Genomic DNA, 71,536 nt, shown 5'->3' on the forward strand with positions numbered 1-71,536 from the left:
CTGGAATACTTTAATTTATTTAATTTCTTTTCTTTTTCTGAAACAATTAATGGTATATCTATTTAGGATTGCAACTTTGCTTTCTACTTTCTAGCGCTAGCTAATAATTTAATTGTTTTGATCATGAATCAATTTTGACATTTCCTTGTTGTTCGAAGACATGGAGGCAAAACTAATTTATTATTGTTTAAACTAACTAAAACAACCGTTTCTTTTTAAAAAATAAAATAAAATACTTAACCACAAAACATAACCTTAATTGATATTTACTATCTTATTTTGTTTTTAAAAACCTAGCTAGTTGGTCGTTTAGCCATTTAAAAAAAAAAAACAAACACGCAGTACTACATGTCATGTTTTTATTCTGAGAAAGTATAAAAAACTAACGTTTAGTTAATTAATATTAATTAATTTTAGAGTTTAAGTTTATAATTTAAGAATTTAAGAATTAAAAATAAATAAAAAAATTAAAATTAGTTGATATTGATCGAAAAATATTAGCTTCTTAGCATTATTATTTTATTGAAAAGTAGTTTTTTTTCACTTTATTATTTTATCCTCTCACACGCATATATTAAAGAATAATGCTATAAAATTAATACAATTTATTATTTTTTGACAATAATTAGACAATAATATTTAAAATATTAATTAAAAATATAGTATTAGTCTCCCAAACTAAAAATATTAAATTACTAAATATAAATACTAGCACATGTAAATTAAAATTGTTGGTCTTTAAACTTTTTCCTATATCAAAATCACCATTCTCAATCCAACTAACAATTTTACAAAGAAAACTTTGCATTGGAGTAATGAACTATATATTCTCAACGAATTATACGCCAAATTGCCATTTTCCCTTTAGGGACAAACTACATATGTATACGACAGCTTGATTTTCCAATTTTATATTTTATTAAGGTGACAAAGTAAAAGTTAAAAATGAAATTAGTAACACAATTCAAAAGAAGGAAACTAATAAACCGCTAACAAACACGGAGATACCTTCAACCTTAAAGAGAATGGAGGTACATACTATGTATTCATCAGTGCCATCACAAGGAATATGTCTTGTGGTTCTTGGCTTTTGAGAGAGAGAGAGAGGATAAATTAATAGCAATCTATAATGTGTGCAAATTAAATATTCTGTCATATTAAAAACGATGAAAGAGGAATAACAGTGACATTCATCTTGTATATGGAACTAGAAAAATACAAATTGAGAAGTAGCAATTGAAAACAAAATGAGTAGCGAAACTAAAAAAAATTGTCAGAATGCAGAATTTTATTAAATGAATTAAACGTGCTTATTGATACAGTAATATAATGTGATTTTGCTGATAAATGAAATCTACTCGGGAGACTCCCACCGGAACAATAATAGAGCACTAGCAACAGCAACTAATAGTATTTAACAGCAAGAAATTGGGAACACTACTAGCACAACTATAGCTATACATGATTCAACTCTACCCTAAAAAGTATTAGTAAGTCCTAATCAAGGGTGCACAAAACTGATCTTTGGTCAACCCGCATTCTTTTTCTCTTATTACTCTCTTGGTAGGTTCCCTGCATACACAAGCAAAACAAGGAAGAAAAGTAAATAATAGTAGTAGGAAAGCTAATATAATGTAACTAAGATCCTATATAAAAAGCAAATACCTGTTGGTTGAGGGCATAGTAGAGTCAGAGTCAGATCTGCATTTGGAATGAACAATGGGCCCTAGTTGATGTCTGTCCATGGTGGCCAAAGTTGTTCCCATGGGTGCCTTAAGATATGTGGCTCCTCTATACATCCACTCGTCCATTTCGTGGCTGTAAAACTCATCGAAGCCCTCTCCACACAGTGCACATCTACTCTGATCCTCTTCAGCAGGAACGCCTAACTCTTCCTCATCTTTCATTTCCTCTGTCTCCTCGGGAGCCAACAACCTTGGAATTGATTCCTTTCCCGAAGCCTCTGCACCACTCAGCCACATACTCCCACTTGCAAACCACTTTTGAGACCCCTTCTGCTTCCGGCTTTTTGACATTCGGTTCCTAGTCACGTGCCAATCCATATGTCTACTGTGCTCATCTTGCCTTTTGAATCGGAGACCGCAGCTCCTGCATTGTCTAGGAAGATCACCGTATAAGGCACTGATTACACCTTCATGACGAACCTTCAAGATATCTAGATCGAACTCCGTCCCAATGGAATCCTAAAACACGAGTTCATTTAAATTACTATCTCAAATCAACAAACTAAAAAGGGAGGAAAATTAATAAAAGTATAGTTACCAGTCCGGTGGGTGGATTAGTTACCGAGATCACACCGTGGTTCACTAGTGAACTAAGCAAATCAAGATATGTAGGTGGTGGTTGACTTGTTACTGAAGCATCGGCATGGGGATGAGACATCATTCGTGATGGAGCAGTTGGGAGGCTTGAACATAAAGGTGGCAAGATTCCCCCATGTAAATATAAACTTTGGCCCAGCATATTAGGTAATGGATTTGAGATGGGTGTACTTATTGAGGCACCATGTCCTTGCAAAGAGCTCCCATGACTAATTTGTGTTGAAGATGGAATTTGAGGTGGAAGAAACTGTAGTTGAGGTGTTTGTCCATGATTTTGCAGGTTAGAGGAAATTGGTCCAAGTTGATTAGGCAATTGGTCATGTATAAACTGAGTCTTATTTGGGCCATGACCTACATTAGGACGTTTTTGCAATGGAAATGCTGTATTCAAGCCGGAAGGACGAGTGCCATGAGCATTGACAGCAGGGGGAGCAGCCCCCATAGTAAAGGGGTACTGTGAAGGATTAGATAGATCATTAGATAACTTCCTTTTCTTGGAGAATCTAACACTTGATTGCATAGAACTGCTGTTTCTACTACAGTCTACTAATCCTGGATTCACGTCTTTCCAATCAAACTCCTCTTCTTCAGTGTCCTGCCATGATGCCAATGGAAACTTGCTCCCAAAACCATTTCTGCCAGGCTGCTCCACCAATAAAAGCTTAGTACTAGGAATTTCACGGCTTTTGTGACAACCATATGCCTCAATAAGAGCTCTTGGACTTTGACGTTGTTCATCATTGAGATTATAAGTCTTGGAAGTTTGAAATATGTTCCAATTATCACTAGAAAATCTCTTTTGCTGCCATTCATTCAACCCTCCTCCTCTTGTATTACCTACAGTTCCCGTTGAATCCAACCGATCACCACCAACCTGTGAGGATGAAAACCAACACACGGTCAGAATGCAGCTTATCTATCTGCAGGATCTCTCTTTCTATTAACAGGTATAAACAGACACCTTTCTATTAAAACAAAAATTTGGCGGAAACATCTGATTGAGAAACACAAAATATATATATATATATATATATATAAAATTTATTTTCATCAATCATGACAAACAGCCTTAACGTATCAACAAAATCACTGATATTTTTGCATACAACACATATTTCACACAAAAGCTTACATTATCCATGATTGAACTACAGTGTTCCATCTGCTGCAAGGATTGTGGTTTAATGACATGTGCCCCAAGAATCGGTCCACGAAAATCATATGCCCCAAGGTGATTAGCAAAGGATTGTTGATTATTAACTGCTGGCGAAGATTGCAATTGAGCTTCAATATTGCTTAGGACAGAGGGAGGGAAGATCTTTGACCAGGTACCAAAGAGACCTTGCAGAACAGAATGCAGATTGGGCTGAACCTGCCTGTATGCCTCACAGTAAACCTTGGCACAAAATAGAATTGTTTCAATCTTTCAATAACAGAATAAAATAAAAATTAAATATAAGTAGAAATAACCATGCTCTAATTAACCTACTTGAGGTAGACGTAAAGAGAAGTGTTTAACATATTCCTGGCCAAAATTCTTCACAATACTGTCCAGAAGATAGAGAGAAGGAAGTTTTTTATCGGCAGGCACCTGGCAGAGGATAAATTTAAACAATTGAGGAACCATATAAACAACCGAGATTTAAATAATATTATAGCTTAGTTTTACTAATTTTCTACTGCACAAATATCAGCAAAAATGCATGACAGAATATCATTGTTATTTGCTAAAATAGAACTCAGGAAGTAACATTTAAAAAGCCATTCTTTACAATTTCTTTACAGACAATTCTCATCATGCCCTTTTTTTTATGTGGCGATAGGGAAAGTGATCTCTGAGACTCAATCTTAACAAAGGGTTGAAACTTTATTGACAAGATAAACCTTAAACCTTAACACATGTTCTTAATTACTCTGCCCCTGAGATCACCAATATATGAGATACAGCTAGGACGTGCCCCAACTTCACATTGTATGCTACTAATTTCGTTCCAGTTCAGTCAAGACCTGAAATGCGTTGTTTTATTCTTGGGCCTTAAGCTCAGTTTCGTCCTACGGGATTCATAGTGCCAATTGCTAGTTATCCGGGAAGTTATGTTATCCTAAAATTCTCTGTTCTTAGTTGAATAATAATAATAATAATAATTAGGTTAATGTTATCCTACCCTCTCTAAAATAACATGTAAGTTATCCTTTCTGATATGTCATATTTTAATTGGATATTTATTTTAATCTGAATTACTTTAATCTCATGAGGATTAATAATAGCTTTGGAAGACGGTGACGGCCTGACAGAAGAAGAAAATGGAACACCCAATAAGAGGGTGATACTTAGGAGGAGGGTAATACTTAGGAGGCACAACGACACGACAAAAAAAAATGGGGAAAAATATTAGAAAGAGGTGGAGTATATTTTCTGAAAGAATGATTTGGGAAGAGAAAACAAGACACCCAATGAGATGGTGATGCTTGGAAGGCGTAACGACGACGACGAAAGAGTACAATGGAGAGGAGTAAACGCAATTAGAGAAAGTTTGAAGTACCTTTTTTAGAAAAAATGACTGGGAAGAGAAAATAAGACACCCAATGAGACGGTGATACTTAGGAGGCGCAATGAAGAAGATAACTCAAGTTAAAGTAAACGCTAACTTACATGTTACTTTAGAGAGGGTAGGATAGCATTCACCTAATAATTAATGATTTAGAATCCATTCTCTCTCGCGGTAAACTCTCACGCAAATAAATCAAAGGCAAGAACAGATGGAACGATGAAGCCCGTTGGAATGAGAAGTAATGACTTTTCGTCGTGTTCGCAATCAAACAAGACCGTAAAGCAAATAAAAAATAAAATATAAAATAGGATTGGGAAAGAAAAATAAAACTTAAATGCTGATTTATGAGTAACTGCCAAAATTGAAACAACGCCCATAGAGGGACAACTTTCGACCCCAATAAAAGTAGGGTTTTCTTGTTACAAAAGGTGCGAAAAGGTGATAACTTTCCGCAGCAATGGAGACAGACCTCAAGAATCCGGTTGCAAATGACATCGGCGATGCCCTTGGCGTGTTTCCTCTGCTCGCCGGCAATGATAGTGAGATCGGTAATGATGGGGTTCACATTGGAGGTGAGTTCTGACAACAATAGCCCATAAGCTCGAACAATTTCTTCGGCAGTGAAAGCCTTGAGGTAGCCTTGGCGCTGTGGAAGTAAGGCGTAAAACCGACCCACGAGCATGGAATGAGAAGGCTTGTGCGTGATACCATTCGCCATTTGTGCGCAATAGAATTGACCAAGAAGAACTGGAGTTATATGGAATTGAGAGAAGATGAGATTTGATGAGATGTAAACCAGATTGTAGCCTCTAAATAACTATTTATAGAATCCTAAATCCCTGCCACCCAATACCCTATGTTGTTGCCGTGCGCGTCAAGTCAGCTTAATGCTATTGGGCTGGGCCTTTCTTTTTGCAATATCAGTGATGTATTCTTTTTAAAGGGAGTGGAACTGGTTCCAACTAGATTAGGCCAGAATGTCTTGCTTGGGGGAAGAGATGGTTGAAGGAAAATGGAATCAGGCATCTAACTATAACCCAAGCAGAAAAGGTTGTGAAGAATAGGATGTTCTCAAATTGAAACTTTTTTGCTTTGCTTTATGATGTTTTAAAACTTTTGAAAAAAATTCTCATTTTTTCTATGTTAAGATAATATTTTTTCTATTGATTACTTGAACTACTATTTCATACAAATTATATATCTTGTCAAAATATAGTACTTTTAAATAAAAATATACAAAAATTATATCATATATTAATATGTGTATAACTAAACTCTTTAAACAATATAAAAAAATAAAAAAGAAAGTAGTTTTATATCTCTCACTCAATTAAAAAGTTTATTTTTGTTATAATATTTATGGCATAAGTTTATTTTTCTGTCTTTCTTCCTCTAAAAAATTAACTTTTATTTTTGTTATAATATTAATCTTCTTCTTTCTTGGTTAAATGCTCACATATATATATTACATCACATAACTATATTAATTAAGAAACAAGATTCTTATCAAAATTCAAAACTTTTAAAGAAAATTAATCGAGATAATTCAAGTCAGTTTAAATAATAACTATTTCAATCATATTATTGATATGTTTGTAAAAGTAATTTTATGTTTGGATATCTCATGCAAGAAGATCTTTTTATCTATCAATTATGTTTGGGTATAATAATATAAAAGTACTTTTTTGTTTATTTATTACATAAAAAACATCTTTTTTTAAGGAAAAAAGATCTTTTAAAAAAAATGTAAATTACAACTTCTCAAAAAAATCTTTTTTTGATTTTTTTAGTGCTTTTACTTTTACTATTAGAAATTTGCCAAACACGTTAAAAAATAAAAAAAAAGATAATGAAAAAGATCTTTTTTTTAACAAAATAACTGTGCCCAAACAAGCACTTACTCTTCTCTTAGATGCTCTCAATTCGAATCTTAAATAGACAACCTAAGACTAAATCGAATTAGGATGCTAATAATGTAAACTAAAAGGTTGTAAGTACCTAGTGAATTCTTTCTATAAAGATACTTAGTCAGACCATCAAAGGAAAGGAAGAGACAAATAAAACTGTGCTGAACTGTTTCATTTCCACTAAAAACCAATCTTTCTACCATAAAAGACCCTTCAACATCATAAAATATTATGTTTGCTAGCAAAAATCAGAGACATTGATTCACACATCTTAGGGAAAGAAACATATGCTGAAAATGAAAAATAGTAAAAAAAAAAAAAGGGTGAAAAATCAACATTTCTGATACATATACTTTTCCTTATGCATATCCAGAATGACAATATGCGTGCCAATTTTTCTAACCAAAAAAAAGTTTTATCTTTTAACATGAAAACATGATTACTGGTTTTCAGATAACAAATTCCCATAAATATAATAAAAACGACCAAAAATTTCAGAAAATAAAAGTTCGTACCCCAAACGAAGGTAGATCTAGCTTCGTCCATGTCGAAGCCACCTTAAATTTCATCGATGGAGGTTCCGGATGAAGCCACCGGCTCACTGCCGAGAACGAGACGGAGTGGCATCGGTGACTGCGGCAAATCGGTAGCAACGCACTGGTGAGGGATCGAAGACGCACGACGTGGAAGAGCGGTCGCGGTGAGCAGCATCGCCGGAGGAGAATAAGGTGTTGCGGATTGGCCTTGAAAGGGAATCATCGAAGATGAATGACCTAAAACCAAAAAGGTTTAAATAAAAATTTGAAATTATTAAGAAAAACAAACTATGAATCGAAAGAAGAAGAAGAAACAAAAAGAAGAGGCATGCATACCATTGTTGAAGGGAAGAAGAATCAGTGACCATATGCCTTCTCTGAGTTCTCTCTCTTTTTCTCACTTCTTTTCCCATTTTCTCCTTATTTCTTCCTTAGGCTTTTAACCCTCCTCTATTTTGTGAAACAAAGGAAAGGAAGAAAGTAAAGTGGACTCCGAGTAATAACAAGACACACCTAATTCCTTTGACCAAATAAGACAATTCATGCAGAATTTTTTTTAAGTAAAATAAAGTGTTTAAATATTAAAGTAATAATTTAGAATTGATTTGAAAATCAGATTAATTTGTCATTTCGGCAAAGATATTAATAGTTTTGTCAATAAAAACTCAGTTGTTCATTGGTTATTTTTGTCAAACTTTACTATTTTTTAACACTTAATTTTTGTTTTATTTTTTAAAATTATTTTTATCATTAATTATATTTTTTAAGTATCATCATTAATATATTTTCATTATTAAAATTTGGTATCTAGTCATCAAGTGCCTTTTTTGCATGTTTGTTATTATGATGCCAAAAACATTTTAATCAAATGTGCAACTATTTACCAAACAGAAAAAAAATATATATATAGTTTATCACTTATTAAAATTGACGTTTTATAGCTAACTTTGTCTTTTATAAATCTTTTATGATATTTTTATCGTTTGATTTTTTAGAAATATTTTTGTTCGTACCTAAATTTTTGAGAGATGTTTTTTTAGATTTACCTGTAAAAAAAATTTTTAATCTAATTTAATAGTAACTAAACAAAGTATTTTTTTTCGTTAAAAAATCTAAAAAATATGTTATTTTATTTTTATTAATTTTTAAATATAGTTTTATACACTCCTTTCTATTTTATGAAAATCTGTTATTAATAAAATAAAAAAATATAAAAACTCAATTACAATATAAGTTAATGTTCTAATTTAAAAATTTAAAATATCTATTTCCATTTTCATTTGAAAGTTGAAAGTGTTTCTTGCTGGAAGAACTGGATACGCTATAGATTCAGGTAAGCTACCTTGGTTCTCCTTTGCTATGCCAAACTGAACAGCAAAATTGTCTCTAGTACGATGATGGGGTACGAGGTTTGCACCTCAATCTTCAACACCACCAACACCACTCCCACCCTTATCCCTTTCAATGATAATCTCTCCCCAGCTTGCCACGTCACCCCTTCTCCCTCTTCTGCTTCCAAGTCTTCACTTTTCTTCACAAAACACCAAAGAACAAAACTTTTCCCTCAGAATTTCAAACCCCATATCCTCCTATGCGCCTCTCTACCCAGTAAGTCTCCATTTTCCCACTTAGCATGTTCTTTTGGTTTCTTTGTAGCTTTTTTTTTTGTTTCAATTATCTGTGCTTGAATGGGTTTTTGAAAAAGTTTAGTTTTTTGTTGTCTATTTGAAGTGATAAAGCTGTTACTTGAATTGGGTAGTAATATACTATGAAGTGATTGCCACTTTGTTGTTGTTGTTGTTGTGGAGGAACATGAATGTTCTAGTAGAGCACTAGTGATTTTGTTGTTAATGATTTGTTTTCTGTAGAGCACAATAATAGTGTGTATAGTCCATTTTCTTATATCTTTCTTGTGTCCTGTTTGTGAAGGGTTTTCAAACTATTTTGTTTCTAGGAGTGATTTTTTCGGGTCGTGCTTAAAATCGAAATTTCATTTCAGGTCCACAAGCTAGCAGCGTGTCGACAGCTCGAGTGGAGGAGCAAGAGGAGGTTGAAATTGCAAAGGGATACACTATGACTCAGTTTTGTGACAAAATCATAGATTTATTCTTGAATGAGAAGACCAAATCAAAGGAATGGAGGAAGTATTTGGTGTTCAGGGAGGAATGGAACAAATACAGGGACAACTTCTACAACAGGTGCCAAAAGAGGGCAGACGTGGAGAAAGACCCAACCATGAAAGAAAAACTTGTTTCATTGGGGAGAAGGGTGAAGAAGGTAAATGATGCCTCTTTAGAATGTTGAATTTATGAATAGGGCCTTTTGTTGCTGAATGGAAGTTGGAAAAAGCAAAGATTTCTTTTTGTTATTTTTTTTAAAACTATTGGCCTTTTGTCATGAAAACAAAAACTCAATCCATATTTGCAGATCATTTCATTGCGTTGCATGTTTCTTCTTAACTATTGTATTTTGTCAGAAACGGAAAGTATAGATTAATCCATAGAAAAATTGTGTTCATATCTAGACACATTCTTGGTTTAGAGCTTCTTTCGTCGATTCTGTTTGATCAGGAGTAAGCATTGCAGATTGATGATGAAATGGAAGGACACTGTGACCTTCTCAAGGAGATACAAGATAGCCCTACTGACATTAATGCCATAGTCGCTCGAAGGAGGAAAGACTTTACAGGAGAATTCTTCCGCTACCTTAATCTCATTGCAGACACATTCAATGGCTTGGAGGATCGTGATGGTAAGTTGGAGACTATATAAGATTGCAAGAAATCGTATTATTTTTGGCCAAATAAAAACTCATACTTTTTATTATATCTCAACTTGCCTGTTTCTTATGTTGGACTTCTTGTTTAATAGCTATTGCGAGACTCGGGACAAGATGCTTGTCGGCTGTCAGTGTGTATGATAATACTCTGGAGAATGTCGAGACGTTAGATGATGCGCAGGCTAAGTTTGATGATATCCTTGATTCTCCTTCTATTGATGTCGCATGTGAGAAGATCAAAAGCCTTGCGAAGGCAAAGGACCTTGATTCTTCGTTGATATTGTTGATCAATGGTGCTTGGGCTAAAGCAAAAGAATCTACCACAATGAAGGAAGAGGTATGATTGTGAAGTTTGATGTTGAATGGTTTTGTTGGTGTTCTCCCACCATCTTCCAAGAAAGACAAACGTATGCTTAAAATTATGCAAACCAATAATGTTGATGCTTTAAAAACATCAGACAAAGTAGATTGTGTTCGCATCGTGAGCTGATATAATTTCCATCTAATGGTATCTACCGCTTCTGCTTTTTTAAAAACATTAAAGTGTTGTTACCATGAATGTTTCATACAGGGTCTTAAGATCTAATTGGAAATGTACTGAATTGATTGTTCTGATTCTTAAATTGATCTGTACAATATGGAACTCCTCCTACTTTGTTCTTCTAGCATAGAATCCATGGTGCCTTAAACTTCTTTTTTGCTTACGAGTTATCCTTAAACTGCTTGCTGCATGTCCCACAACCTTGCTCTCTATATTATGCAGGTGAAAGATATAATGTACCAATTGTACAAGGCCACAAAGAGCAGCTTAAGGAGTATTACTCCAAAAGAAATCAAGCTACTTAAGCATCTGTTGAACATCACAGACCCCGAGGAGCGATTTTCTGCATTGGCAACGGCCTTCTCTCCCGGCGATGAACATGAAGTCAAGATCCCGGATGCTCTATACACGTGAGTGGGTTTCCGACTTATTCAATCAAATAGATAAAAGCCTTTTACATTGACAATGCATAGAAATCAAAACTCTTTGAAATGCATCTTCTTTTGTAAATATTGTGATCTCTAATCTTGATTATGTGATTGTGAAGTACCCCAAAGGAGCTGCACAAGTGGATAAAGATCATGCTTGATGCATATAATCTGAACAAGGAAGAAGCAGATTTTAGGGAAGCAAGGCAATTGGATCAACCAATAGTTATGCGGAGATTGCTTATTCTGAAGGAGACTATTGAAGAGGAATATCTGGCAAAACCCCCCATTGAGAAGGCTGAGCCAATAGAGGAGTCTAAATTAGATGAGTTTTAAGGCACTAGCAAGTTGAAGCAGAGAAAATGATTAAATGTGAGGGAAAAAGGACTTGTAGACCTTAGGATAGTGTATGTTTTAAAATTTAGGAGAATTGTATTATTAATCCATGTTTTCATGGCATAATTTTGGATAGTATTTCTTTTAGGTACAAATTAATAAAGCATCTCTCTAGCTACCTATTTATATATATAAAATATCAACAAATGGAAACCTCAACCTTCTGCCACCAATAAGGTTGTTGATAACCCAAGCAAGAAAACTATGTTATATATGCAAATATTTTTTCATTTAGCCTTAAGAACCTTTTTAATTGATAAAAAGGGTTTCTTGTGACTGCATATAAATTCTATTTTTAACAAGTGCTTTATGGCATGGTTAAAATGCTAAGAAAAGGAAATATAATACGTATATACTTCATAGCTTTTCGTACGACACAAGGGAAGTTCACTTTGAATTTCTGAATCATTACTCTTCAGATACTGATTAAAAGTTTTAGAAAAATAAGAAAGATAAAATTGTATACACCACAACCATTGCAATTTTTAATTTTCAAAAATGAAGGTTCTTGTTGTCATTATTACAATATCAAAGTTTATTCTACTCGAATTCATTTATTATTTATTTATCTATATATTACTATAATAATTAAATTCGATTGGATTGAACTTGAATCCAGACAGACTTGTTCAATTTAATTGGTTAAATTACATTTGTATAAACTTTTATATCAGAGATATAACCAATTATGTAACTTTTATAACATTTCAGAAGTAATTCTATAAAATTGACTACAATGAAAAATCAAACTTGTTAGATTATAAATAATTCTATTATCTCATATTAAAATTATATATACATATAAATGAGAGAGCCTTAATTTTGGATAGGATAGCTACTTGGCTACTTCAACTTGTACTGTCTTTAACCATATTGGGTTTGTCAAGTGATCAATTCACTCGTCTGTTTTAATTAAGTATCGAGAATTTGAATCTCGTCTTATACATTCATTGGCTACCCTTAAATAGAAGTTAAATCTACGACAAATTAATCTTTAACCTGTCCGGACTAAAAAATACCACGTGCAACAAAAAAAAAAATTGTACTACCTTTGATTGTTGACGTGCAATTTTGGTACTAGTTTGAGCTGCAGTACAAGTACAACTCTATCCCAATGATATCTCAATTATTAATGTTGCCAATCGCATGCACAATAAGTATGTAATCCAATTATATCTTATCAATCAATATATATTATATGTATTTAATGATATATAAAAGCTGTTTCATAAACACATTCTCCTTCAGCAAATTTCTGTACAAGAACCAACACCTTTTTTGCCTTTGTTGTTTCCACTTTCCAGGTATGTAACCGTTAACGGAAAGAAATATGAATCAATTGTTTTTATTTGTATTTATTTATTTCTTGTAGTAGTGAATAGTGATTCAAAAACCAATTGACTTTATACATAGTGGATGATCATAGTGTTTTATCTGATCAGGAACACACTCTTAAGTTCTGGTTTCAAAGATTTTGCAAATTAGGTCCCTTTCTTTTTCACTCTAATCTTTCTCGTTGACCAACTTCTGAATTGTGATCCAAGGTCTATTTTTTTATCTGAATTTGCCACATTCGTTGTCTGGTACCATTCCTTCCGATAACACAAGAATCTGATCAATTTTGTTTCTCCTTGGATAAATTTTCAGTTTTGATGACATATATGGTTGACTAATATGTATTAACGGTTGAAGTTTATACCAGATTGTTTCTGAAAGAGAGTGTGTTTTGCAGGTTGAATTGAGAGAATGGAACCACAGCAAGAATTAGAGTGGATGGAAGCTCAGAACATTGCAGTAAGTGTGGACCTTGAAGCCGCCGCGAAAAAACAGCTTCAGTTCCTTGCAGCTGTAGATAGGAATCGTCACCTCTATGATGGTTCTGCTCTTGACAGGGCAATCTATAGGTGAACATTCTCTGAATTATATTTATTCGTTTCCCTTGCTGTTTATGGAGTTTCACATCTACCAGCTGTTTGAGATTTTTCCTGTGAGAAAGGATTTAACCTTCAAACTCTTGGTTTGCTTGTCTAGTTTAACTCAATGAAAATGCATAACTAGGTACAATGCTTGTTGGCTTCCCTTGCTCGCGAAACATTCTGAGTCTCGGATCTTTGAAGGGCCTTTGGTAGTTCCTCTTGACTGTGAATGGGTTTGGCACTGTCACAAGCTCAACCCGGTAGTGTTTCAGACCAGAAAAATATTTACATGTTCCTGATTATTTGATGGAATTGAGATGTTAATTATAAATGTTTTGGTTCTGTTCCACAGGTAAGATACAAGTCTGACTGTGAGGAACTTTACGGTCGGATACTCGACAACTTTGGTGTTGTCTCCACTGTTGAAGGAGTTTGTAGCAGGCAAACTGAAGAAATATGGAATAAAATGTATCCTAATGAGCCCTACAATGTTGATTTGACTAACCTTCTTCCAGAGGATATCTCTGAAAGGATTTCAAGTCTTGCAAAATACACCAAATATGATCTGGTTTCAGCTGCCAAGAGGCAGAGTCCATTCTTTTACCAGGTAATGGAGAATTCGTGTTTTTGTCTATTTCTATTGTCTCAGGTTTTTGAGTAACCACAAATTTAGGAAAATTTTGTCCCAAGATAGAGATGTTTCCCTTGCTTTTTTATATATGTATTCTGTTCGAAACAGATCTATGTCTTCTAGTATCTCTATATTTCTGTCATGAGATAGTTACCAAATGAGATTAGTCTACAGGTCACTGGTTGGTCTATTTGTAGTTGAATAACAAATGGCTTTGGGAATCTTTTTTCATTTTGTAGTTTCTTTTACTAATGGTCAATTATTGTTCATGGGAAGTTCATAAAATGTTTATCTTCTGAATGGATCCTGTATTTCTCCTTTGTGAAAGGTATCAAGACTCCACATGAAAAATGATCTGTTTATCAGGGAAGCCGTGGCCAGGTACAAAGGCTTCCTGTATCTTATCAAGAGCAACAAGGAGAAGGGTATCAAGCGCTTCTGTGTTCCGACTTATGACATCGACCTAATCTGGCACTCTCACCAGTTGCATCCAGCTTCTTATTGTAAAGACCTCAACGAAGCACTTGGAAAAGTACTGGAACATGATGATACAGACTCAGACAGAACTAAAGGAAAGAAACTGGATACTGGTTTTTCTGGAACAACAAAACAGTGGGAAAACACATTTGGTACAAGATATTGGAAGTCTGGAGCAATGTATAGGGGTAATGCTCCATCTCCTGTCACAAGTAGCCCTTATTCATCTACCATGATTCGCAAGAAGGTTGTTCCTTCAGATGAAAATCCACATGAAAATTTGCTACAAGATCGGAAAATCGTGGAGGTACTTTATACATGGATATTTCACTTAACTACTTTGTTTAAATAATTAAATTGGCAGAGATTTTGAAACGGGGAAAGCATAAACTCAACCTTAGAATTACGTTCTTGTAGATGTAATTTACGCCTGAATTATTTTTCAGGTTCTGTTAGAGTTTGTTGGGGTTAAAAACTTACCCGAGGGACAAGAAAGAGGTCTTCATGTCATATTTTCCAAATCACAGCCTGATGCATTTCTTAATGCTAAAAGGAGACTAAGTATTTTGTCAGAATCTAAAGAAAAACAAGTTGCATCATTCCAGTGTGAGCCTACAGGGGAGCTACATTTTGAGCTCATGTCACATTCTTCTTCTAGCTTAGCAATTAGAAGATCAGCAAAGACATTGGGATCTGCTTCATTCCCCATGAAAGACTATCTAGACCCAGTTTCACAACTCTCTGTTGAGAAATGGTTAGAGTTGGTGCCAAGTTCTGGTACAATTAGCTCAAAGCCAATCATGTTAAGAGTAGCCATCTCCTTTACTGTCCCAGTTTCTGCTCCATATGTGCTTGAAATGACTCGGTCATCCCCATTTTCGAAAAATGCATGTTTCTTCAATCTTCCTGTTAGGGCTCGCCATGCCAAGAGCTGGACTCATGCCACAGATGAAACTGGCACCACATTCATAAGCCTTCTAATGAGGTACAGTTTAGGAACTACTTGAAATAAATGCATGCATTGATTCCTTATGGTTATGCCGCCAATTCGAACAATGCGATCGTTTTTCCATATGATTTCCAATAAAATTTGGTTAGGCAACAAACAATATTCGTGGTCCCTTTCACTTATTATTATATTGCAGGGATTTGAAGGACTCAGAAAACACAGGAAGTATAGGAAAGGAGGTTGTTGGCCTCATGAATTCTGGTGAAACTCGAGTTCTGGCTAACACAATGGAAGATGGATGGTCTGTTATGAACAACCTCTGGTTGTTTAAGAAAATAAAAAATGATGGTCATCTCTTTGAGCTTACTGGCTCCACGATGGTATGCATTTATTCAAAATCATTTGTTTGTTAAGTATATTGGCATGCAGGGAAACTTTAGTGTGGTTTGATCCACGTAGTTGACCCTATTTAGTGAAACAAGTCTGCCATACTTTCTTGAGGGCAAACAAAATTTTCATGCTTAAGTGTATCCATTGATTGGGTTACCTCACTCTGATTTACATTATTTCATGATAGCCTTGTTACGTGGTGATGGATTTGAAATCTATGAGAAACTGATCACTAACTCTTGTGATTTCTGGTACAGGTGAAGCTCTTCCCAGGAAGAAAGCTAGACTATGAAGCTAGGCACCATGGGAAACAAGCAAATGAAACGGGCTTGTTAACCGCAGTCGAATTCTCCACAGAAGATCCTTATGGCAAAGCAGTAGCATTGCTTGACTTGAGATCAAGAATTATCATGGTACCATATCCTTATGCTAAGATGGCACATAATTCAATTTGATTAAATATTCTTCAAGCTACAAGTGCTGAGTGCTCCAAACAATATAAGAAATGTATTATTTATACTTATCCGATTTGGTTCCCACCAGGCACCAACTTGACATACGTCAAACCTATCTTATATGGGTCAGAAACATTATCCCATAAAAGAGTATGCTTTAACTTGACATACGAGAATAAAAAAGTACATATTTTTTTATAGGATATAGATGAAATATACTACTATATACACAAGAATGCACATAAAAATGTCCCATTATTTTATATTAACCTCTGTGTGTAAAATTGAACAGGCTAAGGAAAAGTGGATGGTGTTGCCTGGGATCATATTGGCTTTCATTGCTTCTAACATGATGAAGAAAGAAGGGTTTGAAGGCATCATTGCTAAGAGTAAAGATCTGAAGGTGAATGGTTCAGATGAGGCAAAAGATAAGATAGAACTGAAGGGAGTGGACTCAAACATCAATAATGTGTCAAGTGGAGATGCTGCAGGGTTGACAAAAAAGCTTGGAGGCTCAGCTGGAGGCTTTGGGAACAATGAAGTAAAGAGTGGTGGCTGTGGAGGCTGCGGTGCTGGTGCTTGTGGTGGAGGGTGTGGAAATATGGTTACAAGTGGTGGTGGATGTGGTTCTGGTTGTGGCGGAGGCTGCGGAGGAGGGTGTGGAAACATGGTAAAGAGTGGCGGCTGCGGAAGTGGTTGTGGTGCTGGTTGCGGGGGAGGGTGTGGAAGTATTGTAGAGAGTGGTGGCTGCGGAGGTTGTGGTGCAGGGGGATGTGGTGGAGGATGTGGAGGTGAGAACATGAATAAGAGTGGTGGGTGTGGCGGTTGTGGTGGTGGTTGCGGTGGTTGTGGTGGTGGTTTTATGGACAGTAATAAGGCAGTGGCTGCATGAACATGAAGCCTGCTTTGGTGATTTGTGAATATCAGCTTTTAATTTCTGTAATTAGCACTATTAATCTCTCGTTAAATAAACATGAGAGAGTTGAATATGCAATAATGATGCCAAGCATTTCATGTGTTCTGTTATGCCTTTCCTTTGTAACATCATGCATGTGTGATGTTCTTCAAGTATGCATGCAAAATCTTTTCTTCACATGTGGAAGTTTGTGGATTTGGATAACCAAAGTTGTAAGAAACAATATGCGATTCATTTATCAATTGCCATACTTAACAAAGATGCATTTTTAATGATAATAATCTTCTCATCATCAAATATATTTTGTTATATTCTCAAAAGGCAATGTGGTATGTATTACATGAATTAAAACACTTTATTCTACTAACACTTGTATTATAGAATTGCTGAATTGGTGTAATATAATATAATATTCTTGTTGTGGAGGTCCTTGATGATGGCTTCCATTTGATCACCATTTGTGATGTGCTTTGCTTCACAACCGAAAGTAATGGATGTCCTGATTTTTCAGGCTACTCTTGATTAAATATGATAATAATAGAAATCCTTAATCTCAACTACATATATTGTCATTAAAAATAATAAGTTTAATTTCTAGAGTCCTAATATAATTTAAAATTTATATTAAAATTACTATTAACGAAAATTTTGTCACTTTTTTAATAAATATACAATAAATATATTAAAAATGTACATTCTTATATTTTTAATAAAACAAATTTAATTTATAATATTAAGATGTGTCCTTGTATTGTAGCACATGTAACATATAAGAGCATATTTAATTAACTCTATAATTTACTATCCCATGCAATAATATATTTTTACTATTATATTAGTGTGACTCAACAATTTCTCCCAATACTAAGATTTAAGAATGATTATTATTATTAATTTATTATTATTAGAAAAAGGAATCACCTCCCGCATAAAGTTGTCCCCATCATTCACGTTCCCGGTATGTAACAAAGTTATTTTCCACATTCCAAATCCAATTCGAATTTCAAAACAATGTAACATAATCAGACAATAAAATAAAATAAAATAAAATCAGATTAATTAAAAGGGACCCACCGACCCAATAATCGATTCATAAGAATTAACTGTTCAATTTTCCACATTACAAATCAAATGACTAGAGAACTTCTGGCATAGGCAGAACCACACTATGAAGATCACCCAAGTTGGAAAATGGAAACCACTATGTTCAAACACAAACCAACCAAACTAATATAACTATTCAAGTTACCATATTCTAACTGGAAAATATATATCAAACTGCATACTAGCTTGAACATTTTTTATTTTTTTTTTCTTCTTTTAGTAGGAATAATTTCACATGATCAACTGATGAATATGATGGAGGGGTCACAGCAGCACTCATCTAGGAGGCAGCAACAACACAAAGCTGCAAGACTGAGAGACGGAACAAAGAAGGAAAAAACATCAGTTACACAAAAAAAAAAGATATATAACACTTATTTGTTAGGATTTAATTTCATTTATGTAATGCATTTAATTGAAATACACACTAACTGCTATCCAATTAAAACATTCTCTGATCTTAATCTTCTTGTTCACAGTTTTAGGTTCATCTTATCATTTGAATAAAAAAATATTATTCGTATATCAAAATAGATCACTAAAATCAAGTACTAAGGCTACGTTTGTTTTTAGAGACAGGACAGGACATAACACTGAAACGGAGACAATAGGACGGAGACACTAAAAATTATCTTTTGTGTATTGTGTTTGGATACCATGGACAAGACACTAATGTAATGTCTAGTATTACGTTTGGATACACATGGATAAGACTAAAATATTATATGAAATGACTAAAATAGCCCTGTGATTCCAAATTTTCTACATCAATACAAATTAATTTAATAAAATGAGAGTACGTAGGAGTACAGACGGAACTTGAAAAATATTTGAAGAGATAAAAAATTTTAATAAAAATATATTAGTATTTTATAAATAAATTTATAAATTATTTAATTTTAAATTTATTATTAATATGTAGGATACATATGGTTAAGATTAACAAAAAAATAAATTTGAGTTTGATTAATAAAAAATTTTGTTTAAGTTATAACCAAATTAATTTTAAATAAAAAATTAATTTTAAAAAAAATCCATTTTTACATGAAAAAACAATTAGTTTTTGCATTTAAAGCAACGCAATAGAAAAAATAAGAAGGGGTAATAATGGAAAAAAAGGAAAACAAAATTTATAAAATTGTCCGTGTCCACTCTTCCAAATTCCGTGTCCATCATTGTCCTTCGTGAAAGAGTGGACACAAAATTATAAAAAACCGTCCCGGAGATAATATGTCCACTGTCCATGTCTCTGCTTCCAAACACTTTTTAAACAAGTGTTGTCCATGTCTCCGTGTCCTGTCCCTGAAAACAAACGCTACCTAATATATTTATATTTTAATATATATTTTATAATTTTAGTATATACGTAGCATAATCGTATCGTATGTTTGATTAATAATAAAAGATGGGAGAATATGAAATTGGGAAGCTTACCATCCCTCAAGGAAGCCAGTATTTCTTCTTGGTGGTGGTGCAGCAGCATATTGTGGCGGTGCCATCACTGGAGGACCTTGATAATAACCTACCAATACAACAATTTCCGCCACAACAGAAATTAAAATCATGCATATATATGGAGAGAAACTAGTGTATATAAAAATACTATAGTAAACAAAAAATTAGTATAATAATATAAGAACTAAGAAATGAAAAAGGTACCTCCTTGAGCAGGGTAGGGATATGCATACTTGGGATCACTCATTTCCACCAAAATAATCACAAAGCAAAGAGATTTATTCTGTTACTATGAAACCCAGGTTGCACTATTTATTTATTTAGCAGCAAGGGACTTGGTTTTTGACTATTAGAACAACATGAAATTCTGTCTTCAAATTTGTACTAAAACTATAAACTAAATACCTGGGGTAGTCCTTATTTGCAACCTAGCACTTTCTAGAAATACTGTTTTCTTAATTAACAAACAATTATATAATAACATCACATCTTCATGGATTTAAATTCTCCAAAATTTGAATTTTATTTTAAAGAGTAAAATATTATCTTTTATTTTTGAATAATTTTTTTATATTTATTTTTGATCACATCTATGAAATAAATGACGAAAGATCATGTTTTATTTTCTAAAATAAAATTCAAACTTTAGAAAGATGCAGATTCTATCTTGATAGGGGCACTTCCACGTCCGCTATACCTACGTGACAGCATCTGGTTCCTTAGTGAAATTCATAACGTTCCACATGGCCAATTAATAGCCATAGGATGATAGTGTTATGTGGAATATTGGAGAGGAACCAAAATTGAATTGAGAATGATTTCTGAAAACTGAAAAGTGAGACATGTGACCCACATTAGGTGTGACTGTATGAGGATTAAGCAACTAATAAATTAATACCCATGCCGTGCTTATCTTTATTATGACTTTAAGCTGGAAATTAAATCTCATTTACTTAATATTAATATTTTGGGTTAAGTATGATTTTGGTCCCTAATATAGGGACTGAAAATTTTTTTCATCCCTCATCTTTTTTTCGCTCCAAAATTGTCCCCAAAGTTTGAGTTTTTTTTAAATGGTCCTTCGGACCAAAATGCCCCTATTCCTTCTTCCTAAAATTATGCCACCACCACCACCACCAGAACCAGAACCAGAACCACCACCCCCCCACCCACTGTCACTCTATCACCATCTCCATCACACCAACCAAAACTCATAAAATCAACATCATCATCGTCATCCTCATCAGAATTCATATCCAAAACTCAGACCCAGATTCAAATTCAGAAAAACAAAAACTCAACTCAGAAAATCATCATAAAAAATTCAGAACTCAACTCAGATAAACAAAAACTCGGATCCAGAAATTTCACAAAAAAATTCAATTAAGAGAATTCACAGAAGAAGAAGAAGAAGAAGCGGCGGGCGGCGGTGGGTGCGGCGGCGGAAAGAAGAAGAAGAAGAAGAAAAAAGTGGGGGCGGCAGTGGGTGTGGCGGCGGAAGAAGAAGAAGAAGAAAAAAGAGAAGAAAAGAAGAAGAAAAGAAGAAGAAGAGAAAAAGAAAAGAAGAAGAAGAAGAAAAAAGAAGAAGAAGAAGAAGAAGAAAAGAAGAAGAAGAAAAAAGAAGAAGAAGAAGAGAAGAAGAAGAAGAAAAGTGTGGGGCGGCGGTGGGTGTGGCGGCGGGAGGAAGAGAAAAAGAAAAGAAGAAAAGAAGAAGGCGGTGTGGCGGCGGGCGGGGCGGCGGTGCAGGCGGCGGGCGGGGCAGCGGCGGTGCATGGGTCTCCTTTCTCTCCCCCCTCCCCTCTCCCCTCCCCCCCTCTCCCCACCCACCCTCGCTTCTGTATCCCCCTTTTTTTTCCTTTTTTCTTTTTTTATTTATTTATTTTATATTTATTTTATTTTATAATTTTTTTTAATAAAGGATAATTTGGTAATAAAAAAAATATAATTGGTAAAAAGGACGATTTTAAAACAAACTAAAACTTTGGGGATCATTTTGGAGCGAAAAAAAGGCGAGGGACGAAAAAAATTTTTAGCCCCTACGTTAGGGATCAAAATCATACTTAACCCTAATATTTTTAATAATAAATTATAAATGCATTTGTATATTTTGCATATTCTCGAGAATAGATTCATAATTTTTAAAATATCTCCAATATTAATAAAAGATTTATTTGACAAAAAATATAATAATTAAAGGATATTAGAGTAAACTTACATAGTAATTTTTATTCTTTTGACATAAGAAATATTAAATACCAACTTTTTGAGATTAAAGGAAATAAATTACTTATTAAGAAACTAAAATTAAAACTTTAAACAAATATAAATATAGTAAAATTCCTAGAAAAGCTTAAATCGCAGCCTTAGAGTTGTTTAGGTATATGATCATGTTGGTTGCACTTTTGTGATAAAAAAAAAAGAAACAATATAGAAAAGAGATCATTTTAATAAAGACACTAAAAATATATTTTTTTTAAAGATATTCATACATGTCATATTATTATTAGATATTTTTATTAAACCGGTTAATAATTTATTTTTTTAATAAACTAAAATAAAATTGATTTATTATAGCAACAATAATAAACCTAATTATATAGATTCGATTTGATCCAATCGAATTATACAATTTAAATCAAATATTTTTAAATTTTTTGATAAAAGACAAATATATTCTTAATTTTTTGTTTTGTAGATATTTAAATTCCTAAAAATTTAAAAATATAATTAAATTTAAAAAAAAAATTGAAATTATTATTATAAAAAAATTTGGTTTTATTTTAATTTATTAAAAAATTTAAAAATAACTAATTTATTAATACATCTAATAATAATACAACACATAAATATTTAAAAAAAAAAACGTTTTAAACATTTTTATGAAAGTATTGTGTGATCTTGTAACACAAATTGAACTACGAATTTCAGATTGAAATTGTGCCCACGTAATCATATCACAATTTTCATCTTATAGGACGATATATTGCATTTGCTGCCTTTTAAAAAAGTAAAAGAATAATATAATAAACATTTTAGGACAAATCATATTATTTCTTCCTTAATTAATAGATTGTGTTCGTTGAAAATAATATATCAGATAATAACTACATAACGCCAACAATTAAATTAAATTAAATGACAAGCCCATAATATAAAAGGAGATTTGACTTTTTCAACTATGAAGTAGATTGATGATGATGATATTTGCCGACCAACAATCGCAAACAAGTTTCAGCATAACTATCAAGTATGAACACACAATTTGGATGACCAATGAAGTATTCGAATTGGGTACAATTTGGTCCTTCAAATTTGATATCGAACTGAAATTGATTCTTAAAATTATAATTGGTTTGATTTATATTCTAAGATTTATAATAATAATTTGTATTAGTTCTTAAACTAATTTCTGTGAATGTTATGTTAATTTTTTATGTTAATTTATTAAAATTTAGATCTTTTGTTTAAATTTTATATAATTGACATCTATTGAATTATTTATAAGTTTGATTGATTTTTTAAGATTCTCACAAAAATCACAATAATAAGTTTAATTTAAAAGTTTTGAAAATTAGTTAAGTTTTCGAAAATCTTAATAGGTTTGGATCATATAGAATATAAATAAATAATTCAAAATACAGCAAGTTAATATATCAAATTCACATATCGTTAACGAGAATTGGCTCAAAAATTCATGCTATTTTTTTTTTAAACAAAGGGAGCTCAACATAATAAAGTGGAGCATTGAGGAACCAAGCAAACTAGAACCAAGACATAACACACATAACTAGCATAATCCGTTGTCATCTATGGTATTGCTATCAACAACCAAACGGATCAACTCCACACCATTCTTTATAACTCGAAAATGACATAATCTTTACACCTTCAACACTTGTCTCTGAACTCTGAAAAATTTTGCTATTCCGCTCCAACCAAATGTTCTAAATAACCGCAAAAAAACCTATTAGCCATTTCTTTTGCTCCGACTTACCGCCTGGTACTCCAGTCCAACTCTCGAAGAACTCTTTAACGGACTCTGGGATGGCCCAAACTCTATCAGCATACTTCAACCAAGCACACCATACCTGCCATGTAAACTCACAGGCAGAAAATAAGTGATATACAAATTCTTTATCCTTTTTACACAATTCACATAGATTGTCATTATGATTAATAATGCCCAGTCTACTCAGCCTCTCCTTTGTATTGACCCTGCCTACTAAAACAAACCATGTAAATAGTTCAACTCTTGGAGAAACCAAGCCTCTCCAAATCGAGTTAGTGTAGCTGTAACTTGTGATATCCTCTAAAAGAGTCCCTCTCTACATCACCTGCACACAAAAATTAGTAGAAAAAATACTTTTTTTGTCAAATTTTTATACAATTGAGTCCTCTCTATCACTCGATAATCTTACAGCCCATAACCAGTCATGAAGTTGATTGAGCAACTCTAACTCCTATTGGAACAGTTCTCTCCTCCACTGGAAGTTCCAGACCCACTCTAACCCATCCCAAAACACACAGTCCCCTATGAGGAATCCTTGTTGATTTGAAACAAAGAAGAGTTTTGGAAAAATATCTTACAAAGAGCCACCTTGTAGCCAGACATCCTCCCAAAAACGAATGCTCCTGCCGTTTCTCACCTCCATAGACAAACCACTAATCATCATATCTCTTACCTGCTGTTCCTTAATATTAAGCTGGAAAATATCTTTCCAAAGACCCCTCTTGATGGCAAAGTTTGGTTTGACAACATAACAGTTGGGTCCAAGTTGTTACAAGAGCATACCATATTCTTCCACAGCGGGTAGTCCTCCTTTGAGAAGTGCCACCACCACTTAAACAGAAGCGACGCATTTCTAATTAGAGCATCTCCCACTCCCAAGCCACCTAGCCTTTTCGGATATTGAACTACCTCCCATTTCACCAGTGATATACCATTATTCCCATCTGCTTTACTCCACAAGAACCTTCTCTGGAGTCCAATTATCTTTTCTGCAACCGCTTTTGGCATCTTATACAAGCTCAAGTAGTAGACCGGCCAACTATTGAGAACGGATTTTATTAGGACCAACTTACCCACTTTATTGAGAGATCTAGCTTTTCATAGGCTCAACTTGTCTTCCACCTTGTCTATGATTGGTTTTCAGGTCTTCACCAGCCGAGGATTAGCGCCAAGAGAAATTCCTAAATATCTGACAGGTAATACCGCCTCGGCACATCCCAACAAACCACACATATCCGTCACCCACTCCTTCTTACAGTTGACTGGAATTAGGCTTGACTTATCAAAATTGATACTTAGGCCAGACATTAGCTTAAAACAACGCAGGAGCCTCTTATAATTCACTATCGTCTCCATTTACTGCGGACAGAATAAGATTGTGTCATCTGCAAATTGGAGATGCGACAATTCTATATTGTCCCTTCCCACTAATAGTGGAGAAATCCGTCCATTCCTTACCGCCTCCCCCACCATTCTGTGCAGAACGTCAATGACAAGAACAAACAGAAAAGGAGAAAGAGGGTCTCGTTGTCTGAGTCCACTCTCCATCTTGAACGGCTTGGATGGCGACCCATTGATCAGCACTGACATAGACGCTGTAGTCACACATTCCTTCACCCAATTCCTCCATTGAAAACCAAGCCCATCTTCTGCAGCACTATATCCACAAAACTTCACCTCACTCTGTCGTAGGCTTTCTGAAAGTCTAGTTTAACAATTGCCGCCTGCTTCTTTCTCAGCTTCAACCATTAGACTGTCTCACAAGCAATAAGAGCACCATCATGTATTTTACGGTTCTTTACAAACACAGACTGAGTCTCCCCTACTAGGTGTGGCATCACTAACCTCATTCTTCTTACCAGCACTTTGGATATTACCTTATAAACACATCCAACCATACTAATCAGTCTGGGGTCTTTAATTTCCTTGGCCCCCACAAATTTTGGAGCTAGTGCTACCCAAGTAACATTAGCATCTGTTGGTAGCTTCGCATTCTGGAAAAAATCCAACACAGCTACAGTAAATTCCTGACCAAGCTCACCCCAACATTTCTTTATGAAGTTCATATTATAACCATCACTACCTGGAACTTTACTGGACTCACAATCCCAGACTGCCTCTCGAACTTCCTCAGATGATGGCATTTCTTCTAACACTGCTGCCTCTTCGTGATCAATCTGCTTAACCAGCCCATCACGGATCCCAATCACAGGAGCATACTCTTACCTATACAGTTCTTTATAAAAATCCGTAATTGAAATCTTTATTCTGGCCTGATTCCGCACCACTCTTCCATTAATCACTAGAGACTCAATCCTGTTGTTCCTCCTTCTCACCGATGCTAGGTTATGGAAGTACCTAGTGTTCTTATCCATATCTCTAGCATGTTGGGATTGGGACATTTGCTTCCAATGTATTTTTTTGACATACCACTTCGCACAGCAAGTCACCGGAGCCTTCCGTCTAGCTTCTATTGTTCCGTCATAACTATCAGCACTAACCATATCATCAATCTTCTTAATATCATCTTCAAATTTTTTGATTTTGCTGTCCATGTCCCCAAAATTATTCTTATGTTATCTCCTTAGTGAAACTGTCAAAGCTTTCAGCTTGTTGGTGAACATATCATTACAAATTTTAGAATCCATTACGAGTCTATTAAAATTTTAAAGATTAAATTAAATTTAATCTCAAAATTTAAAGACCAAATTGAGAATTAAATTCGAAGTAATTCACGCAAAATAAATAATAAACAAATATTTGGAATGCATAACGACTATGTGTGTGTTTGGATTACAGTTTGCAAATGGGAGTTTGCATAAAATTGATTTTACAAACTTGATTTTGATAAGAAGTAAATTTGTGTTAAAGTGATTTATGTTTGGTAATTTTTGTATCAAAATTGATTATAGTAAAATAAATGTTGTTTGGTGTAACACCCTACCACACTAAGCTTTACGCTTAAGTCGTAAAACGAAGGTGGTGAGGTATTACGACCTCTAAAATAAAAATGAGTACATATAATAGCAGAAGAATTATAGTATGCTAGGAGCCTTGAAGAAAAGGGGGAAATAAAAATCGCACAATAAAGGCGCAACGCTCAAGGAACGAGTTAGCTTACGTGCTAAGAAAACCATAACTATTTAACACAAGATAACAGAAGTGGGAATAGAGTGCCAAAAATACATAATATCAAGCTCCTAACCCAGCCTGCGAAGTCAAGACTGGCCGGAGAATATTTACACATATATACATATATATCCAAAACCCAAAAGTACATATATACAATCCTGCCTCTCCATAAACCTCTCTAAGAGGATCAAAAAGAATAAGTCATGCGGAGAGAAAGCTAAGTACATATATATACATCATATCATAACAAAATATCCCAGTAACCACTCCGCCTCAAGAGTCCAGACGCCTAACGAGATGCCTCTCGACCTGCATCTGAAAAACAACAACATAGTATGGAATGAGAACCGGAGGTTCTCAGTATGGTAATGATGCCCGCATAGTTAATATAAAAGGTCTCGGGAAAGCCAGAGACATTCCTAAAACTTCGACACTCAGAATCATTCTTAAGGAAAATAAACTAAACCAAAAGTTAGGTAAGCTATCTAAGGTATTCTAATTCTGAATCTAACTTTAACCTAATAATTCACGTTCTGTCTCCTCTAATCCTCCAAATCATTGGTGGAACAATCCTCTCTCCTCACACCTTCGTCAGGAGGAATTTCCCAAAAACATACACATACAATTCAAGCAAAGAAAACACAGATAGAGAAGCATTTATAGCAAGTAGAACAAGTAGCAGATAAGTAGAATTTAACAGTTAAACAAACTAAAGCAATGCACACTCAGACAAAGCAAACAAATGCATAGATGTATGCCTGTCCTATGGCTGATGAGTCTCATCTGTCGGTTATACAGCCAACCCGACAAGTCCTGGTAGTTAACCATTGGACAGTCCCTCTGTGCGCGCATCCCCAAGCTCAATAATATTCCATGGAGTCAAACTCCAAGCTCAAATATAATATTCCATGGAGTCACACTCCAAGCTCAATAGTATAGTATTCCATGGAGTCGAACTCCAAGCTCAACAATATAGTATTCCATGGAGTTAAACTCCAAGCTCAATAATATAGTATTCCATGGAGTTAAACTCCAAGCTCAATAATATTCAATATTCATATTTATATGCATGCCCATGGGGGAATCCGGGGAGTTAAAGTGCCCGGTCACATCTTGCGACAGAGGGTCAATAAATAGTCTCAAATACACAAGCCGCATAATAATCTCTTTCTTTTTAAAATACCACCTCAAATCAAACTCCAATTCTTAAAGAAATTTTGGCATTATCTCCTCTAAGACTCAAATTTCTGCCACCCTTAAAGGGTCCCAACTATCAAACCAAACACCTCTCAGTCACTCAAATCATTTCCAGTAACAAATTATTTCATAATCAAATAAATACCAATATTAAATCTTTTTCCAAACCGACCAACTTCAACAGCAAATTATTGACAACAGCTAAACCTCACATTTTATACCATATACACAAACCATCAATTATTCACTTAGTTCATCCCTATCTTAAGGTCTTCTAGCCTAAGTTTTCACGTGACATTAAATATTAGTTACGAGAAACCAAAACCATACCTTCGTACGGAATCCAAATATTCAAAGCTTCGGAGAAGCTTTCTGACTGAGCTATCGAAGAAGAAAATGTCCAGAATCGTCTATACCTCCTAAAATTTCCGTTGGCCAAACCCAAAGAAAAGATGAGCTATGTCACTGTCAATTTCCACTAATCAAAAATGGTGCCAACGTGTAGAAGAAGAGGTTACGAATACTCTTACCGGATTAAATTTTTGATTGGAGTTACGGATTGTAAGAAATCGAAACCGAACGTTTAACGGGACTTACGTTCTTTCGCTCCTCTCCTCTTGGTTACTCTTCTCTCTCGCCTCTCATTCTTATATATGCATACATATATATATGGCGGCTCAGTATAATAATAATAATGAAGTAAATATTATTTAATTTCTTCAGTTGATACTATTATATATAGCTAATGATATAATAAAACTATAATAATACTCATACCTAGATATTATATGTGTATCCATATGAAATGGCTTTCCATTGAGTAAATGGTTGCCGCCTTACATATATATATGCGTCCATGCATAATAGTAATAATTAGAATAATATACATATATACAATCGTAATGCATAATCAACACCGCCTTTTATTTTTTGTACTTTATGATTAATAATAATAATAATAACAATAATAATAATAATAATAATAAGGTATATTATATATATATATAAACGAACGCATAGGTAATCAAATATTAATAATAATAATAATAATAATAATAATAATAATAATAATAATAATGTTAAAGATTTGATTAAATTTAAGTTATTATAAAATTAGTTCAATTACTGATAATAAAAATAATTTTTTTAAAATAAGAAATTCTAATTTTATAAAATAAATTATAACTTATTTATATTTATATTTTTAAAATTGAGGGTTGCTACATTTGGCTTATACCATTTAAAATCACTTTTAGATAAAAAATTACTAAAATAGACCTTAACTTAAATAATTTTTTTATATTATCCTATCATTTTAATTTAGATCTTTAAATTGATGTTATTAGTTAATTTTATAATAAAATTAATATTTACTTACTAAAATAAAAATAATATATAAAAATAGATAAAATATATTTTTAAATAAAAATAAAAAATAAAAATTTTAGATATATATATATATATATATATATATATATATATATATATAAGAATATTTAATCAAATATGTTACATTTTTTTAAGTATTAACAGTAAGAATGTTATTTTCAATAATCTTATTCTTAATATTAATTTGGAATCAAACCTTTATGATTTTATTATTATTTATAATTAATTTTTTATTTTATTTATTTTTTAATGGAATCATAATCTATATTATAAAAAATTACACTAAAACATAGTATACGAGAATTATAATTATAAAAAAAATACTAAAAATAATTTAAAAAATTAAATATTTATTTTATAGTAATTGAAACAAATCTAAAAGTTCTTAGATGATCTTTTTATATAGTATATTTTTAGTATTTTTAGTACTTTTTTTAGTATGTTATAATTTTTTACTATTATTATTATTATGTACAGTTATTTTTTTATTTAATTTACTTTACCTAATAGAATTAATAAATCATATTATAATAAAAGATAATAACAAACATAATACACAAAAATCACAATTATAAAAGTGTATAATATCAAAAAAATAGTTTAAAAAATATAAATAATAAATAATAAAAAATATAGTTCATATAAATAAAAATAACAAGAATTCTATAAATAATACAATAACATACATGAAGAATAAAGTTGGTAAAAGGTAAATAAACGGTTAGTATCCATAGCTAAAAGCCCGTTAGAAAAACGCAGAAGTTAGTGTGTGTTTGGATTACAGTTTGTAAACCAGAGTTTGCATAAAATTGATTTTGTAAAATTGATTTTGATGATAAGTTAGTTTGGGTTAACGTGATTTATGTTTGGTAATCTTTATATCAAAATTGATTATAGTAAAATAAATATTGTTTGGATTATACTCCTCAAAATCACTTTTAGATAAAAAATTACTAAAATAGACATCAATTTTATATACCTGCAAAATCAGAATACTACAAAAAAGAATATAAAAAATATTTATCATATAAATAAAATAAATACAATAAAAAATAAAAATATAAAAGAGAGTACTATAAATTTTATAATGTCACACAAAAAGAAAATATTCTATAATTTTTTTTAGTATCGTCAGTACTCTTTAATTTAGTATTATTTTAAACTATAAATTTTTATTATTTATGACGCTATTGTTACTTATAATTAATTTTTTATTTATTTTGTCCTTTTTTATAGGATCATAATTTATATTATTCAAAATTTTGATAATAAACGTAGTATATAATAATTACAATTACAATTACAAATTTTACAAATTTAGAATAAAAAAAAAATTAATACAAAACAAAAATAGAGTACATCAAAAAATAGAAAAAAATTATACAGATAAGAAATAATAAAAATTCCATAAAACCAACAACATATATCATATGAACAAAAAAAATACCATAAAACGTAAATAAAATTCATATGAATAAAATCAAATAAAAATAAAAAAATTTCAATTTGTTAGTGATTGAAATAAATCTGAACGATTTTGATGAAAAAAATGGAACTAAAAAATTATGAAGAAGTAGGAAGAACTACAAAGTTTGATTGTGAAGATAATAGTTACTAGTATCATTCTTATAGAAGAAAATGAAGGGTAGGGTTGGTAAAAAAGAAATATTTTAGCTTCTCCTAAACATGAAACGTGAAACGCAGAAGCTACAAATTTGAGCTTCTCCTAAACGTGGGTTCAGAGGCAGAATCAATTCTGCGTTCACAAAGATAAAAATTGCCAAACATCAAAGTGAAACTTTCAAGAAGCTCAAACGTACTTCTCTCCTCTCCAACGTGTTTGCCAAACACACCCTAAAATAGTGGCTTCTTGTAAACGTGATTTTGGTAGCAAAATCGCTTCTGCGTTCATGAGAAAAAAATTTGCCAAACAAAAAATTGAAGCTTTCAAAAAGTCTAAACGTGCTTCTTCCTTCCAACGAATTTCCCAAACAATTATTTATATTTGCAAATTTTGTAAACACTAACAAAATTATCTATTAAATTAATATTATATCTACAAAAATAGATTTTATGTGATAAACGTACTAAAATTTTGATTTTTTTAATTTTTTAATAAAATTTTCAAATAAAATGCAAAAAACTCGTGTGTTTTAAATTTTTAATTATAAATGGATATAATAAATATCTATTTCAGTTACAGAATGATTCACATGATCAATTATAATTAAATGTGGATCAAAAATGAAGAATGAAGGACGTATAGGTAGTAAGTCATAAATGTAGCTCAATAAAATTAAATAATGTCAAATATGAAAAGTTTGAATTTCTTTTGCTTAATTTTCATTGATTACTAAATATTTTTGCCAATTTAATCGACCACTTAATATTTTATTTGGTGTCTAAAACGCCACTTAATATTGATGGATACAAGTAGTATAACAACAATTTAATATATCAGTCAAATAATAATAATAATAATAATAATAATAACAATAATAATAATAATAATAATTCAATTAAAAATGAATATAATAAATTTTTTATTGAATTTAGAAATTTATTAGATTATAGTATTGAAATATAAATTTTTTATAATTTAATTTAATTTATTTTTTGTTGTATAATTGTTAAAAAAGATATTAATAATTTGAATAAATTAGTGTATAAATAATTATGAATAATTAGTTATTCTATAATATATTTAAAAAATTTAAATTAAAAATAAGATAAGATAAATTTTTGATAAGATAAGATTTAATAAGATAAACTTTTGATAAGATAAACTCATACTATATATATGTATGTATAACAATAGTAAAAAATCACAATTTGTTCCTTTATCTTTAAATACAATTTTTTGTGAGCAAGGATTAATTTTTGCTGAATGCGCATAGCACCTTGGTACTATTAGAGGAAGAAAAGTTTTTATCGATAATTAAAGGTCTTCAGGTATTTTGTATCTAATTTATATTGTTTGGCTAGAATTTTAGAATTTACTTTATTACTTGTGCTCTATTACGAATACATTGTATTCCTTTTCCCTAATCAGTGATCAGTGTTCAAAGTGTGAAAAACGAAAACAGTGAGAATGAAGTATGAGGGAAAGAACCCCAAGGCGATGATCTCGGGAAAGGTCCGCAAGTTATATAAGAGAATGCTTTTAGAGACGAAGAAAAGCCGAGAATCGGCCAGCGGACTCAGCGGAACGTCTAAGAAGGGAGGCCACGGCGGAAAGTTCACGTGGATCGGCGGCCAAGACTACTGGCAGATGGAGATTGGCCCGGTGGCTCTGGATGCCAATGATCCAAACTTCGACGATCCAGAGGACGTATGATCGGGAACGTCGGATGCATTTTGTAATCATCTTTCAGTGTCACTGTTTATGCTTTCTATTAAACTTAATCTAGTTTAACCTACCATTTGATATTATTTTTATTATTGATTTAATTTAACACTAAGGTGTCTTCGGTTTAACGGTTCGAGTATCAAACACTAAATACGCGGTTTAGTTTTTTTTTTTCAAAATTTCAATTATTTTTCTAAAAACAAAGATGATTCTGCTTCTACCTTTCAATTCATGTTTACATAAAGTTAAAAATCCTAATTTTTAGGTTCCTTTTACATTAACATTAACTCATTTTTTATTAAAATTAATTTTACAAAATTAATTTTAGGGTTAAGTACTGAAATCGTCCATAAGGTCTGGGGTGAAAATCAAAATTGTCCCCGACCTTTTTTTGTTATTAATATCATCCTTAACGTTACAAAACGTTATAAAATCGTCCTTTTTCATTTTAATTTTATTTTTTTTACCATATTACCCTTCATTATTAATAAAAATAATTAAAAATAATATTAAAAAATTAAAACAACCCCCTCCCCTCCCTCCCCTCCCCTCCCCTCCCGTGACTCTCCCACTCCCTCACTCACCCTCCCATAACCCCCTCAGCCCACCCCCTCACCCCCCACCCCTCATCCCTTTCTTCTTTTTCTCTGAACCACAACCACCCTCCAACAAGTCACGCAACCTCTTCCTCTCACCTTCGCCATGGCCGAACCACCACCCACGACCACCTTAGCCGCCTCTAGCAGCTGTTGTCCTCACCATCACTCGCACCAGCAAGCCACACCATGCTTCGCCGCGACCACATCGCCAGAACCCACATCGCCACCGGTTCTCCTTTGCTCTGTGCGAGACCCATCACATCCAGCTCGCTCTCCTTTTCACTGAAACGGAACTTTCAAAGCGGCGGAACAGAGCCTCTCTCCTTCTCAAGCACAGAACCGAATCACAGACCACCATGGCAGTCCTTCTTCCTCCTTCCGTCATGCCCAGACCGCCAGCGACTCATCAGCTGCAGCTGTCCCTGTCGCTACCTCCCTGTCTCTGCATTTTCTTTCCCTGTTTGCAATTAGATTCTTAATTAATTCTGTTTAAATTTTGTTTGCTGTTTTGATTAAGAAAAATTGAAATTGAAATTGGGGTTGGAGTTTTAAAGATAGGGGCATCAGGAAGGGGAGGGGGGTTACAGGAGTGGGGCGGGAGTGGGGTGAGGGGGTGAGGGAGTGGGCTGAGGGGGTGGAGGGAGTTACGGGAGTAGGGAGTAGGGAGTGGGGTGTGGGGTGAGGGATGAGGGATGAGGGGTGGGGGGGGTGAGGGAGTGGGCTGAGGGGGTTACGGGAGGGGGGTGGCGGTGGCGGTGGCGGTGGGGGTGGTGTGGGCGAGTGGGTGAAGGTAGGGGGAGTTGCTGGGTTTGGCCATGGGGGTTGGAGACTAGGGATGGGGGGTGGCGGTGAGGGTGGGTGGAGAGTGGGAAAGGGTGGAGCTGGGGCTGTGAGTAGCGGCGTGAGTTGGGGTGGGGCTGGTGGGGGTGGGGGACTGGGGAGTGGCGGGGGCTACGGGAGGGGAGGGGAGGGGAGGGGAGGGGGAGTTTGTTTTAATTTTTTTAATATTATTTTTAATTATTTTTATTAATAATGAAGGGTAATATGGTAAAAAAAATAAAATTGAAGTGAAAAAAGACGATTTTATAATGTTTTGTAACGTTAAGAATGATTTTAATAACAAAAAAAAGGTCGGGGACGATTTTGATTTTTACCCCAGACCTTAAAGATGATTTCAGTATTTAACCCTTAATTTTATATAATTTTTTGTTTACAAATTTTAATCTAGATTGTTTAGCTTTTCAGTAGGTTTAAGCTAAGTTCGTGTGTGTTTGGATTACAGTTTGTAAACGGGAGTTTACATAAAATTGATTTTGTAAATTTGATTTTGATAAGAAGTAAGTTTGTGTGAAAGTGATTTATGTTTGGTAATTTTTGTATCAAAATTGATTATAGTAAAATAAATATTATTTGGCTTATACCATTTAAAATCACTTTTAGATAAAAAATTACTAAAATAGATCTTAACTTAAATAATTTTTTATATTATTCTATCATTTTAATTTAGATATTTAAATTGATGTTATTAGTTAATTTTATAATAAAATTAATATTTATTTACTAAAATAAAAATAACATATAAAAATAGACAAAATATATTTTTAAATAAAAATAAAAAATATAAATTTTAGATATATATATATATATATAAAAGAATATTTAATCAAATATGTTACATTTTTTAAGTATTAATGTAAGAATGTTATTCTCAATAATTTTATTTTTAATATTAATTTGGAATCAAACGTTTATGATTTATTATTATTTATGATTAATTTTTTATTTAATTTGTTTTTTTAATAGAATCATAATTTATATTATACAAAATTACACTAAAACATAGTATACGAGAATTATAATTATAAAAAAGAATACTAAAAATAATTAAAAAAAATTAAATATTTATTTTATAGTAATTGAAACAAATCTGAAAGTTTTTAGATGATCTTTTTATATGGTATATTTTTAGTATTTTTAGTATTTTTTTTAGTATGTTACAATTTTTTACTATTATTATTATTTACAGTTAATTTTTTATTTAATTTACTTTACCTAATAGAATTAATAAATCATATTATAAAAAGATAATAACAAATATAATACACAAAAAATCACAATTATAAAAGTGTATAATATCAAACAAACAGTTCAAAAAATATAAATAATAAAAAAATATAACTCATATAAATAAAAATAACAAGAATTCTATAAATAATATAATAGCATACATGAAAGATAAAGTTGGTAAAAGATAAATAAATGGTTAATATCTATGGCTAAAAGCTCGTTAGAAAAACGCAAAAGTTTAAAACATAATTTTGGTAGCAAAATTACTTCTGCCTTCGTGAGAAAAAAATTTATCAAACAAAAAAGTTGAAGCTTTTAAAAAATCTAAACGTGCTTCTTCCATCTAACTGTGTTTCCAAACACACTGTACTTCTGCGATTCGCATTCTTCGACATATTCTCGCTGCTGCGCTGCTATGTTGGATGGATCAAAATCATTTGTCTCATTTTTCTTGTCCTTTTATAGTCTCAATTATAAATTCATGCGGTAATTGAGGCTTTTTTTAAGTATTAAACAAATTGTCTTATCCTTAGGGTTAGGGGTTAAGTACATGGATATTTATTGATAGGATGTGTTGGACTCACCAACTCCACAAAATCAAATTGCATAAATCAATTGCTTGCTTATGTATTTGGCTTTGTGCAATCTCCATATTAGTAGTATTTGTAGTCTCTATTAAAGGAAGGTCCAATTCCAACTACTCCAAATAGTGCCTTAAAGAATTTATATATATTGATAGGAGAAAAATCAAATCCTTGAAATGAGGACCATGAATCCAAGACCTGAATTCTAACCACTTATACCAACTCCAACTTGGCTTAGTTGTTACAGTTTCTATCCATTAAAAGTAACCAATCTTTAATGTTCATCAAAATTTATTCATGTCCAAATTTATTAGAGGACTGTTACATGTACTGGGAACACATACTCTATATTTTTTTTTCTCTCAGTTGATTACAAAGTGATATTTCACCTTACAACTTCTCTCACAATTTTTTTTGTTCCACTTAAAAAAAAATAGTACAAATACCAGTTTTCAAGAAATTTATTATAGCATTGATAGACATTTATATTTGTGTGACATGTCATCAATAAATTTACACAATTGACATGTCATCAAGAATTCAATACATTTCAATTGAAAAAGTGTGCTCAACATCCCCCAGGCTCAAAATGCGATTTCCCAGGGGCAATATCTTTTTTCCTTGTTCATCTGCAAAGCTCAAGTGTTCACAAAGATCCACCAAAACGCTTGTTTCAGTAGATTCGTAAGAAGTAGTGTGCACTCGACTGAATCCGACCAGCTGTGCTTCCGGCGAGCCTTCGAACACTTTTGGCCCTCTAGAGAACAACAGCACAACATGGCTTCCATCCAACTCACCAAGGTTCGTCACAGAAATGTGCACCGAGAAACTCAATGAGCTGCAACTTTGCAACTCATCGACTCGAACATAATCAACTTCGTAATCTGCTTTCATTAACTGACTTAATAAACTCTTTCTGGAGTTATGTTTGATAGTTTTAGACAAACTTAGTTTACTTGGAGCTGATAAGAACTTGTACGAGTAATCACTGTAACTTAGGCCATGCCCAAATCCGTATACTCTACTTCCAGTATAAAATCGGTAGGTCCTTCCCGGATATCCACGAGAAGGATCAGCTCGCATGCTCATGTCAGTCATGGGAACGTTGGTAAACGACTCTGGGTACCAAGTCACCGGCAACCTTCCAGCTGCATCAAAACAAATTTCATACTTAAAAGACATCGCCTTTGAGAATTAACCAACAGCAATTGTAGATTTATAGTCATCCATACTTAAAAATGAATATAATAAATTTTTTTATTGAATTTAGAAATTTATTAGATTATAGTATTGAAATATAAATTTTTTATAATTTAATTTAATTTATTTTTTGTTGTATAATTGTTAAAAAAGATATTAATAATTTGAATAACTATTTAAAAAATTTAAATTAAAAATAAGATAAGATAAATTTTTGATAAGATAAGATTTAATAAGATAAACTTTTGATAAGATAAACTCATACTATATATATGTATGTATAACAATAGTAAAAAATCACAATTTGTTCCTTTATCTCTAAATACAATTTTTTGTGAGCAAGGATTAATTTTTGCTGAATGCGCATAGCACCTTGGTACTATTAGAGGAAGAAAAGTTTTTATCGATAATTAAAGGTCTTCAGGTATTTTGTATCTAATTTATATTGTTTGGCTAGAATTTTAGAATTTACTTTATTACTTGTGCTCTATTACGAATACATTGTATTCCTTTTCCCTAGTCAGTGATCAGTGTTCAAAGTGTGAAAAACGAAAACAGTGAGAATGAAGTATGAGGGAAAGAACCCCAAGGCGATGATCTCGGGAAAGGTCCGCAAGTTATATAAGAGAATGCTTTTAGAGACGAAGAAAAGCCGAGAATCGGCCAGCGGACTCAGCGGAACGTCTAAGAAGGGAGGCCACGGCGGAAAGTTCACGTGGATCGGCGGCCAGGACTACTGGCAGATGGAGATTGGCCCGGTGGCTCTGGATGCCAATGATCCAAACTTCGACGATCCAGAGGACGTATGATCGGGAACGTCGGATGCATTTTGTAATCATCTTTCAGTGTCACTGTTTATGCTTTCTATTAAACTTAATCTAGTTTAACCTACCATTTGATATTATTTTTATTATTGATTTAATTTAACACTAAGGTGTCTTCGGTTTAACGGTTCGAGCATCAAACACTAAATACGCGGTTTAGTTTTTTTTTTTTTCAAAATTTCAATTATTTTTCTAAAAACGAAGATGATTTTGCTTCTACCTTTCAATTCATGTTTACATAAAGTTAAAAATCCTAATTTTTAAGTTCCTTTTACATTAACATTAACTCATTTTTTATTAAAATTAATTTTACAAAATTAATTTTATATAATTTTTTGTTTACAATTTTTAATCTAGATTGTTTAGCTTTTCAGTAGGTTTAAGCTAAGTTCGTGTGTGTTTGGATTACAGTTTGTAAATGAGAGTTTACATAAAATTAATTTTGCAAACTTGATTTTGATAAGAAGAAAGTTTGTGTTAAAGTGATTTATATTTGGTAATTTTTGTATTAAAATTGATTATAGTAAAATAAATGTTGTTTGGCTTATACCATTTAAAATCACTTTTAGATAAAAAATTACTAAAATAGACCTTAACTTAAATAATTTTTTTATATTATCCTATCATTTTAATTTAGATATTTAAATTGATGTTATTAGCTAATTTTATAATAAAATTAATATTTACTTACTAAAATAAAAATAACATATAAAAATAGACAAAATATATTTTTAAATAAAAATAAAAAATATAAATTTTAGATATATATATATATATATATATATATATATATATATATATATAAGAATATTTAATCAAATATGTTACATTTTTTAAGTATTAATGTAAGAATGTTATTCTCAATAATCTTATTCTTAATATTAATTTGGAATCAAACGTTTATGATTTTATTATTATTTATGATTAATTTTTTATTTAATTTTTTTTTTTTAATAGAATCATAATCTATATTATAAAAAATTACACTAAAACATAGTATACGAGAATTATAATTATAAAAAAGAATACTAAAAATAATTAAAAAAATTAAATATTTATTTTATAGTAATTGAAACAAATCTGAAAGTTCTTAGATGATCTTTTTATATAGTATATTTTTAATATTTTTAGTACTTTTTTTTAGTATGTTATAATCTTTTACTATTATTATTATTTACAATTATTTTTTTATTTAATTTACTTTACCTAATAGAATTAATAAATCATATTATAAAAAGATAATAACAAACATAATACAGCACAGTCATTTCAAATTCTTGTGACTCATAGCATTCACAAATGAAAATAAGCAGGTAACACTGTTGACATCCTTATTGTCTATTCACACTCTCAATGGAATGATCGATTCCTGAATTTCCCTCAATTACATATTTCTTTCATTCAAGTCAAAATTTAGTCAAGCTCTTCCAAATCAGTTAACATTGAATCAAGAATAATTTAGAAACTTGCAACTAAACACGGTATTCATTTATATTTTATAGATATAACAGTACATACCTGGATTGACCACTCCAAATATAATTTCGGCTAGTGCTTTTCCACCAGCTTCCCCAGGGTATCCAACCCAAAGAATACTTCCAATTTGCTGATTTCTTTCCGCGAAAGAGACATCAAGTGGTCCTCCACCTGTAAGAACAAGAATCACTGGACTTTTACTAGCAGCGGCAATGGTTGATACAAGGTCCATCTGTCTACCAGGCAAGATTAGACTAACACGGTCATGATCCTCTGTCTCTTGAGCCATGTCAAGGCCCGCAAATATAACAACAAAATCAGCCTTTTTGGCAGTCTCAAGAGCCTCAGCAAAACCATCATCAGAATTGCATGATACATTATGGCAACCAGGAGCATATGAAATCCTCTTAGAAAACTCTCCAAGTCCATCGTATAGGCTTTTTGAGGAGCAAGGAATTCCTACGATTTAAACACAAGAAAATATGGTTCAGCAACACCAGGATCCTCCAAACGATAGAGAAGCACGCATAGCATCTATCATGTTCAAAGGTTCTGTTTGGATTGTATTGCACGACACAAATATGGAGACAAATAGAAAGAAAATCTTTGGAAGGAGAGACAAAGACAAATATAAAAAGATTTTGTCTCAATTAGGATTAATAGACTCTATATATAGCATATAATCCCATCACTTGAACAAATTATAAAACAAATGAAACAATCAAAATTGAGAATTTATAATGCTCGGATACAAAAATCATACCTGAGTAGCCACCTCCTAATTTGTCTGAAACTGCCATAGGGCCAATGACAGCCAAGGAGGCATCATTATTCTGATCCAAGGGAAGGAACTTCTTATCATTCTTCAGCAGTACAATACCCTGCCTTGCCGCTTCTAGTGCCAGTGTTAAGTGCTGTGGGGTGCAAACATCCTGTGGCCCTAGTTTGCCGAATGGTCCTCTACTTGGGTCTCCATCAAATAACCCAAGACGCATTTGAACAGAAAAAAGATTAAAAAGAGCTCTGTCTATATCTTCCTCTTTCACCTTTCCTTGCTCAATGGCAGATTCAGTATGCCGAAGCATATATGTTCCACAATTAATATCCACACCTAAAATTTAACCGATGAAATAAATATTTAGGAAAACTATCTATTAACCAATACACATGAAATGAGAAACATAAATACCAGCTTTGAGAACATCAGCAACAGCATCCTCCTCGGATTTTGCATATTTCTGATACTCAAAAACAGTGGCCACAGCATCACAATCTGAGGTAATATACCTACACTAAATAGTCAAAACTCAAAACCACCATCCATAATAACCAACAAAACTGCTCTTAATTCATTACTATAATTTTTCAATCAAATTAGTTCATAAGTTGCTCAAAGGAAGCCTTACCCTTTAAATCCCCACTTGTATCTAGCCAGTCCCAATAGATCTGCATCAGCACAAGCAGGAACTCCATTAACTGCATTGTAGGAACACATCAAGCAGCTCGCTTTCCCTTTCTGAATGCATCCACGAAACGGGGGCTGATAGGTGTCCTCCAAATCCTGCTTTGAAACCTACAAACACAACCAAGCAGAACCATTTTCACCCAAAAGTATGCCAATCCTGCAATCCGATTCCACCCACAACAACAAATCATTTCCCTACGATTGACAAATACTTTATTTATATTCATGTATGCATATTTGCATCAAACACTATATTACCTTCAACTTCCTATTGTGACTAATCTTTTCATAAAATCGCCGTATTTAGGCATCATACTGTGTTATATTCAATACTTGCATTTGTATTTGTGCAACATAGCCATTTCCCCCTTGGGGAAAACTCAGCTATACAACTCAAACAATGGCATTATATGCTATCATAAACCATGTATGTTGGTTTAAATCTAACTCATTCTTAAGTGTTTCACCTATAATTTAGCATTATCTCTCTTTTCCTCCTCCTATTGGATCAATCCACCCCAGCACAACACAGATTGCAGAACTAACCAATTAACCAAAAGGAAAGAAAAAAAAAAGTGTTACCACAGCATTGAAGTTATATCTGGAAAACTGGTGCCACATATCCAAATCATAAGCAGTGAAATGCTTGCAACAAGCAGACACCATAAGCCTAGCATCATCATCATCACCACCATCACCTAACAAACTCTTCTCCCCCAAGACCACCTCATTCCCAATCATTCCAGCGCCACCTTGCAACCCTTTCACAAACTCAACTCCATAAGCAGAAGCCACCATGGGATCCTCCCCTGGAGTCTCCTGCCCCCTCCCCCACCTTGGATCCCTAAAAATGTTAATGTTTGGTGCCCAGAAAGTCAACCCAGCCTGCCCAACATTATACATGGCCCTGGCCTCCACAGCCACGGCGGCGGCGATGAGGGACCAGAGCGTCCGGTTGAAGGACGCGGCGGAGACGATGACCTGGGGAAACGACGTGGCGGAGTTAACAACACCGTTGAAAGTGACGCCGGGGCCATTGGTGGCGAGGCCGTGGAGGGACTCTGACCACCACTCATAGCGGGGGATGCCGAGTGTGGGGACGGATGAGGCGTTGTCGGAGAGAAGTGAAATTTTCTCGGAAAGTGTGAGTAGGGAAGTGAGGATGGTGGCTCTAGCGGGGATGGAGAGGGAGGTGTTGCAGAATGGGTAGTGAGAGTGATATGGTGGCTTGCACGGGTAATCTAGTGCAAGTGGGTTCGGCGTGGTTGATTGAAGAAGCAGGAGGAGGATGAAGTAGGAAAGATAAAACCTCCATTCATGGCGATGCTCATCTTGGGAGAACCACACAATCACTGTCATTTGCTTTTGACTTGTTTCTGTTTCTCCAATGTCAGTCAAAATTTTTGGGTTTTTTAAAGGATAATGTTAAGTAACCAATAATTTTTTTGAACAACATTAATAATCATTAATTAAATAAAAATATATTACATTTTAAGTTATTCATCTAAATTTTAATATTAGAATAATTATGTACACATTCAGTAAAATAAATATTTGATACATCTATTATTCATTTATTCATATTTTCATTGTCTACTTATATATTTTTTTTTTAATTACGGTTTTTTTGCATCCTAATCTGGGCTCCAACCGCAACCAAATTGCTATCAAGGTTATTGGGCCTATTGTTGTACAAGAGAGTGCAGACCCAAAACAAATAAACATGACAATACCCAAAGATAGTAAAAATGAAAAAAATAATAATATATAAACATACACTGCACTCAACTATATGGATGTGATCTAGTAGTAGTAAGCTCATAAACGTCTTACCTCCAGTCCAAAATCACAAAAACATCTTAAACTAAATTTGGAACCCAAAAAAAAATCTGTTAAAAAAAAAGGAGTTGGGAGATTGATTTCACTTGACAGCTCAAAAAAAAAAAAATCCGCATCTTATCTTTGTCTTTGATCTTGTGTTTTGGTTTCTTTAAATAATGTTAAAATATTGTAATACTAAAAATTAGGAGTTGTCCAATCCATCTATGAATGAGCGAATATATTCTCCACATTTTTCTATTGGAAAATACAAATCCCTCTAATAGATTCTCCATAATTGGAAACCACATTTATTCCTTCTCACAGGTCCAGATACCTCAATTTTTTTTCTTTATCCAAATTCCATGTCCATTTTTTGCATGCTTCATTGCTTCCACCAAGGTTCTGCATATTCCTCTTGGAATCTTTCATAATTTATATTCTTATATATTGTATGTTGTAAGGAATCCTGACCCAAGACTCAAGAAGAGACATATTTATGTGCCTATTTTTCTACTTAGATGGATAATGGCATAAGTTATACTAAGTACTAACACATTATTCCGATCCATATAGAACAAACAATATTATCAAATTAATTATGTTAAATGTTGAGTCCAACATGCTACATTTAATTAAGAGGACCTACATCACATCTCATTTTACTACTATTATTGATTCTTAATTTCTTATAATAGTTTAACTTTAGACTTTTCCACAATTACCTCGATCTATTTTAACCGAAAGAGAACTTATATACATGGCCGTACATAATTCATGTTGGATGCAAATGCAAGTAATTAAGCTGTCAAAGTCAATTGATCATGATCTCTCATCTTGAAATTACTATTGTGTAATGTAACATCACGTTCTCAAGATTTGCTTAAGAAATTAAGTTGGCATGTGAATTTTTTTTATATATATATTACTTGTTTTGGACTGGAAAATAAAGGAGGAAGAAATTAGTATTTTTGGTAACTATATAAAATTAAGTAGATTATGGCGTATTAGTGTACTAATAATCAATGGAAGCTAAATACATGGTGTGAAATGAATAAGTGATCATTGATTTCTTTGAATTGCGATATATCACATCAGCATTCAACAAATAAAACAAATTAAAATGATAGCTAAATACAAAATCACACACACTTGCATTGGCTTTTGCTTTTAGCAAAATAATGTGTGTCTGGTTGCATTGTGTGAACATTGGTAAACATTGTTGAAAATCAACACTAAAGTTCTCTAACTAATTCCAAGCAAGTTGGATGAAATCATAAGCTACGACAAGATAATTAATTGATTATTATTATTGTTATTATTATTATTACTATTTCGCTTTGTAGGAGCATTTTCAAGGGTTTCTTGTGGCCACTTGTTGTATCACCTCTTTGGTTCATTCTCCACAGTTGTTCACACAAAAGAGAATCAACCCCAAGTAGTGAAAAATATAATAACTAAACATTGACTTCTTAAAAGTTTAATAATGAATACATATTGGCATCTTTAGCCATGAGCTAGCCCAAGATTTCACCTGAATATAGTAGGGTTCTTTGAATTATTTATCCATCTGTGTAGAAATTTAAAATATTGATCCTTAAAAATAATATGTATATACTAAAGTCATCAGACACTAAAATAAATAATTATGTATTTATATAATATGCATGTGTTATTTAACTCATTTTTATTATATATATTATATTTTAACATATTATTTCATACTAAGGATAAAGTATTAAATTGGTTTTCTGTTTGGGCGTAATTGTGTAATTCTGTTTTAGTCCTTAAGGTTTAAAGTGTCCTATTTGAATCCAAAAAAATTTTATTTAGCATTCATCAATTTAGTCTCACAGTGAGGTCAAAGTTAAATAATTAACGGAATGTCCTACACAACAACAGTACAAGAACAAAATCGATAATCTGGAGAATAAGTACAAGCTCCAGAGGCACAAAATTAACCGTAGATGCATCAATACATTTATTTATTATTTTTTTATAATATAAATAAAATATTTTCTATAGAACTAAAGAAAATATCCACGGTTGATTTTGTGCCTTAGAGCGTGTACTTATTCTCCAAATTATCGATTTTGTTATTGTACTGTTCTTATGTAAGATATTTCGTTAATTACTTAACTTTGACCTCACTGTGGGACTAAATTAATGCTAAATGAAACTTTTTTGAATTCAAATAGGACACTTTAAAACTTAAAGATTAAAATAGAATTACGGCCAAACATAGGAAACCAATTTAATACTTTACCCTTCGTACTAATAACTAATTTTAGTGATAAATTAATTTTAATATATATCTAACATAATTGATTAATCTTATATCTTACCCTTGTAATTTTATATATATGAAAAACTAGTTAGTTAGAGTGACTTGCTTATTCAATTATGAGAGTTGTTAGAGTTTGTTATTCTCTCACTCATATGTACTGAAGGCTTAAAGCTAAAATATATGTGATGGTATAAGTACTCAGTGTATGATTGAATAATATGCAATATACAAGTTGTTTAGTTTTCTTCATTTACAAGTTATCTTTTTTGTTTCTATATCACACACTCTTTACTGCATAAATTTACTTTTCGTTCATTTTCTATTACTTTTGAAACTCTTATATGATATCAAGAGCCATTGATCATCCTTGGCCTTCAATATGGAGATCTCATTATCTAATTCCACTATTATAAAGATTTTTTCTCGGTGAAAACTCAAGTGTAGTCGACTTCACGTGAAGTTGATAGTCGAGAGCCGATAGATAAAAATTTAGTTAAATCAGTCAAAACATCTGACGGCTCTCAATGATCAACTTCACGTGAAGTCGACTATCAATTGTATTTAAACAAATGCTCAAATGCTCAAATTACATCTTAAACAATTGTATCTCTCCCTTTTAATTTTCTTCAACAAAGACCCTTCAACCCAATTGCAAATAAATTGACAGAGACAAATCATAAGACTTGGCAACAACAAGCACTATTTGCAATTTGGGACCAAGATATGCAAGATCATCTTCATCAAAATCGAACTCCTCTTCGATTTGATTCACCAGAAAACTAACTAGCAGGTATTAAAACCATAAAGTATAAGCAATGACACCTAGATGACTATAATCTAATTATTTCGTTGCTTACATCTATGGATGTAACATTCAAGAATAAGATGGTTGGGTGTACATTTGCATATGAAATTTGGGTAAGAATTGAAGATTATTTTACAAAGTCCACTAGATACAAGATCAAACAACTGAAAACACAATTGAAGACTATCAAAAAGTAAGGTTTGAGTGTCTCTTACTATATCTCTCAAATCAACAACATTGAACAAGTCGTGTATTTAAACAAAACAACTTATACTATATAAGCATACCAACAAAAATTATACTATATAAAAATATCTTTGTTTTTTTCAAGTTTGATAACATAAAATGAAAAGACACTACATCCAACTCAAAATCTTAGAGTGGCTAGTTAATAAGTCTCTGATTTTATAAATTTCTCACTCTTTCTTGATTTATTTGATGTGGGACTAATTTTATAAATTTTATACCAACAGTTAATTCACTCTCCTTGGCACTTGCCGACGGCCCAGACAAGATGGAGCTCTAACTTTGGTGAGTCCGCAAATTGTGGTAAGCAAATAAAATTGAAGAGACATATATTCTTGTCTCCTTCTCTTTGTTCTTACCATACAATACACAACAGCTATTATTGACCCAAACCCATTATGTGTTTATATTCTATTTCATGCATGCATAATTGCATCTTCACTCATTCTTTTTAACATATATATAACCTTAAATTTTTGTATTTGAAATAGAAAAACAATTTTTTAGCCTTTAGATTAATTTCTTTTTGTATAATTTTGTAATTGCATCTACTACCCAACTATAACCACATCAATTAGCACCTTATTTTACAATAATTACAAGATAGGTATTCATATAAAAAGTAATAATTAAAATATAAAAAATATTTTAAATAATATATATTAAATCATCTAACAATTATAACTCAGATAACAAACGGGCTAAAAACTAACCTATTTAACTTGTATTAGCTTGAAATTTAAATCCCAAAAAAAAAAAGCTCACCAAATTACCCCGCTTAACCACAGGCTTTGGTGGGACCAACCAACAAACACCTACGAATGTCTTTTATATAAAAGCCAAAAAATTAAATATTTTTTGTATTTTTAAACAAATTATTTCTATAAGCTCATGAATTTTATCAAGTATTTCTTTTAGTTAATTGAATATCAAGTTATGAATTTTATTTTTGGCTTTTACTCTAATTAACTTGATAATAATATATTTTTTAAAATTGTTCCCAAAGTATATAAAAATTATTTATGACGAGTCAATTTAATAAATAAAGTAGTGAAATATATATATATTGGCGAGTTTTGGCAAGCCAGAACTCACTTGCCAATTTTTTATCTTTAATTTTAATTATTATTTTCATGTGACAAAAATAATCAGTTAATAATTACAAAAATGACAATCCATATACTTGCCAAAACCAAATCATATGCCTATATATATAGTTATCAAAAGGGGTTCAATGGGAGGTGGAGAGAAGCCAATAAAGCAATACAATTAATTAATGGTGCATCTCAAGAAATGCTGAAACTGCAAACTGTTCAATTCAATGCTAGGAAAAATGCCAAACGAAAACCATATCATAAATTCATAATGGAAAAATACAGGGAAATAACTTCTCTACAAGTTAATATTAGCCAACTTTATTATAATTTAAATTTTATAAATAAATAAAAATTTAAAAATTAAAATTCAAAATTTTAAAAAATTATTTTTATATTTATCATATTTATAATACACGTTAAAAACAATTCATAAAAAATCTAATTTCTTTCTATCCATTTGAAAACAGTCAAATCTCTCCCTCCATAAACCCGCCGTCTCCACATAGTTTTCGACGCCGTCATCCATTGAGCACCGTCGCGTCTTTTGTCACGTTGCGCGGTCTCTTCCTCGCGTCCCGTCCCGTCCTTCTTTCTCGCAATGCGCCACCACCAGTCTCCCACCATGTACGTAACACCGTCCAAGATGTCGTTACCGGTCACCCAAGGCTCTTCCTCTTCTCCTCCTCTTATTTGGTTTTGAGTGATTCTTTTAACTAGTTTTTTATGTTTCTTTTTCCTAAATTTCGTATATTCTTTTTATTAGTTTTGGACGATTCTTTTTCTTATGTTTTGTATGTTTTTTTTCTTTAGATTTAAATGATTCTTTTTCCTATGTTTTGTATGTTTTTTTTTAGGATTTGAATGATTTTTTATTTTATGTTTTGGTGTTTTTTTTGGGAGTTTGGATGTTTTTTTTAAGAGAAATTAGAATTTGCATAATAAATAGTAAAAAAGAAATTAGAGTAAAAATAAGTAATTAATAATCGATCATTTTATATTTATTAAAAAATAAAATTTAAATAATCAATACTTAATGACAATTAATTAGTATAAAATACAATTTAAACATATTTGTTAGCTTGTTATTGCCTATATTCCTGTTAATTTCCTAGCGAGATTGATTCATAATTCAGCAAAAAGACAAACATTCCAAATAATGTACTAGTTTTGGAAGAGCCAAATTAAACTACTAATTAATCCAAATGCTGAAGGTAGTGAACTAATAAGTTCATGAATCTATCTAGCTAGGGCGTATTTATATACATGTTACTATACATGTATTATAGTGTATGTGTTGTGAATAATGCAATGTATATAGTTAGTTAAAACTCTCGTCTTTCTATGGCACTTTTATATGGGAATATAGGATCCATGGATCCCCTCACCAACAACCATCATCATCTTACTTACCCCACTATATGTGCATGCTTACTTCATCTAATTAATATTATTAGAAAAATGTACGTACAAGCTCTCAAACCTTAGTCACTATAACTTTCCCAAACCGGTAACACATACACGTCCTTGAAAAAAAGTTAACAATAATGAGTATTAATTATTTTATAGCCAGCTATCTAGCTAGTAGAGCTAGCACGTTGATTTTGTTTTATTTGGCCATAAAACCTAATTATTTTTAAAAAATATAGAAAAACAATGATAATGGTAAATAATATGAACTATGAATTTAAAAAAAAATTAAAATAAAAAATTAGATTATTAATTAATTATCTAATATTTTTTACAAATTGTAGCTACATATATATATAGTGTCTCTTAATTATATGTGGTGTTATCAATCAATATTCTTAATTTCACTATGACTTGTCTCTCTTCGCTCCTCTTTTTATATTTGTTTTATGTTTCTTGCAACTACTCCCATATTGTCGTCTAATACAGTTGTTAATTATTTCGAAACTTGTATAAATAAAGTATAATATAATATTGTTGAAGTAGGAATGTACATTGTTGGGTGGGTCAATTTAATTAGATTCAGGATAGATTTTAATATTTTATTGGATAAATTTTAAATATTTGAATCCCATTCTAAATTAACCCAAAGTAAAATGGGTTAAATCATTTTGATCCGGTATATAATTATTATATATCATTTATAAATTTTATATAATAAATTAATAAAATTTTATTTTTAAAAATTAATTTTAATAATATTATATAATATTTATATTAAAATAAATTATTTTAAAAAGTATCATATAATAATATAAAAATATTAATTAAAATATAAAAATATGATGAATATATATATATATATTCAAATAGGTCTCAAAAAATTTTTCGTAGGACATTTTCGTTTTTAAAATTTTTTTATTACATTGATACCTTAGTTTTATAAAAGTAATAAAATATATAAATCATTACTTTAATCAAGTTTATTATTTTCAGTTGGATAAATAAGTCTTTAAAAATGTGACGAAATGACTTATATATCTTATTTTTATAAAATTTAAAAATTTTAATGTAATAAATTTTTTTGTAAAATAAAAATGTTCGACATAATTAGAGAGGGAGAGGCAAAAAGAGGTAAATAATTTATGGGAACTTTGATGGGAAAGGAGAAGATTATGAAGAGAGATTGATGATCTGGAAAAGGAGTGAATTGAAGGCTCTACAAGTTTGGAAGAGAATGAGTGATCAATAAGTGAGGATAAACTTCAATTTTGCCTTTTTAAAAAATTGTTGGCTCGCTGAATCGGCCTGTTAAACACTATAAAAAAAAATCGCACTACAAAAAATTTCTTGTAGTGTTTATCCATGTGCTAATATACGAGGGTTTTTGCTTTTCAAATTCAGATTAGGAATCAAATTTTGATGATAAAAGATTTAGTTGTGGTCTATGATGCACAGTGATACGGGTATGGAAAATGATACGATACGGAATATGTTGATATTCGAATTTTAAAATCTTACATGACACAGAGACACGCATACATATAAAATATAAAGTATTTTTTAGATAAATGTATCGTAATGATATTTTGATATTTTATTGATATTAAAATATAAATTAATTTCTTAATTATTTTTAATGTCTTATTCTAATTTTATCCAGTATTTAAAATATTTTTTGTTTTAATAAATAATAATATATATTATATCTAAATTTATTTTAAGAATATATGTTAAGAATTAGACTGGATACGCTGACACGTGATAGTATATAGGTGTGTTTAGGCATGTCTGAAGAATAATTTTTTTTATTAAGACATGGTTAGATACAGCAGACACGCGTATCGTATTCGAAATGTGTTTGACACGTGGACACGGCAACTCAGCGAAGTGTCCGTACTTCATATGTTGTGGTTATTGCATTTATCTAGAGTCAAATTGGGAATTGATTCTCTTAATTGTTAAAAAAAATTGAGAGCATATATTGTGATATCTAACCCTTCGTTACTCTCTCTTTTATATTTATTTTTGGTCCTACTTATAAAATTAATGATAAAAAATTACACTTTACTCCCTTAAATTTGGTATCATAATTGAATAGAAAGAGACCTTTTGATTCATGTGAACTTCAAGTTACATCACCCATCATTCTAACCTTCTATTTTTTGTTGTTTACGATATCTTTTAATTCGATAGATTAATGATTAATTTATTACAATAAATCTATTTAAACTTTATTTAAAAATTTGTTACTATCTAATAAATTGCTATATATACAAAACACATAAAATTTAAACCCTAAAATTTACTTAAACAAACGAATAAACTAGCCACTCCACCGATCAAAGTTGATTTTCATTTCGACCTTGTATTGGAACAAGATAAGTGTTGTTTTATTGGCACCCAATCCAATCCAACCCTATATGTAGCTGGACAAAATATTTTGAACTACTAGAGCTTTATTTTTTTAGAAAAAGGGTAAACCAACAAAAGCTTTATATAATCCATATATATATTAGCTCTATTATTATTTATTAATCATGTAGCTGATATATTTACCAAAACTTTGTCTTCGGGCACCTAGAGCGACCATAAATTTAAAGAGGAGTGATAGAGAAAAAGCTAAGTAATGTCACAATCAAACTATATATGCACAATAAGTTAATCACTTAACGTTTAAATAATATCATATTCCGTAAATACAATAATATTATATTATATAGATAAATTTATTATGTACATATTGTATTATATAATTGCATGCAAATTACAAAGACATTATAATATTTTTATTTAGTTTAACCTTTTAGAGTAAGTAACTTTGTTTATTATAATATAGGATCAAAATTTTTATGATAAAAAAAATTAGAGTTTGATCATTATAACTAACAAAAAAAGGAATGCAACAAATAAAAAAATTCACCCAAACTAAAAGAAATAAGACTTTGTATAAACAAACAAATATATTAGAGATTTTAGAATTAATAATTTTATAAAAAAACATAACTAGTTACTGCATGCATGTCCAAGGGAATGACAGAGCTGGGGCCCTAAAATCATGTAGGGAAAGAAGACAAAAAGTTGGCGGTTTTGAAGCTGATATTCGACAATATTGTGGGCGTTGATCCACTGATTTTGTGTGTGTCTGCTTGTAGAATGTGATTACAAATTTAGAACAGAACGAGTTATATTCACCTTGGGTTGGCTAGCTAGGGAATTAAATTTGATTTATACATGCAGTATTTTAGTGGTTAATCATAAATTTTTATTTAAAATTTGATTTATAATAGATTAATTTTTAATTTATTAGACTAAAAAGCATCATAAAAAAATAAAATTAGTTATTTGTATGTATATTTATTAATAAATTATTATTATACATTTGTTGTCAATATAAAATAAAAGCTAAGCTTTAGTTGAAATAAAAATTTATTAAATTTATTTGTAGTAATAAACTAATGAGTTTTTATTTAAATAAATACATTAATTAAATAACATAAATGCTAGAATGATCATTTCTCTTTTAAGTATTCTCAAGTAGGGTGTTTATGAATCGGATCTAATTCGCATATTTACGGTATTTATCTAAATCTAATTTAAAAATTGTAGATATCAATTCGATCCACAAGATTACCGGATCAGATCGGATCTGCACATTAATAAAATCGAATTGCAGATTTCATGTATGTTTCTACTATCTACGTATCTAATCTGCATATCCGCAGATCCACAAAATTAAATAAATAGATAATTAAATATTTTTTATGTTTTATTTCAACTAATAATTATCATATATGTTATATTATTTTATTTGTATTATTTAATAAAAGTATGTTTAACAATATTTTAAGAGTAAATATATTTAAAAGAGTGAAAACAAGGGATTTTGTTGATATTTTTTAATAAAAATAAGCTTTTTAAAATATTTATATATTTTGTAGATATATCTGAGATCCGATCCAAGCCAATTTGTAAATGTGCAGATAGGATCGGATCCAAGCTAAAAAATTGCGGATATTAGATCCAATCCGATAATTTTAATGCGGATCGAATCGAGATATTGGTCATATCCGATCCGATCTAATCTGCATTCACTTTTATTCTCAAGTCATCACAAGTCACAACAAATGGTGTTCGTGGTGCGGTTTGATTCGATTTTTTAAAGAAAAATAATTCGATTTAATTTTATATTAATAGTACAGTTTGGTTCTTTTATTAAGATGATCTAAATCAATCCAAACCAAACTAATTAAATTTGGTTTGGTTCGTTTCGATTTGTTTGGTTTAGAGATTTGAGGGACTTTTGTGCAACAAATGCAGCCGGTTGCGACATTTATGACTATTTGAGATACCATAAAAGCCAGAGCTGTAATTAAGCTAAGATAGAACTGGAGTTGGAGGATATATGCATTAAAAATCAAAATTGTAAATATAGAATCATATAAAAAAAATTAATAGAAGGAGCAACACAATAAAATAAAATAGGTTGAACAAATAATCAATAACAATTTCAAAAAATCGACAACAAATACTCAATAGAGAGAGAACAATAATCAATAACAACAAATCGACAATAAAATAGGTTTAACACCAGGTCCCATAACTATATAATTATAACAAAATTTGAAAACAGAATAAAAATTCAGAACCTTAAACACATAATTTGAATGATACAATCATCAAAATAGAAATAAAAATTCAGAATCATAAACATAAGTTGAAACCCAAAATCATTAGAATTAAAAAAAAAAAACTACGAAGAAGGAAGACGAAAACGTTGGACGGTGAGACACGGCGGGTCGACGACTGCTAGGGAGGCAACGAGACTGAATTGAGACGGACGACGATGCTCTTGGACTGTACTAAGACGTATGGCGGAGTAGTGGAGGACAATTGCAGAAGACGACGCTGCGATCAGCAACCTGCGACCTGTGATGTCGAAGACAGCGCTACAATGTTAGAGACGGCACTGTGCAGGGGAAGGGGAGGGGAGCTCTGGGGTCTGGGTTCACTATCTGACTGAGGGTTAGTGTGCGATGAGAAAAAGGAAGCGCGGGAGGAAAGGAGGGAAAGAAAGGATTGTGCTGAGAAGGGGGACGCACGATGAGAAAGGGCCGTCGCGGGGTGATATATGGTAACGTCAGACGCAGAGAGGGTGACGGTGCTGTAGAGGGTGGGAGGAAAAATTTTTGGTGCTGTGGTATGGTCGAGTGGAAGAATTAGGGCTTGCTTCCTTACACGAGTGACAAGTCAGAGTGGCAGCTAGCTAGGTTATCTATTTGAGAGAGGGGCCTGATTTATTAGGGTTTTTAAGTAAATCAATTCGGTTTAGTTAAAGTTTTTATTGGAAGAATCCAAAATTAAACGACAAAAAATTGCAAAATGTTATTTTTTTTCGATTTTTATGATTTTTATTTTTGATTTGTTCAATTTTTAATTTGTTCGATTCAATTAGTCGGTTTTAATTGGTTTAGATCGATTTTAAACACTTCTAATCACAACTTCCAATCAATTTCTCTTTATTGTTGCAATCAACATGTCCTTTTCAATACGTGTTGGCGTGTTGCTTCCTTCAATTACTTCTTCTTTTTTCGTCTTCTTTTTACACAATTGACAAAAAAAATACTAAATATTTTACTAAAAAATATATAATATAATTATAAAATTGGATAACTAAAATGTATAATTATTCTATCATCTTACCAAATTTTTAACAAAAAATTCAAAGTGTTAATTTGTGATACCACTTAACATTAAGTTTAATTACATCTATAATATTAATAAGAATTAAATTACACTCAACTTAAATACAAATAGAAGATGCTAAAAATACAAAACAAATCTTCTCTAATAAAAAAGTGAAATAAAACAAAATGTAGAATCACACCCTTCAAATTAAAATAAAAGCATTCAAATTTTACTCTCAAACAACTGCACGCCTCACAAAAAAATATCATACCATAACTTAAACCTAATTATCTATTTATATTACTGCTATGATTTTATTTAAAAAAATATATCTCTTGTTAAACTTATCAACTTACAAGATCTAGTTGATACATATTTATTGGCAACATCTCACATCTTTGTCTTTTTCATACTTTGCAACTTGGTTTCATATATATGCTTCTTTATGTTCACACGTATGAAAATATAACTTTGCTTTTGTTTGAAAAGTCCCAAATCCAAAATCTTTGATCATTTGACTAATTTTTATTTTCCACTCATAAATAAATAAAAATTTATTTTGATTTCCTCAGTCAGGGTCCCGAGACCAAAAGGCATTGGTTTTGGCATGCATAACATACATCAAGATCCAGTGAAATATAGTGACTAAAAACTTATGAACGAGAAGGTGGCAAGATTTAATACGAGAAGGAGAGTTGAATCGTGCTAAGATAATTTTTTTAAGGGAAAGTATGAGGAGCTAATAGAATATTTATATAATGTGTATAACGGAGGTTTATAAAGTATTAGAGATATAATCATTAATGTTATATTTTCCTATCAGCTGAAGTTTTTTGGATGAGTAGTATCATGACATGGTATTAGAACCTAGATCCAAAAGTCAAGAGTTCGATTTTTGGTGAAATCAATTTAATATTTTGGGAAGATGTTTATTATCTCTAGAACTCGGATGGTTATTCTAAAGGGAAAGTATGAGAAGCCAATAGAATATAGTGTTATCTTTTCCTATTAGCGGAAGCTTTTGGGATGAGTAGTATCATGACATGGTATTAGAACCTAGATCCAAGAGGTCAAGAGTTCGATCTTTGGTGAACCCCAAAAATAATTTAATATTTTGAAAATATGTTTATTATCTCTAGAACTCATTTAATATTTTGGAAAGATGCTTATTATCTCTAGAACTTAGATTGTTATTCTAAATAGTATAAGAGATATTCATTTTGTAATTCAATAGTCCATTGTACAAATAGTTCATTGTCTCCCTAGCGGAATTTTTTTTTAAAGCAAGTGAATTATAAATGTTTATCAAGTTGTTAGACTTATATACCGTGGATAATATTAGTATATAGTTTAATTAATTCCTTTTGTTGTTTAACTTAAAATAACTTATTAAGTTAAGAGAAAAGCATTAATTCGTGATTTTATTTGAAAAAAAAATCATATAATTGTAAATGTAATAATCAAGAGTATAAAAAGAGAATTTTTTAGAATTTAATTTACATAAAATTTAGAATTATTTTTAGTATACATAAATAAAAAGAGATAATAAGATAACAAAAAAAATAAAATGAGATAATTATAGAAAAATTAATTATATTAATTAAGACGGAAAATTATCCATACTTTTTCTATTATTAAATATGTTTTTTTTATTACTGTGCATTTGGATGCACAATTAATTAAATTAAATAGTGCTCATGCTATAATATATCACATGTGCAAATCCATTAAAAGATTCATGAAACTCAACTGAACAGAAGGACTATATCAGATAAATTATTTTTGTTTTTATTTGCATTTTTTTTGTCCTGTCATATTCTTTTCATGGACCATCTTTAAAAAGTTTATTCTTTCTTACTTTCTTTTCATTTGTATTATTGCTTTCAAAATATAAACAGTTGTTTAATTGTCAAAACTACAGTGTCTTTGGGATGTTTTCATCAAAGCAAACACAAATTGAGAGTAAAACTCTTTATATATATATATAAAGATTAATAATTAAGAGAAAAATATTTATTATGATGACAAATGAAAAGATCTAATAATAATAACTATTAGATTTATAAAAGAGTGGTTAAGAATGAAAATAACTTAAGTGATTCACATAACGTAAAAAGAAAAAATCAATTAAATAAATAAAAACATTAAATTCATATTGGGCTAATAGAGTAAAAAATGAGAATATTATTTATTATTTAGCTTTTGGGATATTAGGTATTTGAGAGAGCCAGAGAGGATAGAGAAAGCGAGGAGCTGGCAGAGAAGAGAGAAAGAGAGATGATAGAGACATGGAATTAGGATCTAAGAATTATATTAAGAAAAATGTGAATTACTTAAAAAATATTAGATATTCTCATTCATCATAATAAACTTTTTCCCATAAGAGTCTTTTCATATATTAGAAAGCATTTTAAATATTTTAAAAATATTGATGTTGCAATAATTTTAGTAAGGAATTAATCTGAATCATAAATAATTTTTTAATATTTGAAAAATATTAGTATTTTAATAATTTTAATGAATAATGTTAATCATGTGCTAGTTTATGAGATACGTAGATGCATGCACAACTTTTACATCTGTCATTGATGCAATAAAATGAAAGCATTTGAGATCAGAGGGGTCTCAAAAAGCATATGTGATGAGTCCACAATAATGTATGTGTATGTGATCGATCAGAAAAAAGAGATCCAGTTCCCAATTCTCACTATTAATGCAATTCAGTGATCCATGCCTTTCACTCATAACAAATTCGGACTTGTATATATGTATAGACCCTGCATATATATTATCACTCTCTGCACATTAAATGCACAACGATATATAATTACATAATAAAATTAATGTTTACACATTTTTTGTTATTTATTTTGTTTATCGTGTAAATGAGATAAATAATGATACAAAAAATATAAATAATTTTAAAAAAATATATATAAGCTATGATGCACGGACACGCGATACAGGACACGTGAACACATGAATTTTAAAATCTTATAAGACACGGGAGATACGGGACACGCGGACACATAAATTTTAAAATTTTATAAGATACGAGGACACGACATATATATAGAATATAAAGTATTTTTTAGATAAATTACAATGAATTTTTGATATTTTATTGCTGTTAAAATATAAAATAATTTTTTAACTATTTTTAATGTCTTTTTTTAACTATATAAAAATATCTAAAATATTCTTTGTTTTAATAAATAATAATATATATTATTTTTAAACTCATTTCAACAATATATGTTAAAAATAAGGCTGGATACATGGATACGTGATGGTATTTAAGTGTGTTCAAGTGTGTCCATAGAAGAATTTTTTTATTTTTTATTAAGACACGGTTGGACACGACAGACACACGTACGTATCGAACGAGTGTCGATAAATGTCGTGTCCAAAATGTATCCGACACGCGAATACGACAACTCAACAAAGTGTCCGTGCTTCATAGTATATAAGTAACAATGAATTTAATTTATTTATTAAAAAAAATCCCCACAAATTCCCCTTGTTATTCCACCATTATTGTTTTCTAACACTTCTTGCATGCACACCCTATTACTATACAAAACAAAAAGTATTATATATCTATATATTGCCATTACATATACGCTATGTAAAATCAGTTGTGGGCCTAATGCCAATTCTGGTGCATCCTAGTTGATATTGACATATGAGCAATTTTAATTAATTTTATATATGATGACACACCACCATATGTATATATACATCAGGATCAATGTATAATTTGTCAATAAAGACTCTAAGCTAATTGACTTTCGGCTCTTAATAAATGTTTTAGATTTAAATTTTGAAAATGAAAAACTTGGAGAACCGGTATATATTATATTCCAGTTAAAAAATTTGTTCTTATATATATAGAGTGTGGACCCAAAAATATAAAAGATTAAGCAGTGGAATATGAAATTGTATTAGTTTGGTCACACTTACCAGTGGCCAAATTGGATTGAGATATCACTTAATTAAGAATGCAATTGGGCCACTTTAATTATTGGATAGGATCATTATATTTTTTAAAGAGTAAAATATTGTTTTTGTCTCCAATATTTGGAATAAGTCTCAAAATTGTCTCTAATATTTCAATCGTCCTATTTAAATCCCTAACATTTTAAAACTGACTCAATGTTGTCCTGCCGTTAGGGATCCGTTAGCAGAATTAACGGCGGGACCAAATTGAGACGATTTTGAAATGTTGGAGACTTAAATAAAAAAAAAAAACGTTAGAGACAGAAAATGATATATAAAAATAAATTTTAATTTAATTTTATCTTTCAATAATATTAATTTTTTACTGTACATAATATTCAATTATTTTTAACTACATCTAAATAAATTACACTTAATCACGTTACTTTTATTTTAAATAAATTTATTTTTTTATAATTTTAAAAAATTTTGATACATTAGAAACAAAATGTATAATTTATATTTTATTTTATATATATATATATTATTTTTTTTCTGCAAGTTTATATACTAGTCATTCTACAAATATTTCATGATAAGTAAAAATTTTTAAGAGTAAAATTATAAAAAAAATTATTTATTTAAAACAAAAGTAATATGATTAAGTGTAATTTACTTAGATGTGATTAAAAAATAATTGAATACCATGTATAGTAAAAAATTGATATTATTGAAGTATAAAATTAAAATTTATTTCTATGTATCATTTTTGTTTCCAACGTTTTCGTCCTATTTAAGTCCTACTTTGAGACTTACCCCAAATATTAGGGACAAAAACAATACTTTATTCTTTTTCAAATTATAAAATAATTAATAAACAAATTAATTAATTGGACATCTAATAATTGAGAGAGAGAGCAATTTGCAAAATTGACCACACCATCACTCATAGTGTTTTCTACCGGGTTTTTCTTATTACTACAGAGAGATGATAAATAAATAACAATTTTGACAACAACAAAAAAAACAAATAAAAAGAAAAGGGAAAAGCTCATGATGATGATTTGATGAACATGGGTTTGCACATTGCCATGTTCTCACTCTGAAAGTCTGAAGTGTATGATGGTACATAATGTGATTTCACAAAACCCAGAACCATGCATATGCATATAACTTTGTCGTCTAGTAATATTATAGGACTAGTACTATTTCATATTTTCATTTTATGCCTCGGGAGTTGGGTGAAAATTTCGAGATTTTTATCATATGTCTCAAAATAAATAAACTTTAGGATTACTCAATCATAGCAATATAGAAAGATGAATGATTGGAACTATGTATTTTATTTTATTATTTTATTATGTGGGTCGTGATACGTGTAATGAATCTATCTGTTTAGAGAATATTGAGTAATTAAAATTAAAAGACAAAACCTTCTATTAAGCTCTTTTATTTTTCCCCAATAAAATTGCAAAAAGATACATAAAAAGAAATGAAAAAAAAATATAAAAGGGCTTAATACTTTTTTAAACGAAATCCACCCTCTCTTTGTTTCTTTTTTTTTTTTGGATTATTTTTTAGGCTCTTAGGTCACAATCTTCCCATTTTCAAACTACACTTTAGACACTATGACTAAAATTGAAGATATGAACAAAAAGACAGGCTGGCATGAGAGGGAAAAAAGTAGCAAGGAAAAATTTTTTAAGAGGGAAAAAAATGGTGATGGTGGTTAATGAAATGGACATTTTTCCAAATAATACTAAATTCTATGCACAATATTTTAATTACTCTAAGTTTCTTAAAATTATATACATAATAAAAGTTATTGACTAAGGGAAACCAAATAGAGTCTACACCAAGATGGAAAGAAAGAAATGCATGCTTTTAAGTTCTTCTTAGAACATGAAAGGGAAGGGAATTGCACTAAGAAAAAAAAAATATGCAATCATGATGATATATAATCTTAGATCCTAATTAGGTTTTCCATATCATGCACACTACACGTTTCAAAACTATTTATTAAAATCTCTTCTCAATGTTCCTATTTTTTATATAGTAGTATATTTTTTTTATTATTTTTTTTCTTAAAAAAGTCAAATTCATTCAAGGTAGAGAAGATAGATTGATATTTTATATGAAATCCCAAAAAATAAATTAAATACGTGAAAATTAAAAATATAATAAAATAAATTATAAAATCGTCTTATTTAATAAAAACTTTGTAAGATTGATTGGCTCATCTAAAATCGTAATATAAACAAATTTTAATAGTTAATTAAATTAAAATTGTAACTACTAAGCCTTTTACAAAAAATGCTTAATGTAAAGTGTTTCTAACATAATTGATTAAAGCTTTCAATTTAAATCTCTAACAAATACTTTAGAGCTTTAATGTTTCAAATAATAATAATAATAATAATAATATAGTTAATTCGTATCTTAAAAATACATGTTAAGAGTATATTAATAAAGACTTTTTAAATTTTAATGCATTAAAATATAAAAAGTATTTTTTTTTAATAATTTGTAGCCAAATATTTTTTTATGGTATTTTTAAGATGTGCTCTTAGAGCATAGGTTATTTGCAAAACTCTAATAATAATAGTAGTAGTAATGGTTGTGTTGTTGCTGTTGTTGTACTTAGAAAGTTACACAAGATGTTCAATAATTATATTATTAATAAATAGTATTGAATGTTAATTATTATTAATAATGTTATTCACCAGTGATAATATTATTTTTGTCACAATTATTATTTCTATTCAAAATTCTAAAAATTGAACTAGTAAAATTGATATTAAGATTAAAAAATTTGACCTGAATTTAATTATATTTTAATTGAATATAATAAAATATTATATTTATATATAAAATATTTTTTAGAAAAAAGGAAAATTTATGAATTTTTTGAATTAATAAAAGTATAAACAATTTTATAATGTGGCAGTTGAATTAAAAAAAAAAAAGAAGAACAGCCTTGCTAACAACACACTTTTTCGGTAAAGACAGAATTTGTGGGTCAAAGTTTTTGAGGAATTGGGATTTAATACAATAAATTGTGTCTGCTTGATTATTTGGGAATAGATTTTGTTAATTTTTTTTTTATTTAAGGAGGTTGTTTATATATTGGTCTAGAATTTAATAAAGTTTAAAATGATTAAAAATTTAAAATTTAGTCTATAAAAAAAGAGTCTAGATCACATTTTGAGATCTATCCGATCTCATAAAGGTCGGCTCACGCGACTCTAATATAGCCTGACTTATTTAAATAAGTAAATTTTAACAATTTTTTTAATAAAAGAGAATAATTATCCATCATCAAAGATAAAACTACTTTAAAAAGTAGTTATCAATTTTATTATAAATGCACTAACATTTTTAGAATCTAATCTACTATAAACATGCTTCAAATCCTTGTAAATTTAAGTATTGAAATTCCTTACAATCCACCTCCTCACGAAGAATTCGGATAACGGTATCTCAACACCAACAGAAGTCAGACGCTGCTTTAAAAAGAGTCTGAACCTCACGTTCAGACTAAAAAATAACTTAATTTCAAATAACTCTCGAAACAAAAATAAATCATAATTTTTTATTTTTTGATATTTTTTTTAGGTTCCATGTATAAAATATATTGTAAGAGTTTACATTTTATTCAAATAAAACAAAAATTTGAGAAAATCTATTCCGGATTTGTTCAATGAAAAAAACACTAATTCACCTTGAGAGAGAGAGAGAGAGAGAGAAAAGGATATTTCATTTTAATCCAAAAGCCTGCCTCTAAGTACTATTACACTATACTTTTCCTGTAATACATTCTGTAATCATAGCTCTTTTGATGAACATGGGACCCTAATTAATAAACCCTATTATATTTTACTCCATTCCTGTCATTGCCTTTATCAATGTTAAAATGAGCGTCATTCCACTTTAAAGGAGAATCACACCACATTCAACAATAAAATTGCAAATTTGTTTTGTATATGATGTAAATGTGTCATAAAGCATTTTTATTTAGAAAAAAAATTATAGAAATTTCAATTGAAATTAAATAATATTTTATATAGCACCTTAATTTAATTAGTAAAACGATATATATAATCTCGTCTAACATATAATACTCACTCAATGCAATGTCATTGATTTTTGTTTTATGAAAGATGTTAATATTTGATTTATCTGAATTTTTACAGCTAAAATTCAAACTTAAAACCACTTATTAAAAAAAAAAACTAATATGTCACTCCTATCAATCATGATAAAATGTGAAACCATGCTATGTCTATATTTATTTATAATAAATACTATTTTTTTCCTTAACAATTAATATATAGATCTTTTTATTTTGTTAATTAAAAAATTTTAAATACATAATTAATTAATTAATAATATGATAAAGTATATTTTTTGTCCCTAAGTGGCAAAAATTTCAAAAATACCCCTAAATTTTATTTTATTTTAATTTTATCCTAAAAATTTTCGATTTGCATCAAATATACCATCGACGGCTAAATTTTCAAAAGAATTAAGATTAATCTAACGATAATGCATGAAAATTATGTTTGATTTGCTTGTGTTGAGGGTTGTTCTTATGAAATTATTTTTGAATTGATCTTAAATTTTTTAAAAAATTAGCCGTCAGTGGTATATTTGATGCAAATCGAAAACTTTTGAGACAAAATTAAAACAAAATAAAATTTACGGATATTTTTGAAACTTTTGTCAGACTCCAGAGACATAAAATATACTTTACCTTTAATAATAATAATATTTTTATACAAATATTAGAAGTATTTGATGTATAAATAGCATTTGCTTAAAAAGTAATATGAGAGTGTTAAAGAAAACTACTTCTCTGGTTGCCTCATTTCAACTACACACACCTTATTAAGCCTTCATTTGTGTCATTTATTTTGACACAATTCATTCACCACTTCCTCTTCAAGAAGAAGAAGAAATGGAGCTTTCTCAACTTGGTTTTCTGGAGGAACTACTACTACTGGCTCCAAGGAGAGTAGAAGAAACATGTTGGAATAATGGTTTCAATGATCTACTCCCTACTACTCCTCCTCCTTCTGCTTCTGTTTCTGCTTCTTGGAGCTTTGACTCTCTTGATGATAACCCTTCTTTGAATCCCTCATTTTCTTCATTCTCAACACCTTTAGACCACAGATTTGACTCTTCTTATGCTGCTTCATTTCCATTTCTTGATGCCTTCACAATCCCACCAGAGGTTCATCACTCACCACCACCACTTTTGCCACAACAAGAACACAACAACAACAACCACCACCCTTTGGTGGAAGAAGAAGAAGAGCTTGGATTTCTTGGTAATGATGATAACAATCAGAGCTTGGAAGAGAGGAACAGTGGTAGATGCAAAGTTGAGGAACAACAAGCTCTTGAGGTGCCAGCTGTAGTGTTCAACATGGGAATGTGTGGAGAGAAAAAGGTACCAAAGTCAAAGAAACTTGAAGGGCAGCCCTCAAAGAATCTCATGGCTGAAAGGAGAAGAAGAAAGCGTTTGAATGATCGCCTTTCAATGCTGAGGTCCATAGTCCCTAAGATAAGCAAGGTCTTTCTAAATTCTAAACTTATTTCTCAATCAATTTATAGAAATAAAAGGTTTTGATTTTCTCTAAAACTCTTTCATCTAATAGATGGACAGGACCTCCATTCTTGGAGATACCATAGATTACATGAAAGAGCTTCTAGAAAGGATTGCTAAGTTGCAAGAGGAAACAATGGAAGAGGAGGGAAAGAATCAGATACACCTCTTGGGAATTTCAAAAGAGCTAAAGCCAAATGAAGTAATGTTCAGAAACTCCCCTAAGGTAAACTAAACTAAACTAAACTAAACCCTTCTTAATTTTAGCTTAGTACTAACTACCTCATTACTAAGTAACTGAACAAATTTGTGTGCTGTTATGTTTTTTGTTTTTGATTTCTTTGCAGTTTGATGTTGAGAGGAGGGACCATGACACAAGGATCAGCATCTGCTGTGCTACAAAGCCAGGGTTGTTGCTGTCAACAGTGAACACTCTAGAAGCATTAGGCCTTGAAATTCACCAATGTGTCATAAGCGGCTTCAATGATTTTTCAATGCAAGCATCTTGCTCAGAGGTTTGTTTTGTACTGTACTCTTTCTTAATTAGTAGCTTAATGCCGATTAAGTTTTTATTCTTCTAACTAATTGCTACATATCATGGTCTTAATTAGGTCGCTGAGGAAAGAAACTGTATTAGCACAGAAGATGTTAAGCAAGCACTGTTCAAAAATGCAGGCTATGGTGGAAGATGTGTCTAAAGAGAAGAAAGATGGGGAAGTGGCTATGTAAAAGCACAATTTCCATCTTGTGTAATTTGAGGAATTAGGGTGGTAGTAGTAGAAGTAGTTTCAATGAATGAGGTTCAAATAAGTTGGCTTTGATTGATGATTTCATTTTCATTTTTCATAGCCCTTTTACCCTTTAGTGCAAGCTTCATAATTACATTCCCCTTGTGATAAAAATCCTTTTTTTTTTCTTTTTTAGTAGCAATTTATGATGAAGGAGGAATTTTTGCCAAACCTATAAGTGCCATCAAGGTCCTGAATTTGCGGCTGCTTTAAAAATCTCGTCTTGTTTTCTAAACAAATAATTGCATGTCAATGTCATTCTGTAACATGCAGTGCCGGCCAAGCAAGAACAATGGGATGATATCATGCAAATACTAATTAATAAGATTCTTGTTTCTGTCAGATTTTCAGATATGTAATTTCTAGCATAAGAGGTGGTGATGTTGGTAATTGAATAGCATAAGAAGCATTTATATTATAGTGTGAATACTTAGTTCACTTAGTTGGTTTTCTGCTGCTTCATGATTTCTCAATAATTGCAAGGTTCTGAACCTAAGTTTAATTGCAATGAAAATTTGTAGGTAGTAAAATTTTGTATTATTTTATTGTTTAGTGCGCTTGAATGAGGTGTAAAATTTGTGACTATCCAAAAATCTACTATTTCAAGTAGTACAAATCAAGAATAATGAGACAGAGTCCGTGACTTGAAAGAAAACTGCTACTTATCAACAAAGAGAAAGCAAATCAGACCATCATGCAATGGTAGCCATGGAAGTGTGTGCTTTTGGCTGTTCTCTATCATTATTATTTTTACTTGTTAAATTTTCCTAGCATTACATAAACAACAAGAACAAAGAGGTTGGATACAAAGCCTAACCCTGGTATTAGTTGAAATAGAATTCATCCTGGTACGAGTTCTTGTCACGAAAGCTTGGTACCAAAAATGATAACAGAATACAAAGCAATAGATCTCATTGCCTGAATGTTATTGAGAAAAGGGATTGTTCCTTTATCATTAACTACAACAACAGTGTTGTATCTACAGAAAAGAAAAATCACAGGAAAAATGATTTTGACTACTAGTCTACAAAGTCTAAAACTAGATGTCAAATGGCTACTACTATACATTGTCGTCAATGTTTTCCTCATCAGAACAAAAGGTGTTGTCCATGAAATTGACTTGGGACTGTTGAAACTTGTTGATGGCATCTCTAGCTTCAGAAGCCAAGGCAACTTTTGCAGCTTTAACTACATCCCCTTTCTGAATTATTTTTCCAGGTACAGGGATTTGTAATCTTGCAGAATTTGCTATTCTCCTTGCTTCCCTACGACGTAGTTGATTGATGTATTTCTCATGCATTCCCTTGTTCTTCACTTGCTTTAGCACAGGGGGGCTAACAAGATTTGTAACGTGGGAGCCGCTAAATCTTGAAAGGGACTGCTTCTTCTTATGGCTTGAAGATGATGTCTCAGTGCAACTTTGCAGCAACACTTGGTTTTCCTTTTGTTTCATTGGAGTAGAAAGTGCTGCGGTAGGCTGAGAAGCATTGGAAGACAAATCAATGTTTGGTTCAAGAATGGAAAATATGTCCCCTCTGCGGCCTTGATCAACTTGAAGACGGTGCTGTAACAGCTTTTCAACAGACTTCTGGGTTAAGCAGTTCTTTGGTTTGAGAATATTTGGTCTTCTAACCTTCTTATCAGTGGGTTTGAGCAGTTCACTAGCAGAGATTGAGAATTGTTGAATGGGCGATGATTTAACTGTCCTTGCCCTTGATCGAGGAGGCAATTGAGGCGGCGTCATGTGGTCACCATGAATTCTATCAAAGCAATCTTGTTGAGACTTTCCTGGCACCTGCAATAGGGAAGTCAATGATTCACTGAATATAAGAATAAAATATGAAGGCTATAAGCTAGCCATGAAGATCTATCTATCTAACTTGCCATCAACTACCACCATACTGTAAAATTGTAATTCTTTGTAGACATTATACACAAAAAAACCTTATCCAACAACTCAATTTTAGAAAACTGTTATCAAAATTTTAAAAAGTTAAACCACCATTTACCCACTTCTATCCAGAGCTGTCAAAGAACATGCAGGTTCTTAGATGACTTTGATAGCATTATATTTGTTTTTAACTAAAATATGTTTCAGCTGAAAAATTTCATACCTGTAACCCTAATGATAAAATTGAAAACGGAGGAACCAAGCCAACACAAACATATAAGATCTTTGATCTGTTAAGGATCAAAAGAGTGAAAAAACGATAAAAAGCATATACCATTTTAGAAACGTTCTTCCAAAAATGGGGGCTTGGTTTCACAGAAAAGAATGCTCTTTGCAGTGCCAATTCTTGTTCCTTGGCCCACCCTTCCGCTGTCTCTTTGCCACGCTTTCTCTTCTTCCTCTTTGCCTTCTCTCCACCTTCATTCTTCCTTACATCAGAAACTTCCACACTCGCAATACCGCAAACCACATGTTTTTTCTCCACCTTCGCCTCGGACACCGAGGGTTTGTCGTTTCTGCTCTCTTTCCCGTCGTTTTGGTGCGTCGCAGTAGAGACTTCCCCTTCGACGAATCTGGGAGATCTTCTCAACAGAGTGGTACAACCTCTGGTGTTTAGGGAGCAAGATTCAATTGGCTTTCTCTGATTGGAAGGTTTCTTTGAAGAATCTTTGAGCTTAGAATCGATGGGTGTTGTGGGGTTGTGGCTGAGGAACCTAGGAGACCTTCGAGGAGTTGTTGGGGGAAGCTGATCGTTGTTTTGTTGAAGGAATCTTGAAGACCTTCGAGGTTGGTGGGTGATTGTGGCATCTTTCTTCTGCGGCATTTCAACGAACACTTGGGTGGCGTTCAATGCTGTATGCTGAGACAAATCAAAAGCCCCTCTTCCGTGAGAGGGAAAATAGATTCAAAACTTGAACATTTCCCTCACCCCACCAACAATAAGAAACCACCCACCTGCTATGTCATATGGGCTTTGACTTCGGCTATAACTTATGGGCTTGAAGCCCATTTTCGCTGCTTAAATATTATTTTTGTTGGGCCTATAAGCCCAAAAGTAAAAATGAGTTTAAACTTTAAACTTTAATCAAGTCCCAAAATTACAAAAAAAAAAAGAGCTATGATGTACAGTTTTTCAGATCAAATTCCACCTCATGCATGCAAAATTAGTTGGCCAGCAAAAAATCTTTAATTAATTAAAACTTTAATTCGCAACGAATTAATTTTTGGACTCTTGGTTGACCGAACTGAGAGATATTATAGACAAAAAAAATCTCTAAACAAGAGAATTGTTAAATGGAGAAGATAAGATTCTAATTACCTTTGATAAAATTACAAACATAAATGATACATGCACATTAAATATCGGTTACTAAATCATTAATTATATTTTTATGTATATTTATACATATTAATACACATATTTTTAACTAAATAACTAACTATCAAAATAATCAAACTTAGAATAAATGAATAATTATTTTTTTTATAGTAAGATAATAAAAAAATTATGAAACAACAAATACATATTTTTGTGCAATGATACGATTGAGTTACAAACTATTCAATATTGATTAACTTTTTATTTTCTTACTTTATTAATCTCCTCGTTTTTAGAGGATTTTTTTTCCTTCTTGTTCTCTCCCCCTTATTCCATTTGCAAAAACGATTGCCAACTAATTAAGTATACCTATAATTTAATTTCCAAACAATTGGTTCAAGACACTGAATGCTCTATGTTAATTTAATTTAACTCCAAACACGTTTTCAATGTTTAAAATAAATAAAGATTTCCGGGGGGAAAAAAGTAACTAAGTTTTCTGTGTGTGATGCTTTTTATCTTTTTAAGATCACTAGTTGCCCAAACTACCTTCTAGTTCTAGAATCATTTTCCACTCATGCATATAGTTTAATTTTAGTTACAAAGTTAGCATATGACGATTATGTAAGTTTTTAAACCCTATATATTGGAGAGAAAGTCTTGTATGTTTTATCAACTTGTATTGAATGTATCATAGTAGTTACACCAATTCCTCATCTTCCAATTTCTTTATATATTAGATTAGATAACCAAAAGCAGCTGATGATGGTATATTAATTAACCAAATAATTAAAGAAGAGTATTAATCTCATTAATTACTTGATTATATAGCTGAAAAATATAGCGGCCATGCAACAAACGTGTACCATATGAATTAACCAACTTAATTAATACTAAATTCTTAGCTATATACTTATGTATTCGATTATCATCATGAAGATCGAGGAGGAATAAATTAAATTGAATGAAGAATAGAAAACCAATATTGAATTGATGTAGCAGTGTAAAATCTCATTATTAGATATTTTTCTTATGTATGTGGAGTTTGAGTTTGAGTTTACAAGTCTTACAAATTGACACAAGTCCAACAAAACACACGCATTACACTTCTACATTTAAGAGTAAATAAATACACGTTATTCAACTACTTCATGTTTCCAAAGCGCGACTCACCATGCATTATTATGATCGACTCTTCTTCTTCTTCCTCCATAAAAACGAGTTTCTTGCCAAATTTAAAGATAATGAAACTTCAGAAATACACTCAAACGATTACAGAAATACACCCAAACGGTTACAGGAATACACCCAAAGGATTACAGAAATACACCCAAAAGATTACAAAACTACATCCAAAGGATTTAAGAAATACACTCAAAATTCGTTGAAGTACACCTTATGCATAATTCAGAATTCTTTCTCTTTCTCCTCATCATCTTCTGCTGCTTCTTCTTCTTCTTAAAAAACGATTTCAGAGTTTGATGTCAAAAAACAATGGAAATCGAGAATAACAAAGAAAGAAAACAGAGAAAAAAGTACATAAATGAAGAAGGAGAAAGAGAAGGCAAGAAACGAAAGAAAATAAGTAGAAGAAAAGGAAGAGGAAGAAGAACGTGCAGCAAGAAGAAAAAGAAGGTGCAGTGAAAACGTGCAGTAACGATTTGAAGCGTGTTAATATAGATGACTTGTAAAGACTTGTATAAAAAAATGCTTGTATGTAGAAAATTATTCAAAAAAAATATATAGAACGCATATTAAAACGGATAGCTACTAAAGATTGATTCGGATGGATAAGTTCCTAATAATAATAAGATTCAATTCGAATCTTAAAGGGGAAAAAATAAAGGATTAATAAAAAGAAATCACTAATAGAAAGATATGGAAGGGATAATATAAAGTTAATATGATAAATAAAGCCATTGATGCACATTGTTAAAGGTAGTTCGATGACCACCCAAAAACACTATAATATATGTAGTAAGTTTCTGAGTCAGCGATGCATGACATACATCTTAACCTAATTTCAGTCTTTTTTTTGCCTCCCACTTTTTCCTTAAAACCAATCCTAGATATGCTTTTTAATTGAGAATTTTTAGCAGTAAGTACTTAAAAAAATCGAATTAAAGATTTAAAAGTAAGGTATATATCCACTTGCCACACTTTCCCGTCGGAAGCACTTAAATAGTTTCAATATTCAAAAAGTGATTCGTTCGGCATTTCTATCTTCCTTCCTTCCTTCCTATGTGCTGATGATGAAAGACAAATGGCAAATATAGTGGAATACAATAATTTCTCTTTGGAAAACAAAATAATGAAAAGGGAAATTATTATTATTATTATTATTATTATTATTATTATTATTATTATACCTAACTAGAGAGGAAAACAAAGTGTATGGTATTTAATTGTTGTAGGAAAAGAAAGTGTATATTTTAAAAATAAAGAGAAGTATTTCAAAATATATACATTTTTTTATAATAATTAAATAACATACATTTTAGTTCATTTGACTAAAATACTTTTTAATAATTATTAAGACTATAATTATATATATTAGTAATAATAATATAAAATATATATTTATTATTAATATAATAAATTTAATTTATTTTAATATTTTAACTACAAAATATTTGATTTAAATTTTTTTATATTTTTTATGATTGATGATAAAATCTTAAAATAAACAAAACTTATTACTTTGACAATAAATATATTATCATTATTATATAATATAAAATATTTTAAATTTTTACAAAAAATATTATTTTACTTTTTTATTACTTTTACTTTTATTATTATAAATTTGTAACACACTAAAATATGAAAAAGAAAACTCTTTTTTTAACAATTTAATAACACACTAAAAGCGTCTCATTTTGCAGCGATTTTGTTTTAACCGCCGCAAAATATCGACTTGCGAATATATTAAGACATTTTTTTTGTAGTGGTTTTCTCGTAATCGCTGCAATATATTTTTAACTTGAATTTTTTTCGTTTAAACATTGTCTTGTTAAATCTACTCAAGTTCTTGCTATTTTTTTAAATACATGTTTCAAACACTGTAACTTAATGCATTAGATACATTTTCTATTTTGTGTTACGCAAAAAATAATTCATGAATTAAAAAAAATTATAAATTAATAATGTGCACAAATTTATGAATTATATTTTCTCTTGTACTATCAGCGTATTTTGAACTTGTATTCAAGCATAAATGGTAAAGAAAAAATCAAGTGAACATTTGAATGCATAAAATGAAAACAAAGTTCAATAGAACATAAAAATCAGAATTACTAAAGTAGACAAACAAGTATTGAGTCAAAATTTTTCATCAATATTGTATTGACCTGGCCAGAAATACTCTGTCACAAATCTACTGCAGTCACGTGATAAAAGATCTGATAAGTCATCTACAAACCATGGCTTTTTGTTCAGATTGAAGCTCTTTTTTACAGCATGTACGTCATCTTCTCTATGTTGGGTGTATAAAGTTTCATTGTCTTCTTCCGAAACTTTA

The 71,536-nt window shown here is 31.1% G+C and overlaps 8 protein-coding genes across 9 annotated transcripts; 3 read left to right on the forward strand and 5 right to left on the reverse strand.

The window, feature by feature from the left end:
* Nucleotides 1-1,278: 1,278 nt before the first annotated feature.
* On the reverse strand, nt 1,279-7,823 carry LOC130982135 (polyadenylation and cleavage factor homolog 4-like). Of its 2 annotated transcripts, none has more exons than XM_057906006.1 (7): nt 7,674-7,823; nt 7,317-7,574; nt 3,832-3,933; nt 3,475-3,738; nt 2,308-3,216; nt 1,666-2,204; nt 1,279-1,572 (listed from the first exon to the last, which is right to left on the reverse strand). In XM_057906006.1, exons 2-7 carry the CDS (start codon nt 7,368-7,370, stop codon nt 1,488-1,490), a joined length of 1,953 nt encoding a protein of 650 aa, XP_057761989.1. In that variant the 5' UTR covers nt 7,371-7,574; nt 7,674-7,823; the 3' UTR covers nt 1,279-1,487. The 2 variants fall into 2 exon arrangements, with proteins under 2 accessions (XP_057761989.1, XP_057761988.1); XM_057906005.1 differs by having other exon boundaries at nt 2,284-3,216.
* A 786-nt stretch (nt 7,824-8,609) lies between these two features.
* Nucleotides 8,610-11,650, forward strand: LOC130979541 (uncharacterized protein At4g37920). The gene is made up of 6 exons (XM_057903004.1): nt 8,610-8,945; nt 9,337-9,614; nt 9,923-10,088; nt 10,208-10,452; nt 10,879-11,066; nt 11,204-11,650. The coding sequence occupies exons 1-6, from the start codon at nt 8,732-8,734 to the stop codon at nt 11,418-11,420; spliced, it is 1,308 nt and encodes a 435-aa protein (XP_057758987.1). The 5' UTR covers nt 8,610-8,731; the 3' UTR covers nt 11,421-11,650.
* Nucleotides 11,651-12,603: 953 nt separating this feature from the next.
* Nucleotides 12,604-17,456, forward strand: LOC130981789 (glycine-rich domain-containing protein 1). The gene is made up of 9 exons (XM_057905492.1): nt 12,604-12,784; nt 13,213-13,384; nt 13,539-13,656; nt 13,749-14,003; nt 14,356-14,811; nt 14,951-15,489; nt 15,650-15,833; nt 16,101-16,256; nt 16,591-17,456. Exons 2-9 carry the CDS (start codon nt 13,227-13,229, stop codon nt 17,188-17,190), a joined length of 2,466 nt encoding a protein of 821 aa, XP_057761475.1. The 5' UTR covers nt 12,604-12,784; nt 13,213-13,226; the 3' UTR covers nt 17,191-17,456.
* Nucleotides 17,457-19,283: 1,827 nt separating this feature from the next.
* On the reverse strand, nt 19,284-20,207 carry LOC130981790 (protein CYSTEINE-RICH TRANSMEMBRANE MODULE 11-like). The gene is made up of 3 exons (XM_057905493.1): nt 19,978-20,207; nt 19,753-19,840; nt 19,284-19,620 (listed from the first exon to the last, which is right to left on the reverse strand). The coding sequence occupies exons 1-3, from the start codon at nt 20,018-20,020 to the stop codon at nt 19,491-19,493; spliced, it is 261 nt and encodes an 86-aa protein (XP_057761476.1). The 5' UTR covers nt 20,021-20,207; the 3' UTR covers nt 19,284-19,490.
* A 4,715-nt stretch (nt 20,208-24,922) lies between these two features.
* Nucleotides 24,923-26,337, reverse strand: LOC130979473 (uncharacterized). Its single transcript, XM_057902923.1, has 4 exons — nt 26,068-26,337; nt 25,660-25,959; nt 25,241-25,465; nt 24,923-25,093 (listed from the first exon to the last, which is right to left on the reverse strand). Exons 1-4 carry the CDS (start codon nt 26,335-26,337, stop codon nt 24,923-24,925), a joined length of 966 nt encoding a protein of 321 aa, XP_057758906.1.
* Nucleotides 26,338-36,375: 10,038 nt separating this feature from the next.
* Nucleotides 36,376-42,434, reverse strand: LOC130982132 (probable beta-D-xylosidase 6). The gene is made up of 6 exons (XM_057906002.1): nt 41,647-42,434; nt 41,006-41,172; nt 40,789-40,886; nt 40,363-40,710; nt 39,642-40,058; nt 36,376-37,247 (listed from the first exon to the last, which is right to left on the reverse strand). Exons 1-6 carry the CDS (start codon nt 42,421-42,423, stop codon nt 36,640-36,642), a joined length of 2,415 nt encoding a protein of 804 aa, XP_057761985.1. The 5' UTR covers nt 42,424-42,434; the 3' UTR covers nt 36,376-36,639.
* Nucleotides 42,435-63,199: 20,765 nt separating this feature from the next.
* LOC130983048 (transcription factor bHLH93-like) lies at nt 63,200-65,262 on the forward strand. Its single transcript, XM_057907220.1, has 4 exons — nt 63,200-63,926; nt 64,012-64,185; nt 64,307-64,474; nt 64,571-65,262. Exons 1-4 carry the CDS (start codon nt 63,309-63,311, stop codon nt 64,655-64,657), a joined length of 1,047 nt encoding a protein of 348 aa, XP_057763203.1. The 5' UTR covers nt 63,200-63,308; the 3' UTR covers nt 64,658-65,262.
* Nucleotides 65,263-65,531: 269 nt separating this feature from the next.
* LOC130983047 (uncharacterized) lies at nt 65,532-67,592 on the reverse strand. Its single transcript, XM_057907219.1, has 2 exons — nt 66,973-67,592; nt 65,532-66,542 (listed from the first exon to the last, which is right to left on the reverse strand). Exons 1-2 carry the CDS (start codon nt 67,519-67,521, stop codon nt 65,808-65,810), a joined length of 1,284 nt encoding a protein of 427 aa, XP_057763202.1. The 5' UTR covers nt 67,522-67,592; the 3' UTR covers nt 65,532-65,807.
* Nucleotides 67,593-71,536: the final 3,944 nt, after the last annotated feature.

Source organism: Arachis stenosperma, chromosome 5 (assembly GCF_014773155.1).
Source record: "Arachis stenosperma cultivar V10309 chromosome 5, arast.V10309.gnm1.PFL2, whole genome shotgun sequence".
Classification (NCBI taxonomy): Eukaryota; Viridiplantae; Streptophyta; class Magnoliopsida; order Fabales; family Fabaceae; genus Arachis; species Arachis stenosperma.

Coding starts and splice junctions, on each gene's coding strand:
- LOC130981789 (XM_057905492.1), top strand. CDS start 13,227: ATGGAACCACAGCAAGAATTAGAGTGGATGGAAGCTCAGAACATTGCA. Junction 13,657..13,748: donor ACTGTCACAAGCTCAACCCG/GTAGTGTTTCAG, acceptor TCTGTTCCACAG/GTAAGATACAAGTCTGACTG. Junction 14,812..14,950: donor AAGATCGGAAAATCGTGGAG/GTACTTTATACA, acceptor ATTATTTTTCAG/GTTCTGTTAGAGTTTGTTGG.
- LOC130979541 (XM_057903004.1), top strand. CDS start 8,732: ATGATGGGGTACGAGGTTTGCACCTCAATCTTCAACACCACCAACACC. Junction 9,615..9,922: donor TGGGGAGAAGGGTGAAGAAG/GTAAATGATGCC, acceptor TAAGCATTGCAG/ATTGATGATGAAATGGAAGG. Junction 10,453..10,878: donor CTACCACAATGAAGGAAGAG/GTATGATTGTGA, acceptor TATATTATGCAG/GTGAAAGATATAATGTACCA.
- LOC130979473 (XM_057902923.1), bottom strand. CDS start 26,337: ATGGACAGCAAAATCAAAAAATTTGAAGATGATATTAAGAAGATTGAT. Junction 25,466..25,659: donor TGGTTGGATGTGTTTATAAG/GTAATATCCAAA, acceptor AGCCTACGACAG/AGTGAGGTGAAGTTTTGTGG. Junction 25,094..25,240: donor ACAGAATGGTGGGGGAGGCG/GTAAGGAATGGA, acceptor CGTTGTTTTAAG/CTAATGTCTGGCCTAAGTAT.
- LOC130983047 (XM_057907219.1), bottom strand. CDS start 67,521: ATGCCGCAGAAGAAAGATGCCACAATCACCCACCAACCTCGAAGGTCT. Junction 66,543..66,972: donor GGAAGAACGTTTCTAAAATG/GTATATGCTTTT, acceptor TCCCTATTGCAG/GTGCCAGGAAAGTCTCAACA.
- LOC130983048 (XM_057907220.1), top strand. CDS start 63,309: ATGGAGCTTTCTCAACTTGGTTTTCTGGAGGAACTACTACTACTGGCT. Junction 63,927..64,011: donor TAGTCCCTAAGATAAGCAAG/GTCTTTCTAAAT, acceptor TTCATCTAATAG/ATGGACAGGACCTCCATTCT. Junction 64,475..64,570: donor TGCAAGCATCTTGCTCAGAG/GTTTGTTTTGTA, acceptor GGTCTTAATTAG/GTCGCTGAGGAAAGAAACTG.
- LOC130982132 (XM_057906002.1), bottom strand. CDS start 42,423: ATGACAGTGATTGTGTGGTTCTCCCAAGATGAGCATCGCCATGAATGG. Junction 40,711..40,788: donor TGCTGATGTTCTCAAAGCTG/GTATTTATGTTT, acceptor GTTAAATTTTAG/GTGTGGATATTAATTGTGGA. Junction 40,059..40,362: donor ATTAGGAGGTGGCTACTCAG/GTATGATTTTTG, acceptor TTTAAATCGTAG/GAATTCCTTGCTCCTCAAAA.
- LOC130981790 (XM_057905493.1), bottom strand. CDS start 20,020: ATGAGTGATCCCAAGTATGCATATCCCTACCCTGCTCAAGGAG. Junction 19,841..19,977: donor TCCCTACCCTGCTCAAGGAG/GTACCTTTTTCA, acceptor TTGTATTGGTAG/GTTATTATCAAGGTCCTCCA. Junction 19,621..19,752: donor ACTGGCTTCCTTGAGGGATG/GTAAGCTTCCCA, acceptor GTTTGTTTTCAG/GGACAGGACACGGAGACATG.
- LOC130982135 (XM_057906005.1), bottom strand. CDS start 7,370: ATGAAATTTAAGGTGGCTTCGACATGGACGAAGCTAGATCTACCTTCG. Junction 3,934..7,316: donor TAGATCTACCTTCGTTTGGG/GTACGAACTTTT, acceptor ATCCTCTGCCAG/GTGCCTGCCGATAAAAAACT. Junction 3,739..3,831: donor TCTCTTTACGTCTACCTCAA/GTAGGTTAATTA, acceptor TTTTGTGCCAAG/GTTTACTGTGAGGCATACAG.